The sequence below is a fragment of the Silene latifolia genome, chromosome 11 (assembly GCF_048544455.1).
Source record: "Silene latifolia isolate original U9 population chromosome 11, ASM4854445v1, whole genome shotgun sequence".
NCBI classification, from domain to species: domain Eukaryota; kingdom Viridiplantae; phylum Streptophyta; class Magnoliopsida; order Caryophyllales; family Caryophyllaceae; genus Silene; species Silene latifolia.
The window spans coordinates 145,122,041-145,194,129 of NC_133536.1; the positions used below are offsets into that span (position 1 = coordinate 145,122,041).

Consider the following 72,089-nt stretch of genomic DNA (forward strand, 5'->3'; position numbering starts at 1 on the left):
AATGTAACTACTTCTTATTCTCACTTGTCTACAAATACACTAATTTTCATTCAACATATGCACTTATGTTTTTAAAAAAAAAAACCAAGACAAAACACAACTTTCTCTTAATTACAAAGATTTTTTGTTTTAAATTTTTTGTTGTTTTGCAATATTAAATCTACTAAAAATTATCGAATCTTTAATATTAAAAATGTTGCCCTATTTCGATTTTAATATCTTAATACCTGATGCGTGCAATTTATATAGTCTTTTTAGCCTCTTATTTCACGCATTTCTATGTCATTCTACAGTTTTGTATTGCACAATGCCCCGAATAGGCTACTTTGGTTTGTTTTGTCTCATTTGCAGGAACGGGCCTCAAAGTGGTGAAATCATGCCTTATTCGTTCCTCCTAGCATGCATTTAAGGAGATGGGAGACTTAGAGTAGAATGTCGTACCTCGGGAAGCGCGAAGGAGATCCTTAGAAGCTAACCAAACGAAGTCCAAGCTGTTTTCAATGGCTAACTGCTCGATCGAATACTTTCTTGGTCGATCGAGTGGTTTTGACGGTTCAAAGTGTTCGATCGAGACCCTGCTAAGCTCGATCGAAGTGGGCTGAATTGGAAGATCTCGATCGAAGCCTATATCTATTCGATCGAGAGGATTTGCTAAAGAGTTACTCGATCGAGAGGTTTCAAATGCCTCGATCGAGTGACTATGCTTATTTACACGGGATTTTATTCCGTGATTAGTTATTGTTTTAGTTAATAATCTCTTCCCTATATAAGGAAGACGTCATTAGGTTAAAATACAACATTACACTACGCTTAATTGCTCTTTTTCTCTTAATCACGGCTGGAACTTTCTCTCTTGTGTTATTTTGCCTCTTAATTCCGGATCTAAACTTTGTAATCCTTCTTTACTCCTTAACCTTAATTTAATTCTTTATTTGCTCTTAATCTTTGTTCTCTCATCTTTGTTTTATTATTCTTATTAGTAATTTATGCTTCATCTTTATTATTCATCTATCATGTCTTTCTTTAGTATATTCAATGTTGTTATTGTTTATGTCATTAATAGCATGAGTAGCTAAATTCTCTTATATTAGGATTAGGGGAGCCATGGTAGTGAGTTGACGATGTTGTAAATAGGTTAGATGATTAAATTGTGAGAACTGTCTCATTAACAAAATAACTATAATCGTTTAGTTGAGTGCACGCTTCTAAACCCGTTAAATTGGTTAAATTCAATCCTAGATCGAAAGATTGGAATGAAACTACCTGTTATGAACAGTAGACTACCCTAATGAGGACGGAAGTTAAGTTAGTTGTATTCTAGGGTGGATAGCGGACCGGAAGGACCTTTCCCTTACCTTTCTCACATTAGATCGTCTGAACTATTTATGACTGAGTTAGTAAACTGCCATGGTTAACCGAATTCCTAGCATACTTCTTTTTATCTGTTCATATACTTTGATCATCCTTGCTTTTAGTTTAGAAATCAATTTAAAACCCCCATTTGTTACCGGACAGACTTAGATTAGCAGATAGATATAATAGCCTCCCTGTGGAGATCGACCCTACTTCCGCTAACTTATGTTAATAATCTTAGGCATTTATTTTGGGTACTAAAACGACGGTATCAAATTTTGGTACCGTTGCCGGGGAGGCAATTACCCTATTTATCTGTCTTATTTTCGTTTGTCTCAGTCTCAGGGAATTTTTGAATTCCTTGAGACAGTTCTTATTTATTTTATCCAGTGTTGTTTATGCCCAGGTCTAGCAGGTCAGAATTAGTGCCAGCTGATCCTGAGCCAAAGCGTACTTTTCGATATAGATAAAGACTGCTAAGAAAGAATTAAAAGGAAGCCTTGAGTACTTTTGAACCCGAACTAGAACACTTTCTATTTGCAGAAGACCAGTCTTTTGAAGAAGACAAATCTATTTCTGTTGTTAGTTCTGTGAAAATGCCCAACATCGCGAGTCATTCCGAGCCTACAGCTGCATCAATCCCTAAAGGTTTTAACCTTGCGACAGAAGATGGGAGCACGTTTGATATCAGACCATGTTATATCAACTTGGTTGAAAGAAATTTGTATCGGGGAGTAGCTGGAGAGGATCTGCGAAAACATATGGAGACTTTCACAGACCACTGTTCTACCATTCCCGCCACTAAGGGGGTGTCGCAGGACAAGATTAAGGAGGTCTTATTTCCTTTCTCTTTGACGGATGGTGCCCGAGAGTGGCTCAGTGATCTTGATAGAGCTGCAGCCAGGATTATCAACTGGGAGACCCTTGCCCTAGCCTTCTACAAAAGGTACATTCCTCCGCAACGAACTAATCAGCTGAGAGGAAAGATTACAAGTTTCAAGCAAACACCAGATGAGAATTTGTACGAGGCATGGGGCCGGTTTAAAAAGCTTGTGCGGTCCGTTCCGTTCCTCATCACGGTTTTGATCACTGGTTCTTGTGCAACCAGTTTTATAATGGGTTGTATGACGATCACCGTGCTATTTTGGATGCTGTATCAAATGGTCGGTTCCAAAAGAATATCGATGATGACAAGGGATGGGGAATCATTGAGGACATGGCTACCCCGTGTGCTGAATATGGGAACCCAAGAGGAGGAATTTGAACTGTTTCTTCAGTCGATAGTGCAGTTGTGGCTCAGCTGGAAGCCATGAATGCCAGGTTTGACAAGATGGAGTTGCAGAATGCGGGAAATCAATAGACGGTTCACTTGTTGACCAGACAAGAAACCGTTTCATGTGAGAGATGTGGAAGCAATGATGGTCACAGTGTTGTTGACTGTCTAACTGAGAAGGAGCAGGTTCCTGCCTTTCAACAATATAGGCAAGGGGGCTCATATTACAACAATCAGAATGGAGTCCATCCTAACTTGAGATGGACTAGTCAGAATGTATTGAATCCTACACCTCCACCGCAGCAGCAACAACCTTACGTTCCACCTCATAAAGCTCAACAAGGCTTTCAAAAGCCTCCATCTTTTCCACCACCGCAACAAGGTGCCTCTTCCAGTGGTGTAAGTGAAATGGCCGAGTTGAAGTCAATGATTCAGTCATTGACAATTCAGTTGCAGAAAAGTGACCAACAAAAAGATATATCTATAAAGTCACTTGAGTCTCAAATAGCTCAACTCGCCACTAATCAAGCTTCAAGGCAGCCAGGTCATTTACCGTCCCAACCTGATAAGAAACATCATGAGACGGTGAATTTAATTAACTTAAAGAGTGTTCTTTCCTATGAGGGACCCAAAATGTCGATAAAAGATGACAAATCACACCCGAAAATCAATATTCCTGAGCGTGAACAGTCATCCTTGGACGAAAATATGCTGAACCCGAGAAGAGTACTCGATCGACTCATTTCAGGTGGTCGATCGAGAGGAATTACTAAGGAAAATACTCGATCGAATGAAACTGTTTTTCGATCGAGTATTGTTGATATTGAAGACTTCGATCGAGTGGATGATAGTCCTCGATCGGGTAAAATTGTTGAAGAAAGTGCTCGATCGAAAGGAAAGAGTGGCCGATCGAGTAAAAGTGCTTATGATCGTGTTGAAACCTTGGCAGAAAGAAATAAAGGTTTAGAAATTCCCATTACGGTCCCTTTTCCGAGGCGATTGTAGAACAGGAAGGCTGAACAACAGTTCGAAAAATTTGCTGATATTTTAAAGAGCCTTCTCGTCAACGTTCCATTCGCCGAATTGCTTACCCAGGTACCCTCTTACATGAAATTTATGAAAGAAATATTAACGCGTAAGAGGCATATAAATGAACATGAAACGGTAGCTTTGACTGAAATAGGTTCTACCTTAATTCAGAATAAGACACCACCCAAACAATCTGACCCGGGTATCTTTTCTATTCCATGCCATATAGGGACCCATTTGATAGATAATGCATTATGTGACTTAGGAGCTAGCGTGAGTATCTTACCATTATCTCTCGCTAAGAGATTTGGTTTGACCAAATTTCACTGTACCAATATTACTGTGCAGATGGCCGACCGTACAATATCACGGCCCTTAGTTGTCTTAGAGGACATACTTGTAAAGATCGGGAAATTCTTTATTCCCGTTGACTTTGCGGTCTTAGACATCCCCGAGGATTCCTACACTCCTATTATATTAGGACGACCATTTTTATTTACTGATGGCGCAGTAATCGATGTCGGGGAGGAAGACCCTTACTTTTCAGGTAGGTGACGAGGAGCTAATTTTCTATCAGTCAAACATGTTGGAATAAGTGTCCTCCGACAATAATGCGATCACAACTGTCGATCATGATGATCACATGTTTAAATCTCGTTTTAAGAATACATGTGGGATGTAATATTTTACAGTCAACTGGTCCACACATATCGGTAATGATTGGCTGACTAGAGTTTGACATTACTGTCGTGCGACGGTGGTGATCAGTTGATCCCCTTAGGTCATACCTAAAGGGTAACACTCTTAATTGATTATTTAATTGATCGTATGTCGATGCGGGTTAATTAAATTGCTTAAAATTGACGGACGATTTTGTGAGTATAATTGACGTGTCTTATTGTAATTCGATTAAATAAGATACGGTCTAAGTAATAAAATTGTTTTATTACTGAGATTAAATTATTGTTTACGAAAAAATTGAAATTGAATGAATAATTTATTATAAATACAAGACGTTGCGATTTATAAGTCAATAAACCGTTTTGGTATAAGTAATTACGAATTACTAGTCGATTTTGTATATGACATATTTTTATTAGTATGTTGATTTTGAATGAGTTAAAAATACATAAATATGAGACATAAACATGTAACATGTTACATGTGACATTGTGACAAAATTGACAAATTGACAAAGATAAAATGGAACCCATTTTATCTTACGTTGTACCGAAATTATGGGGGTGTTTAGGGTTTTTTTTGTGTTTTAAATTTAAATAAGAAAAGCACATATGATTACACTACTTCTAGCCATGCATACCTAATTGCTTTTGTGAAGAGCATCTTGGCCATACATTGGCTCCTTTTCTTCCCCCCCATTCGGTTTCCAGCTAAAAGAAGCAAGAGTTTTCTTCTATAATTATTCTATTTTTACACTACATAATTTGTGTGTAATAAATATTATTCTACTCTCTAACATTACTAGAACTTAGAGATAGAAAATACTCCATTTCTTCCCTGCTCTTGGCCGAATAAACAAGAGACCAAAATAAATATTTTGGGTCATTTTTAGTAAGATTAATATTGTTCTAGATCTAATAATATTAGTCTTTTAAGAGGTTACCTTGGGTATTCACTTTTGGGAGGGATTCTATTTTGGATCCTTTGTTCATCCATTATAAGGAAGCTCAAGAACAAGTGAGAAGGAGAACTCATTTGTGCCAAAAATCCGAAACTACAATAGTAAGAAGTGACGATTTCTTCCCTACTCTTGTTCAAGTTTGCATGCATAAGATCTAATTTTAATTTTATGACTAAATTAATATGTCACATATATGAATATGTTAAATTTGTTAGAAATCTATATCTCATTACTTAACATATTCATATATGTTGTAGTTTTAATTTAGTCATAAAATTAAATATTGATCTTATTCATGCAAACAATAATAAGAATAAGGAAGAAATCATCATCTTACATTGAAGATTTCAGATTATTTGGGCACAAGTGAGTTCTCCTACTCACTTGTTCTTGAGCTTCCTTAAATGGATGAACAAGGATTCAAGTAGAGAATCCCTCCCAAGGATTAATACCCAAAGTAACAACTTAATAAAATTAATATTATTATTACTAGAACAATATTAATTTTGTATAAAATTGACCAAAATATTATTTTGTTCTCTCAATATTTCGGTTAAGAGAAAGGGAGAAAGAGGAAGAATTTATCTCTCTAAAAACTCTTATTTTTAGATGTGTGAATGAATAATACACTAATGTTTTTGGTAGTGTATATTAGGTAAAAATTAGAAGGAAAAACCCATGGTTTTTTCTCTCACAAAACCGGGTAGAAGGGGGAGGTGGTGATGCCCAATGCATGATCAAAGTGCTCTTCACAATAACCACTAGGTTTGCATGGCTAGGTTTTAGGCAAATGATTATGTTTACCACTTACTTAATCAACATAATATTTTCCTAATATCACCCCTAATTTCGGTCCATATAGTGTAAAATGGAAAATCCATTTTACATATTATTTTGTCAATTTGTCACATGTAACATGTCATGTAAAATTGTTATGTATTTTTAACATATTAAAAATCAACGCATTAATAAAAATACGTCATATACAAAATTGACTTAGTAATTCATAATTACTTGTACCAAAATATTTTACCAATTATAAATCACAACATCTTGTATTTATAATAATTTATTCATTCAAATGCAATTGTTTCCTTAAACAATAATTTCATCTAAGTAATAAAACAATTCGATTACTTAGACCGTATCTTATTTAATCAAATTACAATGAGACACGTAAATATTACTTCCAAAATCGTCCGTCAATTTTAAGTAATTTAATTAACCCGTATCGTCATACGATCAATTAAATGATCAATTAAGAGTGTTACCCTTTAGGTATGACCTAAGGGGATCAAGTGGTCACCACCGTCGCACGACAGTAATGTCAAACTCTAGTCAGCCAATCATTACCGATATGTGTGGACCAGTTGACAGTAAAATTATTACTTCCCAATTGTGTTCTTTAGAATGAGACTTAAACATGTGATCATCATGATCAACAGTTGTGATCGCATTATTGTCGGAGGACACCTATTCCAACAAAATTAATGAGATTAATATTTCTAACAAGTGGTATCAGAGCCTTAGGTTGTTTGCATGCGAATCGGTTTATAGTTTTTCCGAGTTATATGATTAACATACAAAACTAATTAATTTGGATTTATGAAGATAAACCTAAAAATAACCTTGAATGTTAAAATTTTCTGGTCCTAAGTGATTTTTAGGACATTTTGGTTTATTTATGGATTTTATTGTTCTTTTTATAGATTATTGGCATTAAAATGTGAGTTTTTATGATAAAAATGTCATTTTTGGACGAAAAATAGCTAAACTTCAAATTTTTCAGTGTTTTGTGGATATGTTTTCACATATATTATCTACTGATGGCCTGTAAATTGTCATGATAAAATGAGTTGTTTTGGTCGAAATATGGATTTTTTAAGTTAAAATCGTATTTAAATGGGTAAATAGGTTAATATGAGTTATATTTCGAATCTGGTCATGGAAATTTAGTATGTTGTCACATGTAATTTTACAAGATGTGTTTAAAATATTTGGCTATAATGAAGTCTTTATGCATGATTTATGAATTTTTGATGAAAAATCACATAAATAGTGACTATAATTAGTAATAATGCTAAGACATACTTCATGACTAAAGGAAAAACGTCACATGTTGCATTTTATCATATATTTCAAATATAAAAGTAAAAAGTTGATAAAAATAATTTTTCTCATATTTTTATGGTCATAATTGTTAAAATCGATAAACCGCAACATTGTTTTTCACGATAAATTTTCGAAATTTTTAACCTAAGTTTTGAACATTCTGAGTGTCATGGTATTTTTCCAGAATGTTTATGAGTTTCAATTTCAAATTTCGAATTTATTTGAAATTTTTATAATTTAATTTCAAGTTTATAGCATAATTTTGTATTTTAGGTCCATTTATGAACAATATTAAGAAATCAAGGTTAATTATTGTCAAAATGTTAGTGGAGACTAATTTTGAGTCCTAAGATGGTTTGGGTAATTAACTTGTACATAAATATGAATTTATGTAATTATTGTGATTTTAATAAGTTAAATCACGCAAATCCGTAAAAACCGATTAATATACGATATTGGTTCTTTAAAGGCGATTTAGCATAAAATCGAGCATGTTTATACATATTATAAGGCTGCATTTTATTTTTGATTGTCATATCTTAATTTTATGTAATTTCTGAATTATGTAATTATACTTAGTATGGCCTTAGTTTTAATTGGTATTACCCGAAATGTATGGGAATATCGATTTGGTTGTAATTATTGTGATCTCGTATCACCGTTTTGTAACTTAATAGATTTATTTTTGTTTTTAATTACAAATGTATAATAGGAAATTATGAAATTTATTATGTAATTTAATTATTCCTGAGCTCCTTGAAGACGGTGCCATTCGAGAAGGCGATCCATCAAAGAAAGTGTTGCCTTGAAATGCGTGCCAAGACCGAAGCTCAAGGGACCAAAGGAGTTGGTTTCCGAATTTGTAATAGTTTATTAGATTTACTATTTTAGGAAGGCCATACTAGGATTTTATTTTTTATGCTTTGCATTTTTATTTATATGTTGCATGCATCGCTAAATCGTCATAACTAAACATGCATTTTAAATCGAGTTTATCGACCATGTCAATTACAATTATCGTAGTTCACCGCTTTAGTTCACTTAAAACGTGATAGATAATAAATTGACATGACCTCTCGCTAAAATAAACAATTGAGACTTAGCCTTACCAAAAAGTAGAAACCATGAAAACCTATTTCATGAGGGAGTGCACTCGGCTCTACCGGGGTACAAACCTTGTTACGTAGGGAAGTGGGTAATAAATGTCTATCCACCGAATTCATGTTGATAAGGGATGAATCGGCCCTACCGTGCCCAAGTTGATGTGGATTTGGATCATGGACACATTTATTCGAAATTTGTGTTGAACTTAACAAAAGTATTCTCAACCTTTGCCGGATGTGTTTTGGGCTAAAGATAAATATTAATGTAATTTTATCGACCAAGAGTTCTAAAAGTAGAATCGATTAAAGCGTTAATCCACCGAGTTATATTGATAAGGGATGAATCGGCCCTACCGTGCCCAAGTTAATATGAATTTGGATCTTTGAATCATTTATCAAGTTGGGTAGAGGTCACTAGATAAATGCAATAAAACTTGTTTAAATTAAAATTTACGAGTTTTATTATTATTATTTTGAAAACGACAAGTGTTTTATTCCTTCTATTTTTGTTTTGTAGACCATTTTTATTTCTCATAACAAATGGCCGCACCAAACACCAACGCCGCACCTCTCACAAATGTTTCATGGCTCCGATCCTTCATGGATCGTTGTAAACTTGAAAAGAATGGGTCAAATTTCTCTGATTGGGATGCCCAACTCAAACTAGCCGCCCAAGGTGACGACAAGCTTCGTTACCTCACCGAGGCCTCTCCACCCGAACCTAATGCTAGGTCAAGTACCGCCACTAGGGAAGCATATGAGGCTTACCACAAAGAGTCCGCCGCTATGAAAAATGTGTTGATTTTTGCTATGGAGGCGGATCTCCAAAGGAGAGCCTTTAAAATAGGCACCGCTAATGAAATGTATTCCAAACTTGTGACTATGTTCTCACAAACACCGAGGATCGTCCAATATGAGGCGGCCTCGGCATTCTTTGATCTCGATTTTAAGGAGGGCCAAAAGGTTAGCCCTCACGTACTCAAATTGTTGGAGCTAGTCGAGACATTGAAACTTCAAAAGGTTGAAATCCCCAAGGAGTTCATTGTTGAAAGGATTCTTCACTCCTTATCCAAAGTCAAAGCATATATACAATTCCGGGTGAATTTCAATATGCAAGACAAGGACATGTCTCTTGAAGAGTTGCACAAGTTACTTGTGCAAGCCGAAAGAGACATGGGGCTAAATGTTAACCCACCCAAGGATGTGCTTAATATAAGCACTAAGAGCAAGGGGAAGTTCAAGAAAATGGGAAAAAGGGTAAGAGGCAAGCTCCCATGTCCACCAAGGCTAAGACTTTTAAAGCTAGCACTTTCAAAACCAAGAAGAGTCCTCTTGATAAATGCCATTATTGTAATGGTGTTGGACATTGGAAGAGGAATTGTTCCAAGTATCTTGGTGACATCAAAGCTGGAAAGATCACTCCAGTAGGTAAATGACTATCCTTTCTTTTATGTTTCTAATTCAACTGTGGTATTTTGATACAAAGTTGTGATAATGTATCCCCTTTTTATTGTAAATGGGGCCTCCTCCAAGCAAAGACAAAGGAAAAGAGAAGCAAGCTTGAGAAATCATGAAGGAGCTAGGAGTAGCTACCAATGAAGCTTGGCTTTTATTATTGTCTTTATTTTAATGTTATGAATTTTAGAACTATTTTGATTTCCGTGTTCGACATGGAAATAGTTGATCCTTTCTAAACAATGGTTGTATTTTTTATTATGGTGACTTGGCTTGCAACCCAAGTCACCCCTTTTATCGTATTTGTTTGGTCTAAAAATTCGTCTTTATATGCTTGCACATAGAAATATATGATCATCTACTTAAAGTGATCCAATAGACAACTATAATGATGGGATTCATTATATGTCCACAAGCTTAAGGCTTGTGTATGATCAATTATAAAGTGATGTTGAGTTGATGAACTCTTCTAAAAGGAATGTCAATTACCAAATACACTCATTAAATCTAAAATCTATTAGTCAATCTATGAGATAGTCCTCCTTCTACTTCAAAATCATTATTTGTGTCTCATAAGCTATCTTTAAATATCTAGTGTATTTATTCTAAAGATAGAGTGGGAGAAAAATGAAGACACTAAGAAGACACAAAGATCTACAAAAGAAAGAATGATTTGTATACCAAAATAGATAGTGTACATGAATAGATGAGATCTATGGTCTTGAGTAGATGATGAGATCTATGGTCTTGAGTAGATGAGATCTACATGACAAAAGAGACCAAGTGAAGTAATCAAAAGAATATGTTCTTAAGATAACTACACGAGGAGACCAAAAGAAAGTTTTTAAAGAAAATGACTAAAGAAAAGTCTCAACAAGAGATTTTGCTAGTTTATGGCCTAGATATAAATAGAGTTTCTATATTGATATTTACTTAAGAGCCTAAATGAAACAAAGTTGCATCTTTGAAAATAAATGAGATTTATGATTAAAAGTTGCAAAGAAAGATATGCTAATGTCTACAAGAGCTAAGTTAATTGTTAACCACGCTAGTGTCATTACTTAACCTCATTATGAAAATGAAATGGTTAAACCTCCTTCCGAAAAGGGTATTAGAATGACGTATATTAAATGGAATTTCACATTTAAATAATGACATTCCTACGCATCATTATAAAAATGAATGAGTTAGAGATTAATATCTTTTTCCATAAGTTTAAGATTGAAACCTTTTCAAAATAGGTATTTTGAAAAGATATGTTGGGAACATATATGGTTTTATCTTAATAACTTGGCAAAGCAAAATGTATTTCAATTCTTGAAATGTTTCAATTGAGTAGTCAATTACGAAACATGTGGAATTGAGTGGGAGTTTGAAATTATCATGTGAAGACATGAAATTTAGTGGGAGCTATCATCTTGAAAAATTTATAACTCATTACTCATTGAGAATGACGAGCTAGTACATTCTTTCACAAAGAAGTATTTGAGTTTTCAATTCTGGAAGAAAATGGACTAAGATGAATCCAATCAGATCATGGGATGTTGGATAGGCATTGAGACATGCACATCAAATCAACAAGAAACGTAGGTTACTCATATCGATGAAAATGGAATTACCATAAGCAGTCATGGTCATTCATTGAACCTAAGAATGGTTGATTACATGATTAAAATTACTAATGTTTCCGCCATTAGAATAATCATGCACATGACCAATAATGAATCATATGCTTAAGAGCATGATGAGTCATTGGTAAGCCATAGAAGAATCGTCATGAATTCTCAAGAAGAACTAATGAGCTATTCTAGTGTTTGACAGAAAACTCGCTTATGTGACAAGAAGTTGCACATATTGAAGTTTGAAAACGCGTGAGGATTTAAGAAAATCCTAAGCTATTTAAGCTAAAAGGAGAAATAAGAAGTTTGGAAAGATACTTGGTTATAGTAAGAAGTTACTCAAAACTAGTATTTACAAAATTTGCTAGGACTTATGAGAAGTGCTAGGCTAATCGTCTTGACAATTGTTGCAAGATCCTACAAAACATATACCTAGTACATTATGAGTTGGAAGAACACTTGACTAGTGTGAGTTATGTCGTCCACCATAATAAGGTTGTTATGCGATAAACAACAAGAAAGTTCTTTCAAAGTAAAGAACCTAAAACTAGTTTGGGAAACTAGATATGTACTTTGTAAGATTCATGCTATGTGAGACAAACATGAAAATAGAGGAAAATTTAATTCAAGAGTTTGAACACATGGACACATGGTGTGTTAAATTCATGTTGCAAACGACTAGTGTTTACACACTTACAATATACATCACAAGGTGGTAATATGGTATTGACTACCCGAATGTGATGTCGACATTTGTCGTTTGAGTTACTATTAACTCACCTTATACTTTGTTACATCCAAACGGGTTGTATAGACAATTGAACCCCGTTAAAGTGAACACGGATTAGCATTGTATTTGCCCATAGTCACTTACATGAGGTGACGTCTAGAAGTGACTAGAGTGTGATGCGATTGATGGCAAGTTCAAGTGCCATGGAGTCATGTGAGATGACTAGTCGATCACATAGACAGACTGTTAGGAACACTTTGTCGGGTTAATGACCACTTATAGAGTTCTGGCAATTTTATATAGCCTGGTCGTGGCGAGAGCTACTATAGTATTCTAATGAGTCGATTCTTTTGACTAAAGACTGTTCGCCTAAGGTGGCACAGTTTCAGATTAACTTTGATTTATGTTACTACGACCTTCGTAAATGGGGTCAAATGGGCATATTTTGGGTTATGATGGCTATGGCTAGTCGATGGGAATAAGTGCGATAGGAATTGTCCACCCCTTGTCAGGGTTATAACAATATCTCAAGGTCACTCGAGGAGTAATGAACTGGAAATGCGTGGCCACGCTCGGAAGCTATCCATGGTGGATAACTCCGGTCAATCAGTTATTCTCCAGATCGAGGAAACCACTCTCGATATGATCACAACTGTCGATCATGATGATCACATGTTTAAATCTCGTTTTAAGAATACATGTGGGATGTAATATTTTACAGTCAACTGATCCACACATATCGGTAATGATTGGCTGACTAGAGTTTGACATTACTGTCGTGCGACGATGGTGATCAGTTGATCCCCTTAGGTCATACCTAAAGGGTGACACTCTTAATTGATTATTTAATTGATCGTATGTCGATGCGGGTTAATTAAATTGCTTAAAATTGACGGACGATTTTGTGAGTATAATTGACGTGTCTTATTGTAATTCGATTAAATAAGATACGGTCTAAGTAATAAAATTGTTTTATTACTGAGATTAAATTATTGTTTACGAAATAATTGAAATTGAATGAATAATTTATTATAAATACAAGACGTTGTGATTTGTAATTTAATAAACCGTTTTGGTATAAGTAATTACGAATTACTAGTCGATTTTGTATATGACATATTTTTATTAGTATGTTGATTTTTAATGAGTTAAAAATACATAAATATGAGACATAAACATGTAACATGTTACATGTGACATTGTGACAAAATTGACAAATTGACAAAGATAAAATGGAACCCATTTTATCTTACATTGTACCGAAATTATGGGGGTGTTTAGGGTTTTGTTGTGTTTTAAATTTAAATAAGAAAAGCACATATGATTACACTACTTCTAGCCATGCATGCCTAATTGCTTTTGTGAAGAGCATCTTGGCCATACATTGGCTCCTTTTCTTCCCCCCCATTCGGTTTCCACCTAGAAGAAGCAAGAGTTTTTCTTCTATAATTATTCTATTTTTACACTACATAATTTGTGTGTAATACATATTATTCTACTCTCTAACATTACTAGAACTTAGAGATAGAAAATACTCCATTTCTTCCCTTCTCTTGGCCGAATAAACAAGAGACCAAAATAAATATTTTGGGTCATTTTTAGTAAGATTAATATTGTTCTAGATCTAATAATATTAGTCTTTTAAGAGGTTACCTTGGGTATTCAGTTTTAGGAGGGATTATATTTTGGATCCTTTGTCCATCCATTATAAGGAAGCTCAAGAACAAGTGAGAAGGAGAACTCATTTGTGCCCAAAATTCGAAACTACAATAGTAAGAAGTGACGATTTCTTCTCTACTCTTGTTCAAGTTTGCATGCATAAGATCTAGTTTTAATTTTATGACTAAATTAATATGTCACATATATGAATATGTTAAATTAATGAGATTAATATTTCTAACAAAACATTCGTAGGGCCCCTATGCATGTTCTACCTTGCAATGCCCTACCCTCTATAGACCCTGACACAGACTCTCCAACTGATAATATCGAATCATGTGCTGCGATTTTAATACCTCCGCCTCAGACTGAGAGCAATATGGAGGACCATTCTGTTGTTTCCATTGTTGCAGGTATAGACAGAGTGGATATTGGAGATCCCGTCGATAGAAGTACAGTGAAAACCAAGCTCAATGATGGGAATGACGCGAAAGACGATGCCAATAAGAATGACAAAGGGAAGAAGAAAGTGAAGGCGTATGTGGACGCGAACTATTCTTCTTTAACAAGTACAAGTTCAAGCTTATGGCGATTCAAGAGGACGGTCCGTGACGCTGAAGGGACCTCCTCCAGTCAGAAGCCCTCCTATAGGCTATTAAAGTGCTTTGGAAGATAAATGGGAAATGTCCCGTTGTATAAGCTTTGTAATTTGAATTTTTGTTAGACATTTTAATTTGCGTTTAGACTTTTAAACAATAGCGTGGTTAGTTTTTAGAGTAAGACCGAATATAGACTTCGAATTTTGATTTTGGTATTTTCGGGAAGTATTTTGCTGTGTTTTTATGTAGGTTTGGGGAAGATTTGATGCACTGGGATGCGTGCCAATGGAAAAAGTCTCGATCGAGTACTTTTTGTACCTGATCGAGGAATGCCCAGTCAAAGTCTTCGATCGAGTAAACTAGAGTACTCGATCGAAAGCCCATATTGAAGGCTCCTCGATCGAGTTGTCATGTGCTCGATCAAGAGGAAATGAGGAGTAAAAGTCCTCGATCGAACTTGCTGTTGTCCTCGATCGAGCAGAATTCAAGGAGGGAAGAGAAGCTTTCGATCGAATAAGATCAAATGCCTCGATCGAACAGAATGGAGACAAAACGTCTCGATCGAGTGTTTTCAAATCACCCGATCGAGTGACAGTGCGATTAAACACACGGGAGTATTCCTTCTCCCTATTCTATTTTCCATTCTCACTCCCCCTTCCTTCTTTGTTTTTCGAAAAAAAAAACCTTCAAAATCCCCCAAATCCTCCATTTTTCTTTCCCTTTTACCAAATCAATTACCCTAATTTGTTCCTTGCATTATTTTCGACAAAAGCCCCTTAATTTCCCTTCCAAATTGGTGTTTATTGCGGGTTTTCTGAAGGTTCTAGGGTTCGAAAAATCGAACGATTTTCGATTAATTTTGTGCTTATTTTGTCGTTTTTATTGCTCCTTTTCTTGGGTAATCATTACAAGTAAGTGCTCTTCCCTTTTTCGTTTTGTTTAATTGCGTTTTCGACTTTATTATGCATTTAGGGTTTCGAAAATTTTCGCAATTGGGGAAAAAATCGTGTTGTTGTTGGTTGATTTTCTGATTATAAGACTTACTTGTTTAATAGGATGGACATTAGTTCTTTGCCTTCCTCTAGTTCCACTGCTAGTCCGTCTGTTACTGAGACGATGATCCCTGTTACCACCACCGTGACTAGTCCTACTGTTACTCCTGCTGTCACTGTTACCGCTGCTGCCACTGTTGCTACTGCTTCTGTACCATCTTTGGTGTCGACCCCTGCTGCGTCGACACCCTCTGTCACAGCCATTTCGTCTGCACTCGTACCTAGACCAGTCTCAGGCCGCGCTCTTGGACTGGCTGCTTCTGCTTTAGGTGTTGTTGCACGAGGACGGGGACGGGGGCGAGGAGGAGTTCTCATAGCTGCTGCGCGCACTGCTGCCAGGTTCGTGGCTGACGATTCTTTGGTCTCGCTTCCCGAGTTCCCTCAGGTACGTTTCGTAAAGCCGCTTCATCGTAAGCGTTTTCATTTTTTGATGGCCTGTGACATTACATCTACTAAGTTTTTGTGTCGTTCTTCATTGGAAAAGTTGGGGATTTTCGAACCCGTGGCTGAGTTATTGAACGGGACTGGGATGGCTGGTTTGACAACGATGAGTGTATTGACCAATGAGCAGTTGACCCTCGAGTTCTTTAGCTATTTTACTTTCTCATCTGGTGCCTATGACACTGACTCGGAGAGTCCCTGTGTTTCTTTTCGACTGTTTAACCAGACCACCACTTGGACTTTAGCTGAGTTTGGGAGGAGGTTGGGTTTGTCTTTTCACGGCCATCAGGATCCTCCTCGGAAGATCCTATCTTTACTTTGGACTACCATCACACAGACTCCCTACGACTAGAGGAAGGTGGCTCACATCCATCTCCCCCCAGCCCGTTACTTTCTTTGTCTTCTCGGAGGGACGATCTTTGGCCGAAAGAAGCCTAACAACGTTAACAACATTGAGTTGTCTATTTTAGGGGGCTATTTGAACATTGATAGCGCATACCCCTTAGTTCTTAACATTGCATACTTGACAGCTCAACATTTTAACGTTGTCGGGCAGAAGAGGATGGGCACGATTTCCTATGGAGGGATAGCCTCCTTTATTGCCCGTTCCCTCTTCACTGACTTCCCCCGTAGCCGGACATATGTAAATAGGGATACGTACTTAGATATTAACGCCATGCAAGCGATGTTTTGGTTAGCTAAGGATCAGCGGACTTGGAAGATATGTGGTTCCGAGTCCGTGACGCTACCTTTTCCCGACCTACCCCGTATTTTACATTTGACCACTGTGTTGGGTAGGTTACCTCCACCTTTACCTTCCTACCACCTTTCACTTGCTCCTTCCACTTCTTCCGCTTCTAAGAAGCGGAAGCGACCTGAGCCTGAAGAGGGGTCCACATCGACTCAGGCTAGGCAGACATCCACGTCCACGCCCACGCCTACACAGACCCCTATCCCTACTCCTTCTGTTCCACAACCGGTTCTGCCAGCTAACTTTGTTCCTCCTCCCCCCTTTGAGGCGCCTGAGGTCATGGACCAAGGGCGTTGTGATGGTTTGTTTCTTGATATGTGCAGGAGAGTGGCTCGTATGGAGCAGGACCAGGCACTTGCCTTATTTCCTCTATACGAGTACCACATGCGGAGAAGACGTCCCGTTCCAGATGGCTGGCAACACCCTTCCTTCTACCGGTACCCGTAGGAGGGGTACCCACAGCCAGAGAGCGAGGGGGACATAGCTGAGCAGGAGGAGAGAGCTAGAGCTGGCGAGAGGAGGAGGAGACGGGAGCACGAGCGTGATCCCGACTTCACGGCGATTGATGAGGAGGAGGAGGCTGGCGAGTAGCTACTGGTCTACTCACTTCCCCAGTTTTCTGGCTAGTTTAGGGAAGTTCGCTTGTTTCGTGAGTATTTATGCTTTATTTATTTTTCATCTCCTTTATTTATTTATTCATTCATTCATTTATTGGCTGTAATTTTCCCGTTCCCCCGTCTATATACTGCTGGTGTCTGCTGGAGGACAACGAGGGCGTTGTCCGTTTTGGTTTGAGGAGGGTATTGCATCCTTTGAGTCTGCATTTTCATTTGTTTTTGCATTCACGTTTCTTTTTCTGCTTGCATTGTTTTTAATTTCAAAGAATGAAAATCACAAAAATAATAGAAAATTTCAAAAATTCAAAAAATATCACGTTTATTTTTGCATATAGGTCGAGTCGGAAGGGTAGATTTCTGTGATGATATTACACTGTAACTTGTCATTTCACTTAAGCCTTGCATCGGATTGGCATTTTATTAGCTTTGTTGTGCGCATGGTCTACGAGTTAATGTCAAAAATACAACTGAACATATAGACTTACCTTAAAAATTGGCAAACTACTTTAAAATTTCTAAGTTATTAGAGTCGTATAACTGATGTCATTTATGACCAGTTCATGTAGGAATTGAGAGTAGTATACTCCTTGCATAACATGTTCATCAATTTGAACATTTATGAAATTCGATTGCTTTTTGCTTGCATACATTCGGGTTTGTGGTCGGTGTCACATGCAGGGAGGTGCTTGTAATTTTTTCCCTTTCTTCTATTTTCACCCATTTAGCTCCACATTAGCCAAACTTACCCTTTTGACCCATTAACTACACCCAAATTAAGCCTCCTTGTCGAGCTAGTTTAGTGTATTTTTGTGGTATATTTTCCATTGATGCAAGTTGGTTCGTTCTATTTCGTATGGAGTTGGTAGAAAAGAAAAACAAAAGAAGGATATGTTTGGATTGAAAGAAAAAAAGGTTGTGAAAAATGAAAAAAAAAAATGTGGGCAGAAAAATGAAAAAAGCATTAGAAAAAAAAAAGAAAAAGAAAAGGAATAGACCGTGTAAAAAAACGGAAGTTTGTGACGGTCTTATTCCTATGCATTATTTATATCTTTTCGAGTAGTAGTATTGTTGGTTAGTGAGTTAGGTGCCAGAGAAGGGCCCTTGTGTTTAATTTCATAATCGTCTGAGAATCGGATTTGCTTAGCATGGTATTGTTTAGGTGCTAGCTTGGCGCATTACCTCCACTTTATCCATAATTGTTTTGTCTTTTCTTACCCGTTGCCTCACTTTCCCATAACTTTTGTAAGCCCTCGGCTGTGACACACACTATTTGGTTGGAATGTATGTATTGTGATTATAATTGTCTCTCATTTTTGTTGCAAACATGTTTATGTGGATCGTAGTTTAGGTGAGTGTCTGTTTTCTCTTCTTCTCTTACACTTATACACTTACCCTTTGCTTCATGAGAGAAGAGTGACCCGTGAGAGTCCAATTTTAAAGGTCTTGCAAGGTTGACAGTTCAACTTATTTATAGACATCAGACAACTCGTTTGCGCTTGACTATTGTAGCTATAAGTGTTAGTTTTTGTTTGCATTAAATGGTTTAAGTGGACAACTTATAGCTAGCTCTGAGTTTTCTTATCCGTTCCATTAGTTTGCATTTAGTTTACTCGAGGACGAGTAAAGGTTCGGTTTGGGGAGATTTGATGCGTGCAATTTATATAGTCTTTTTAGCCTCTTATTGCACGCATTTCAACGTCATTCTACAGTTTTATATTGCACAATGCCCCGAATAGGCTACTTTGGTTTGTTTTGTCTCATTTGCAGGAATAGACCTCAAAGTGGTGAAATCATGCCTTATTCGTCCCTCCTAGCATGCATTTAAGGAGATAGGAGACTTAGAGCGGATTGTCGTACAACGGGACGCGCGAAGGAGATCCTTAGAAGCTAACCAAACGAAGTCCAGGCTGTTTTCAGTGGCTAACTGCTCGATCGAATACTTTCTTGGTCGATCGAGTGGTTTTGACGGTTCAAAGTGTTCGATCGAGACCCTGCTGAACTCGATCGAAGTGGGCTGAATTGGAAGATCTCAATCGAAGCCTATATCTGTTCGATCGAGAGGATTTGCTGAAGAGTTACTCGATCGAGAGGTTTCAAATGCCTCGATCAAGTGACTATGCTTATTTAGACGGGATTTTATTCCGTGATTAGTTATTGTTTTAGTTAATAATCTCTTCCCTATATAAGGAAGACGTCATTAGGTTAAAATACAACATTACACTACGCTTAATTGCTCTTTTTCTCTTAATCACTGCTGGAACTTTCTCTCTTGCGTTGTTTTGCCTCTTAATTCCAGATCAAAACTTTGTAATCCTTCTTTACTCCTTAACCTTAATTTAATTCTTTGTTTGCTCTTAATCTTTGTTCTCTCATCTTTGTTTTATTTTTCTTATTAGTAATTTATGCTTCATCTTTATTATTCATCTATCATGTCTTTCTTTAGTATATTCAATGTTGTTATTCTTTATGTCATTAATAGCATGGGTAGCTAAATTATCTTATGTTAGGATTAGGGGAGCCATGGTATGAGCAGTAGACTACCCTAATGAGGACAGAAGTTAAGTTAGTTGTATTCTAGGGTGGATAGCGGACCGGAAGGACCTTTCCCTTACCCTTCTCACATTAGATCGTCTGAACTATTTATGACTGAGTTAGTAAACTTCCATGGGAAACAGAATTCCTAGCATACTTCTCTTTATCTAATTATATACTTTGCTCATCCTTGCTTTTACTGTTCTTTTCTCTTATTCTCTTGCCTTAACCACTTTTAGTTTAGAAATCAATTTAAAACCCCCATTTGTTATCGTACAGACTTAGATTAGCAGATAGATATAATAGCCTCCCTGTGGAGATCGACCCTACTTCCGCTAACTTCTGTTAGTAGTCTTAGGCATTTATTTTTGGTACTAAAATGACGGTTTCAATACCTTGCTTTCTGTTTTCATCGTACATGCGTTACTCGAATGTTATTACTAAGAGAACACCGTTATAGTTCATGTTTTTTTTTAATATATTTGTTTTTCACTGGTACAGAGACAAAAGGTCAAAACAATGGAACAAATTAAGAAGACACTTTCAGACACCAAAAATAAGCTTAAAGAAATAACAAGGCATACGGATGCCTTGTTTAAAAAGGTTTTGACGTTTCATACTAAGGTTCAAGAACTTGAAAAATGTGCACAATTGCAACACTGCTAAACCAACCCTAAACCCTAAACCCTTTTCCTTAGTTAAAGTTAGTTCATAATCAAACATATAGTAACAGTGTGACTCTAAATCATGAATGGGAATAAAAGAGGGGAAAGACGCTTCTAAAATGGGACGAAAAAGGGTTTAGGGTTGGATTAGGCGTCACCGCTTCCCGGAGCCGCCTAATCCAGCCCTAAACCCTTTTCCTTAGTCAAAGGTCGTTCGTAGTGTAAAAACCAAAGACTAAATCCTATGGAGGGACGGGTGATACCCTGTCGTGTGGAGGGATTAAAAGAAGGGAAACACGCTTCTAAAACGGGGCAGAAAAGGGTTTAGTGCAAAAACCCAAGACTAAACCCTAGGAAGGGATGGGTGATACCCTGTCGTGGGAAGGGATTAAAAGAAAGGAAAGACGCTTCCAAAATGGGACGGAAAATGGTTTAGGGTTGGATTAGGCGTCACCACTTCGCGGAGCAGCCTAATCCAACCCTAAACCATTTTCCTTAGTCAAAGCTAGTTCATAATCAAATATATAGTAACACTGTGACTCTAAAACATGGATGGGATGAAAAGATGGGAAAGACGCTTCTAAAACGGGACGAAAAAGGTCGTTCGTAGTGTAAAAACCCAAGCCTAAACCCTAGGAAGGGACGGGTGATACCCTGTAGTGGGGAGGGATTAAAAGAGGGGAAAGACGCTTTTAAAACGGGACAGAAAAGGGTTTAGGGTTGGATTAGGCGTCACTGCTTCGCGGAGCCGCCTAATCTAACCCTAAACCCTTTTCCTTAGACAAGTTGTAATAGTAACACTGTTACTATTAGCATAGATAAGAATTATTAATTTAAAAGGTATTAATACTAGAGAAAGAAGTTAGATGGATAAAACCCAAGTACTATAGCTGAAATATCAAGTTCCCATGTTAATTTCTTGAATGAAAATCAATATTTCATCATCACAAACTGAATACTTTTTCAGCATTTTTTGAATGTTAGTGTCACAGCAACATAATATCCTACTACTTCTTGGTATGACATGTAACTGTTATAGCATGGCACTATCAGACGACTATTTTTTTTAAATGCTTTTACAACTGCTATATCAGCTATGCGAAGAGGGCATGTTCTCTTGTCGTGGTCAACTTTTTCTTTGTAGTATGCACATAGTCTCTTGGGCTTTGCTGCCTTTTCAATGGCTTGTGTTTTTACCGACGTCAATCTTTTTCCGCTCCCCTTGTTGTGTGCTTTAACCGGAGGCCGGATAGTGACTTCAGACGATGAGCTGCAACCCAAGAGCATCTCCATTTCTTGATCTTTTGTAAGTGGTTGAACAGATAACTTCTTCCGGAACTCAACTAGTAGGGATGCTAATTTGTCCATGTGAACTGTAGGCAAAGTTTTGAGAACTCCAACGGTTGCACTGAACTCTGCCCATAGCTTGCACAAATGGTTGTTATCAGACTGAGCCAAATTTGAATCCTCGATGACATTCCATTGGAATCAAGCCTGATAATGAAACAGAAAGTTACTGTTTTATATGGTAACAATGTTACTATCACAACATATTTGAGTAATATATTTTAAAGGGGAACAAAGGAGATGTGTCAGTAATAATGTTTTCAAATCAAACCTATTAGTTGCGCGAGAGTTCTTGGTCCAACGATCTAAAATGTACTTGCTTGGTATTTGCCGAATTCATTTGACCTTGTACACCCACACAATATGTCTGCAAAGTAACCCTATTCTTTCAAATAGTTTGTAAGCACATTGTGCAAGTGTGGTTGAAAGGTGGAACGTCGCCTTAAAAGTTCTGTTTGATTCAGCTTCCACAAAAATTAACCGCACATTTTCTTCCTTGTCAAAGTCAGTGACACCACATGATATAGCAGTCTTTACTTCCTCTTGGAACATCTTAAACACAACATGTGTGTATAAAATAATACCATTTCTAAATGTATCTTTGTGTCTAGGTTAGGTAATGAGTGGTCGTTGTCATAATCGTCGCAACTTTGTGTGTAGCGCTGCTGGTCCATAGCAGTTTGTAACCTAGTAATAATGTGACAAGGGCACCACAACAAATGAATAATGTAACAATGATACGGTAATGGTGTTACTGTAGCATAATCTGTGTACAGAGATTGTAACCAAAGGAACAGAGATGTTTACCTCATCCAAAATTCAACTAGTGTACCAAAGTGATTCTCATACCGCTTGAAAAACGAATTTGCACTTTCGGATCACTGTATTGTTCTTAATATGCAGCCCATGGGAAGGTCACGATGGTAGGCAGAAATCCAATGGTTTCGGTCAGTGAACGTTGTAGATAACCAGTCATTATCTTTGAGCTGAAAATCTGAAATAAATTTCTGCCACTTCTCTTCAAACTCAAACGGTTCCAAATCAGAGTCCTAAACGACGGCTTTGAAGCGAGAAAGAAAGTCGGTGTCTTTGCAGAGTGCTGAAACCACTTTGTCTGTGATCTTTTGCGTTATATGCCACATGCAATAACGATGCCGAGCTTGCTTGAAGACAGAGGGGAAGGCCTTTTTTATACCAGGGCATTGATCCGTGGTAAGGAATTGGGGCTCCTTTTGACCCATAGCATTCAAGAAATGCTAAAAGGTCCATTTGAACGACTCTTCATCTTCGTGTGACAGTAAATATGTAGCGAAAAACACCGACTTTCTGTGGTGATTAACACCCGTGAATGGTGTAAAAACCATATCATACTTATTTGTGCCATAGGTGGGGTCAAAGCTCACAGCATCTCCAAAGAATGAGTAGTTTCTAATTAATTTGGAATCAGCCCAAAAAACCCTCGTGAGACAGTTACACGCGACAACATCATAGGCAAAGTAAAACCGGGTTTGGGTGGCTTTGAGCTTTTCAAGACGATCAAGGAAAATGTCGGCATCTCTTTCCCCTATATAACACTTGATATCTCTTTGGAAGTTTTTAAAGTTAACCAATGTAGCACCTATATTTTCATACCCATATACAAGTTCCTTAACCTGCCTGAAAGTCTTCCCAGCCCCGATGTTCAACTTGGAATTGTCCAATATAAGCTATTTGTGAAACATGTCAAGCGATCTCGAAATCTTTTCGAGATATCGATTACAAACAGAGGTGAGATGATGGTTATGAAACTCAGAAATGTCATTAATTATAGCAGGTCCCTCAAGCCCATTAAGAAGGGCAAATCTAACGTAAGCACTTCAGCCAATTCTTGTGATTTTAACTCGCCTTTTAACGTTTCAACTGTGGAAGAGCTGTCACCATTATTATGCTTAGGGACAGGACTGTAACGCAGTTTCTGTTTATTTCCCCTAAACCCTTGACGATTGCAAACTATAAATTTTTGGTGTGCTATACCACCTCGAAGTTTTTTGGTAGTGTACTTCCTGGGAGTAAAACCACATGCGCGTGCGTAAACCCCGTAGAATTTAATTCCTGCCTCAAGTGAGCTGAAAACTGTACAAATTGTAGGTCTGAACTTGCTCTCAACTACACGAATCCACCGCTCGCTTCCATTTGGTGTATGAGACAAAACAAGCTGATTATTTGGTTGAGCATTGGAGTGATGTTGTACGATTGGCATAGAATGGACTGGATTGACAATTCTAGACTCTGTAATATGAAAGGGAAAGAGGAGTATTATTGATATAAATAGACGAGCATGACTGCAAAGGGAAGTAATGTTACAGCAACACTGTTACTGTCACAATATTAGTGCCCAAGAATTGACAGCAGAATAGAAATATGGCCTCGATTAACAGTAATAGACTCTGCACTTTTAAAGTGGGAATAACACTATTATTCAGCTAAAACTTCATCAAAATAAGGTAGTGACAGAATTATATAGTAACACTGTTCCACAATGATTTCAAGTTGAGTGCTAATAGCAAGTGTTAATGTTATATAATGCAATTACAGTAACAAGTGATGAATATGTAACGTACGCTAATTTAATCCACAGAATTACTACAGTTTTCATGAAAGCAAATAAAGGTTTGAATGTGACTATGTCAGAACTCTGTTTTTTTTTTTTTTTTGAAAAACAAGCAGAACACATAAAATCTAAATCCTTCTAAATTGATTGACCTAAGATTCAGCTGAAGTCTAAAAATTAATGTGAAATAGAAGACAAATTACAGGTCAGAGAAGCTCGCATGAGAAAATGAAAATCATAATTGCAATTAATTTGTATACCTACATCAATTCAATCCAAACATTACATACGAACAAGCAAAAAAGCTAGATCTGGTGCGAATAAGCAAAAAAGCGTAATCTCGAGTTTAAATAACAGAATTCAACACTATGTCGCATGATTGTTAATGATAAGTGAAACGTAATAGTAGCTATAAAAAGTATCGACAGAAACCGCATTGCGAAATCAATTTAACATCAATGAAACATGAAATCGAAGAACGAAAAACCTAAAAAGCAAATGATTCATGAAATTACCTGCGCGCATGTTGTTCTCTGTAGAATCAGAATCCATAACACACTACTACAAAATGAATCTCTTGCAACATCATCAATGTGTTGCAAAATGTCTTAATAATGTTGCCATAGGGTTTAGGCAACACTTTTAAGAGTGCTGCTTAAAGTCTCGTTGCAATAGCCCAATGCAACACTTTGAGCAACACTTTCTTATCAAAAGCAACACTTTTTGAAAGTGTTGCACCTAATTTTTTTATGCAACACTTTTTTTCAAGAGCTAATGCAGCACTTTTAAGAATGAGAAGCAACATTTTTATGCTAAGAAGCAACACTTTAAACGTGTAGAAGCAACACAGTCTTTCTTTTGTCAAAGAAGAATTTGCAACACTTCCAAGATGTAATGCAACAATTCTCCAACTACAATGAGTGAACCTTATTTTCACGTCATTTTGTTTTTGGCTTTGCGAAAGTTAAAATTAAATAATGCAAATAAAGCAGATACAACCATAACTTGATAAATCATATCTTTATTAGAAATTAGTTCACAAAATACGTATGTTTGTTACATCGCGTAATAGTACTTCAAAAATACATCTCAAATATGTTAAAAAATAAAAGTTAACATTATTGTTTCGCGCCCCCAACCTCGCGTATGTGACAATTACGAATCTTTAATCTTCTCTTCACTTGCATTCTGTGACAATTACGAATCTATACTCTTCTCTTCACTTGCATTCTGTGACTTTAAACCTATGAATCTATTATAGATGACACCGCAAAACAACAAATTTTAAATTATATCTTATTTATGTGAATATAATCAAATAACAAAGAAAAAACATTCAATTCGTAAAAAAGAAAAAATGCATACCTGTAGAATTGATGTGGTAAAGATGGAGGTGGGAGAGCGAGAGAGTAAAAATGCATTGTGTCATACATCACCTAGAAACAAAGGTGATGAAAATAAAAATTCAATCTCGGCCTCCAACAACAATCAAGCTAATAACTTGAATCAAACACATCGCGAGAACATAAAGAACATCAAAAGGCTATGAGGAGAGAAAAACAAGTTCGTCTTCCCCATTACTTGATAAATCCGACAATATAATACTATTACTTGTTATCATCATAATTCATCAACCGTAAATCACATGAGAGGAAAAAACAATAGTAAGAATCCAACAAGAAAATACAAAATAGTATGCAATTCTCAATCACTTAAGTAAAATACACGTACACTATAACCTAACAAGTTACACTAATGTAACGCACCAATACCATTAAAATAGAAGAGTTTGAAATAGAAGAGCTAATCGAGTGCCATTAATTCAGAATGACCATAACAAACAACTCTTGGCATTTGTATAACAGCATATGCGTTTTCTCACTTAACTTGGATACTTATATTAGCAGGTTGCTTACATATATGTATGGCCTATATAATCATATCAATAGGAGTCACAAATCTTCATCTTGGACAAGAAGGGAGTTGGTAGGAACAAAATGGTTCTTGAAAACTCAGATAACAAAACACAATATGATTAAGGCCAAGAAGGGTAAAGAAGGCTAATTATCTCATTAGTTGAGGGTTGAGCATCAGAAACAATAGATGACTAAACAAAAGTTGATATTGTGTAAGATCATCCCATGGTAAACATAATTATCATGACAACATCAAATGAGCTAGATTATAAAAATAATCGACACTTTCTATAAATAAATAATCACTCATGACTGGTGCTTAAGAACATTTTAGGAACATTAAGATTATAATAGCAGTGAACACCATCTAAGTATTCATCAATATTACAAGAACTCCAACAATGAGATAAGGTATGCATCTCAAATTCTACTTGTTCAAAATGCAACATTTACACAAAGTGTTGCGTCGAAAGTGTTGCAATAGGCTTATTTTGTAGTAGTGACAGCAACAAAAAAGCCAAAAACAAGCAAAAAGGAATTGTATGAGCGGACTGAATTCGAAAAGAAATTGAAAATCAAAATTAGGTTGATTGAATTGAACGATATGACACAAAGTTGATTGAATTGTTGAATAGGAATTGATTCGTGAATTTGCAGGATTTTTGTTTACGTAAGAACGAAGAAAGGAAACAGGGAAATTAGTAGAGAGAGGAAGAGAGTGAATGAAGAGAGAGAAATTTAACGCGGGATTATGACTGTCATTGCTTAATAACGTAAGTTATATACTTGGTTCTAAATTTAATCTCATCCGCCAATTTAATCACAAATCTAATGGTGGATAATCGCGGGACGGACTCACCTAAGATACCTAGACTCACCGGATGCAGTTTATATATATATATATAGTGAGCATTCGGTGAGTCCAACATCTTAGGTGAGTCCGTCCCGTGAATAAGAACCATTGGATCAAAAGATCCAACAGCTCTCATTGAGCCACGTCGTCGCGAATAATTTGTCGAACCAATAAAAGCAAAGTTACAGCTCATCAAGTCTCATAATAATCATAATATTTCTCTCTCTAAAAACCTACCCTCTCCCTCTCTAAACATTAGTTGAAAAAAGAAAAGCAAACGTTCGTCAAATCTTTCAACAACTCTCTCTCTCTCTCAAACAAACAAAAAAACCTCCAAAAACAACTGACATCTTCAATAAATCTTCAAAAACTGAACTCAAGATCTTCAGGTTGTTCAATCGTGAGTCTATTACTTCCGTTTCAAACATAATAAAGAGGTACAAATCGACGATCTTTACCTTTTTTTATATAATTTATTTTTTTGTCGTGATTGATTTTATCACATATTTTTAAACTGTTAATTTGCATGTTTTGTTATTGATTTTGGATGATAAGAAGAAACTGACAGTTGATTTTTGTATTTCTTCATATTTTAGTTTTCCCTAAAAAATTAGGGTTTGTGATTTGTTGAAACTAAGTAATTAGTGTACGTTTTTTATTTGGCTCGCTAATGATTTGCGCATGTTTTAATGTTTTAGTAATCATTAAAAAAATTAGAGATACTGATTTGTAGAATTTGAATAATTACTACTCGTTTTTGTTTTTCGCCCTATTGAAATTTGTGTTTCTTCATTATTACCTTTCGCTTAAAAAACTAGGGTTAATGATTTATAGAAAGTGAGTAACTAATGCTCATTTTGTTTTGCTCAGTGTTGAAATCTGCGTTTCTTCATGTTCTACTATTCGTAAAAAAACTAGGGTTACTGATTTGTTGAAACTGAGTAACTCTGAGGATTAAATTAGCTTTCGTAAAATACTCGACACCTGTTACTGTAATATCGTTACAGTAACATTATTACTACATGACAGAACTGAACTTGATATACTGTTACAACATCGTATATTTGATGTTGTGTAGTTTTTCCAATTAAATTTGATGGTTTAACATTTTCAAAAACTCACAAATGATGTTACTGTAATATTGTTACTGTAAAATATAACGAATGATTGACCCACCGCCTTTCGTATATGTTTTAGTTAGTAATGGCCGAATGTTTTGTCTTGAATTTCAGAATATTTGAAGAAGAAGGTTTGGGAAATCAAGTAAGATAAAAAAGGTGCGCAAGGAGACAGTACATACAAAAAGAAGGGAGACACTGCCTAATCAGTCATGAAGATAGGCGTGAAGAAGGCAGCGTTATTGAAGTTGAAATGTTACTTGAGACTGTTAATAACATTGTAGTCAGATTTTGATGTGTGAATATGATGTATACTTCTTGTAAACATTTCACATTGCTACTGTGTGGTATTATAAATCATTTAAGCATATAAGGATCAGCTGGACTGGTCTGCTTTCACTTGATTTTTATTGTTGAAATAATTAAAGTTGGAACTTTTAACATTATTTTCGTGCTACTTTGATGAATCAATGCTGTTACAGTAACATCATTTTGGTATCATTGTTACTTTTTGAGTAATGACGTTACAGTAATACCGTTACTTCAAAAAAACGAAATAATCCTTACATTTACATTTTAGAACTACTTTATACACCCTCGTTTATTGTAAACAAACTAAATTAATATTGTAACATTGTTGCCAGGTTATTTTAACGAATCACTTGTTATAGTTACATTGTTACACAAATATTGATCCGCCTTTGAAAAATTAATTAATGAAACGATGATGTTACATTAACTCTATATTACAGTAACACTGTATTACTCTGATGAATGACTAATGTTACAGTAACACTATTACTATAACGCGGAAGAACAAGGATTGGTTGTATCAAAAATATGAGGAACGCATACAATAAACAACATTAGACTATAAATATGCATGGTCTGTTTGAAAAGTTGACTATACATTCTTAAACTAACTAAATAGGCTATATGAGATTCGAACACATACCTTTGTACAAGCTTTGCACATTGCTCTCCCATTTGAGCTAATAGCCTTTAAACTAACGACTCAAACTTTCAAATGAAATGAATAACAATAAAGGTATCCTCCTCCTACAAGCTTAAACTTTACATTGATATAATAATACTCATTATTCATACGGAGTTCAACTCTTTTTCATATGGCGTAGATGCAAACATTGAACCCACAAAACATACATCTCTAATGTTTGTCAATAATAAATAATAACATTATAATGAAACAATTTCATCAAAAGAAGGTGCTAAATTAACATAATACAATTATAAAGATATTAGAATACAGTTTCCCTATTACAGATACAGTTTCCCTATTACTGCAATAGTGTTACAGTAACGCTGTTACAGTAAGGCTATGTGTCGAGTATTTTGTGAACGCTAATTCAATCGTCACAATTAATTACCCCAATTTTCATGAAATAAAGTCCAGATATGAATTTCACAATATCATAACCCTAATTTTTTGACAAACACTAAGAACACATATAATACACAGTAGGTAATAACAAACAAGTCCATGTGATCTGTACTGCTTAATGTAAATAAGAGACAAAATCACAGCGTAAAAAAAGATCGCAAAGGAATCGCATAATAATGCAATTAATTAACATCACACGACTAATAAACTGGAAGATTGGACTACAAATTGCAAGATCTGAAATCAATTGAAGATATTAACATCGCAGGACTAATAAACATAAAATCGTCAAACGAAAAAAAAAATCTCAAAAGTAAAGGAGTAATGAATTACATACCTGATTACATATAATTAATTGAATTCAATTGAGCGTGTTCATTAAATGCGCGAGCAATTCGTGTAATATCATTGAAGGTTTCTAGCAAAATCGATTGTGAATGTTAGATTGAATTTGCGATTGTTGATTTGCTGATGAAATTATGCGAAATCGTAAAAAGAGGAAAAAGGTGAGATAGAAGAGATCTGGTTTAGAGAGAGAAACTGATTGTGAATTATGAGGAGGGGGAGCGTATAATCTCAGCCGTTGATTTGTGTTAGATTTAATGGTTGAGATTCACGGGACGGACTCACCTAAGATACCTAGACTCACCGGATCTTTGTTTCTATATATATATATATATATATATATATATATATATATATATATATATATATATATATATATATATATATATATATATATATATATATATATATAGGATCATGTGCGAACCTAAAGTTCGGTGCGAACTTACGAACTGACTTTAAACACCTCACATATCATGCGCTAAAGTTTATGCGATAACCTGTAAGGCTGTAATCAATTTAAAACTCTTCACGCACCTCTCTGACACACACAGTGACTCTAGCACTCAACTAATCTTCTCAATCTCTTTCTCTCTCATTCCTACCTACAACCTCTGTTCGCTTGTGCCAGACTTTTTGTTCAAGTCGGAAACCTCTGACAACGCCGACGCCGCTACTCCACACTCTCCATCTTTCTCTTCTCTATCTTCTCTTTGGCAACTGTAAAAGCGTTGTCGTGTGTGGACGCGGGCCCATGGGGGTCGCTCGGGAAAACGAGCAAGCTTTGCATTTGTGGAGTCGCCACCAATTTATGGTGGAAAATTGGAAACCGTTCGAATACCTCATGCCATGTCAAGACACAAAGTAGTGACATGAACTCGTTACCCTTAGCATTCTATGTCTAGAATGACTCTCGTGGATGCCAATGAACAAGGATGTTCATAGAGATCTGGAGTAAGGGGTGAGGGTACGTATTAGGAAGCTCTTTTGATCGAACACCTAATCCCGCCCACCTCGATAGCGGCCTCTACTAATGATTAGAGAAGTTATTCATACTCGATATGCTGTCGGTTATATGCATGCAATGCAACATCCAACAAATTAATCCTAACATATGAGAATTAACTAAGTCGGTAGACACGTAATTTAACATGCATTAATGTCGAGGTAGAAATTTAGGTTGATTGCATGTGAGAGCATACAAGCAATATGATAAAGAAATAAATACAATCATTGAAAATTGCAATAATTACAACGGGTTAATTGATCTACGTCGAAAATACACTTAAAACGGATGGTTTTAGAACAGAAAGGGAAAAATAAAATAGGAATTATAAGACGAACAGATTAAAGGTGATAATACGGTTAATAGTTAATTAATACGTAAGCTAATAACTAATTCAATGCAACAACGGAAGTTCAGGGTAGAATTCAACCCAGAACAGGCGCAAAAGTGTTGCGTCCTTTGGAAGAGGCGCAGTGCTAACTGCGTCTGTTCCTGAGGTGAACTCTGGCTGTGAAGCCGGAATTGCATATCGTTAATGTTCATTGGTGAATTTAATGCTTGATTACGATATTTGACTCGGATAGAAGTGGATTAATATATTATTTACATGTGAATTGGTCATAAAAACAATAAAAGACGGGATAAAACTAATTAGGACAAATTAATTATAAGATTAATTACAAGGTTAATTACAAATTAATAAACTAGTTAGGTTATTAATGCTAAACTATTGATGATGATGACGATAATTAACAGATATACAAAATATGAATTTCAGAGACTTGATATTGATGAATCGAATCTCTAAAACCCGGATTTGATTTAATGACGAAACCCCGCAAATATGAGTTATGAGGGATTTAAGTCGGGAATTAAAAGATGATAAATTAATAATGATATTATATGCTGAAATTATCATACGAATGAAATAAGAACAAACAAAGAAGAAGCAAAAACAAACAGACGAATTAAACAAAAGACGAAGGAAGAAGAAGTAAAGCAGGAACTGCGGCATCCTCAGGAAGAGGCGCAGCAGGTACTGCGTCCCTTCGAAGAGGTGCAGCAGTTTCTGCGTCCCTTCTCGACATCTGTCTCCCGTTAATCCGTAAAAAAGGGTTTGAATAAAGGTTTTGTAAATCGGTTTTGAATATATTTTCGACGTAAATTTTACAAAAATGATTACAAAAATAAAGTACAATAATAAAAAATGAGATTTACACCCTCAGGCTTACATGTTTGACGAAACGAGATTAACTAAGTTAACGTTTAATGATGCTCGACTCGAATGTACGATGAAAGTGCCCCCTAAGAGGAACTTAAACAAAGTTGATGAAGTTGATTGATGTGGAGTTGGTCAAATTGGTCGGTCATGCAAAACGAGGCTGGTACTTAGAAGGATCCGAGCTTACGTGGTCGAAAGTTCAAGCACGTAGACGCCAAAAAGCAAGAGCGTGGTCTTAGAATGCAAAGGGAGAAGAGAAGGGCGGACACTCGCGTGAGAAATATGAGGAACGATGCTCCCTATTTATAATAATCACACGAAGGAATTAGGGTTTCGGTAAAACTTTGGAAGTAAATCTCGAAAAGATCTTAAAATACGCAGAAAGGAGCTGGGGAAGAGGCGCAGCAACCACTGCGTCTCTTGGAAGAGGTGCAGCACCTGCTGCGTCCTTTCCCCAAGGGATTCCTCCTGCGGAAGAAAGATTTTCCGCGTTTCTATTATGGAATTCCGGTTGATCTTAATTTCCTTATTATATAAATCATAATTTCGTGATATAATTTACCAAAAGATTAAAAGATTGAAAATATGGAATAGAAATATCCGAAACATTCAAGAATATTCTGACTCGGTATTTTAAACGGTTATTAGTAAATGAAGACGGTTTTTGACCCGGACTCCAAATGTACTCTAATTACTGTCAAAACGACCGTAATGGCGCGTAGATGACAACCATGGGGTAGACACAAGTATTTGAGCTATCACTTGAAGATAAACTTACGAACTGTCATAAATAGTTCTGTGTACCAAATATGCGGCCCAATCATCACCGGGTGGCTTGCGGGAGGTGCAGAAATGAGGTATCTACAGAGCCCCCACTTTGACTGAGGCTTGGACAAGGCAAAAGTCAAAAGTATAGCCATCAGGTCAATCAAAGATTACAACCTGACGACTATGGCGACGCGAAGCGGCTCAAGGGGTCTGAGCCAAGGACCTGTCGTCGGGAACATTTTAGAGTCTGTCGACTTCCGGGGAGGGTCGTTTAAACTCTATTAGACTACGTAAGGAGGCTCGCCAGCCATAAGAAGAGACCATACCTGAAATTCCTTGAGACTCCTTACTCTGTCGAACTCCAAGGGGAAACGAAACGTAAGATTGAAGGATTGAAGGGGGCAGCAGGACGTCAGTAGGAACTGCTGGGAGAAATCTGCTTGGGTCGGTCTTCAAACAAACTTGAGATTGATGTTGAACTCCACGTGTTGAGAGGGACAATTGGTTGTCTTGAACTCTCGCTGTGGGATTGTTAGGGACAAAAATCGCCTTTTTGTCAAACCCGACGTGGATATCACTCATTGGTAGAAAGCAATTAAGTCGGATTGATGATGTGGCAAAATGAAGGCCATAAGATCAAGTGAAGAAAACACAATTGTGTTAGTAGCCCACGTGCAAAAAGGGAGAGATTGGGCCTTGACTATTTCAACAACTAATACCTATTTTCATGGCAACAACCCAAGATTCCAGAAGTAGAAGCAGGGGAGGAGTTCACAAAATTTAACCTAGCTCCAACAACTATAAAAGAGGGGATTATCTCACATTCAAGGGGGCATCCGAACATCAGCAAGTAAAACACAAGACTCATCAAAATTCCCGTCCTCACTTGGCATTAATTCACTAACAAAAACAAAGTCTTGTATTTCCTTACTTGCGCATTTTCTCTCGATTATAGTGCAAAGTTGGTGGGATTCCGACTCCCCCCGCGGTTGTTCCCACATCGGGTTTTCCGCGTCACCAAAAAGTTCCTTGTGTCATATTCTCAATTCGTTGCTCATTCGTTGATTATATTCGTCACAGTGAAACATTAATCGGGCGTAGAATAATCACTATCACTCACATAATTAAATTCGTAATCGGTAAATTTTTACCAAAACAGTTTGGAGCCCACCGTGGGGCATAGTGATCATTTTCTATAGCCAAATCTCGTAAAACCGAGCCAGCCGTCGCCATGTTCGGAACCAGCCAGAAACCTTCCAGCAGCCAGAGCATGTCAGCCCTGTCTCTTGGAGTAGGATCTGCTTCTGCATTCGCAGGATCAGTCAGTGCATCCCCAACGTCTAGGCAGATGACCCCGTCATCATGTCGCCCAGAACCATGCCTTTGCCTCCGCCTCTGAAGCCGCCGCAGATACCTAAGGCAACAGGCGCACCCAGCCAGTCCAGATCCAGGAGGGAGAGCAGCCCCAGCAGAGGTGAATCTTCACCCGGAGCCCCGACCCAGGAAGGATCAGGTGCAGAAGTTCTCAGAAGTAGAGGACCCCAATTGCTTGACCTGATGCAGGTGATGATTCAAGGGATTAATACTCTGCGTCAGGTCGTCGAGGATATGAGGAAAGACAACCAGAACCTGATTGCTTAGATCGTGACAGCAGTCCAGCCCAAACCAGCACCAGCATCTGCGGCTCTGAACCTGACCAGCGGTGGAGGATCGAGTCGGTCAATTCCATCAAACTATGCACCGGGCTAGACCTTGCAGGAGTAGCACCCAGCGAACCCATCGAGCCCAGAGGATTGGGATGCTTGTCATTTGACAATCCACCCAGTCTGCAGCAGACACCAGGTAATGTCTTGTTTAGCACTCCGTCAGGATCTAACCTTTCGCCCTTTTCAGGTACTCCCGCACACCAGATAACAGGATGACAATCTGGACCTGTCATCAACACAGCAGTTCCATCATACAGCGAGTTCACCAGTGGAGCCTGGATCGGATGTCCGCAGCAGACACCTGGATGGAAGCCATGATCTATAATCAGTACAACGCCAATGACAAGCCATCCAGCGTCTGGCTAATTTTCTGAAGGGCCCTGGTTAGGAGGTACACCTGTCGGTTCCTTCCCGCCTATTTTTAACCCTCTTGCAGGAGCAGGTAGTTCGCTGGAGCAGCAGTACCAGGAGCTGAGGGACCTGATGTACAGGATACCAGGCGTAGCGCGTCCATTAGAGAAAGCAGCACGAGACAGCTACGCAGACTCACCTTTCGTGGACGACATAGCCCTCATTGGCGTTCCTAAAGGATGTGTACGACCATCCATAACGCTCTACCACGTCAACCACTACAAACAGAAAATGATGGTGATAACCGCGACCGGGCCCTTAAATGAAGCTTGTATGAGGAAAGGATTCGGATAAACCTTGTCTGGAGTAGCCCTGCAGTGGTTCGTCGGCCTACCCAATAAGAGCATAGCCAACTTCGCCGACCTAGTTAATACGTTCAACCAGCAGTTCGCCAGCAGCAGAAAGCCTGAGAAACAGACCAGCGACCTCTACCGTATAGTGCAAGGGTTTGAAGAATCTACCCGTGATTACTTGAACAGGTGCAACAAGGAAAAGGTGTCAATCCCAAGGTGCGATATAGCAACCGCTATACAAGCCTTCCGCCGAGGACTGCACCAGAGCTCAGAGCTATATAAGGACCTGACCATGCATCCGTGCACCACCTTTAAGGAGTTACAATCGTAGGCGATTGCTGTCATGAGGCTGGAGGAAGACTCTGCACCCATAAGAGGCACTTACGATTCAGAACCAGTATCCAGAAAAGCCCTGGTAGAAAAGAAGAGCGAAAGGCCCAAACCCTACAGCAGGAACGTAAACAAAGTTTCTGGAAGTTCTGAAGGAAAGAGCGAAGCAGATCTGCCTCCAAAGGTAAGTGAGTATGGTTTTACCACTAATCTCGCAGGATTATTTAAAGCCTTACAGGAGCTGGGTCACAGAGTCGGATGGCCAAACCTCCAGCAGCAGAAAGGATACGTGCAAAAAATGTGAGTTCCACGGCAACAACACCCATGACACCGACAAATGCCATTCCCTCAGAAAGGAAGTCAAGTTCCATTATGATCAAGGAAACCTGGATCACCTCCTACCCAGGGGCACAACCAGAGTGAACTCATCAAATCAGGTTCTGCCATCTCCTCCTCCTTAATGCACTAGAACTATGAATGTTATTACGGATGGATCGGAGCTATGCGGACTGACATATTCAGCAGCAAAGAGGCATGCAACCAGAACTAAGGGGGACAAACCAGAAAATTCCTGCAAGATCAATCGCCGGAATCTGCCATCAGTCACCTTTGACGAAACAGATACTCAGTCTACTCCAGAATAGCACCACGACGCTCTAATCATCACGCTCCCCATAGGAAATTGCGAGGTGAGGAAGATCTTGGTGGATACCGGAAGCTCCGTCAACTTGATCATGCTAGAGATACTCAAAGGCATGGGATTCACCGTGAAAGATCTAGCAAAGAAGGCAGTTCCCTTGGTTGGTTTCAGTGGCGAAACAAAGCTTTCCCTAGGAGAAATCGTCATCCCAACCTATGTCGGAGGTGTAAACAAGCAGGTAAGATATCTGGTTATTGACGGACCCTCTACTTACAATGTGATCCTTGGCAGGCCCTGCATCCACGAGATGAAGGCAATACCCTCAACGTGCCACCAGTGTCTAAAGTTCCCAACGCCTTGGGGGGTGCAAGAGATACGTGGGGACCAAGAAGAAGCTAAGGATTGCTATAAAGTAGCTCTAAAGTCAACAACCAGCTCGCGTGCATAGCAATTACAGAGCCATCGCATCCACGACGAGTACATTGAGCACCAGCAGGCAGAACTAGACGAAGTCATCCTGGACGCGCTGCATCCAGAACGAACTGTGCTTATCGGATCAGAATGTACAGGTAACATTCGCGAAGAACTCGTTCAGTTGTTGAGAACTAACATGGATTATTTTGCTTGATCACATAATGATATGATAGGGATAGACCCAAGTGTGATAACTCACAAGCTAAGTGTGGATCCAAGCTATAAACCTGTGCAGCAGAAAAGAAGAAAGTTTGCTTCTGAAGGGAACCAGGTTATAAACCAGGAAGTAGATAACCTGCTTGCTGCAGGAAAGATTCGAGAAGTAAAATATCCAGAATGGTTATCTAACGTGGTGGTGGTCCCGAAGAGGAATGGCAAGTGGAGGGTCTGCATTGATTTCATGGATTTAAATAAAGCTTGCCCAAAAGACCCATTTCCACTTCCACACATAGACGCCATGGTGGATGCTACTGCAGGTCACGAGATGCTGACATTCCTAGATGCCTGGAGCGGATATAACCAGATAAAGATGCATCCCAGCGACCAAGAAAAGACAGCATTCAGATCCGAGCGAGGTATCTACTGCTATAATGTCATGCCTTTTGGACTGAAAAATGCAGGATCTACCTATTAGAGGCTGGTAAACATGATGTTTAAAGAGCAAATATGCCAAACTATGGAAGTATACATAGACGATATGGTCGTTAAATCGAAGATATCAAATGAAGCTGAATCCGGCAAAGTGTACCTTTGGAGTATCCAGTAGAAAATTTCTGGGGTACATGGTAACCCAGAGAGGGATAGAGGCCAGCACCGAACAAATCAAAGCAATTCTGCAGCTGGAGTCACCACAGAAGCCAAAAGACGTCTAGCGCCTGACTGGAAGAGTGGCAGCTCTAAACAGATTTATATCCAGATCCTCGGATAGATGTATGCTGTTTTACAATGTACTCAGAAAGAGCAAAAGGTTTGAATGGACAAAGGAGCATGAGAAAGCATTTCAGGAGATGAAACATTTTCTCAGCACCCCGCCACTCCTGTCGAAACCAGAGCCAGGAGAGCCACTATTCCTGTACCTGTCAGTCACAGAAACAACAATTAGTGCAGTACTAGTGCGAGAGCAGGAAGGATCACAGCACCCAGTATATTACGTCAGTAAGTCTCTGCTTCCAGCAGAGACCAGGTACACGTCACTAGAAAAACTTGTCCTTGCACTAATTACATCATCTTACAAATTGCATGTTGGAATATGTGTCCTCCGACAATAATGCGATCACAACTGTTCATCATGATGATCACATGTTTAAATCTCATTTTAAGAATACATGTGGGATGTAATATTTTACAGTCAACTGGTCCACACATATCGGTAATGATTGGCTGACTAGAGTTTGACATTACTGTCGTGCGACGGTGGTGATCAGTTGATCCCCTTAGGTCATATCTAAAGGGTGAGACTCTTAATTGATTATTTAATTGATCGTATGTCGATACGGGTTAATTAAATTGCTTAAAATTGACGGACGATTTTGTGAGTATAATTGACATGTCTTATTAGAATTCGATTAAATAAGATACGGTCTAAGTAATCAAATTGTTTTATTACTTAGATAAAATTATTGTTTACGAAACAATTGAAACTGAATGAATAATTTATTATAAATACAAGACGTTGTGATTTATAATTGATAAACCGTTTTGGTACAAGTAATTATGAATTACTAAGTCGATTTTGTACATGACGTAGTTTTATTAATACGTTGATTTTTAATATGTTAAAAATACATTACAATTACACATGACTTGTAACATGTGACAATTGACAAATGACAAATATAAAATGGACCTCCCATTTTATAAGTGCCGAAAAATGAAGGGAGTATTAGGTTTAAATTGTGTTAATTATTTTAAGTGGAGAACAAAATAATTAGCTACCTGTGGACATGGCCCACATGCGTATGCCCAGCCGATATGTGGACAATGGCAGCGGTCTTTTTTGAAAGCCACGCTCGGCGGCGTAAAGGTGCTTTCGACCGGATCATTTTAGATCGGTCGGTTTCATCTCGGTAAGGGTCTCGAAACGATTAGAGATGTTCGGAGTCGCCACCAAGCATTTGTGGGATGCATGGAACCCGTTCGAATTCCACTTTATACCTCGGTCAAATCGAAGCACAAAGCAGCGTTTGACATAGGTACTAAAGATAAGGAAATCGTCCCTCTTTAGCATCTTATCTCTAGAATGACTCTCAAACGCCCTGGATAAGGTCGTCAACTATCCAAAGTTTCTGAGTAAGAGGTGAAGGTACATATTGGGAAGCCCTTTAATCAGACACCCAATCCCGCCTGCGTTTAACGGCCTCTACTGATCGATCTTTGTTGGTTGAATGCAAAAGTTGATAAAACGGTTTAAATGCATGAATGCGCATCCAGTGATTTAAACCTAACATGTGAGAGCTTTCTAAGTCGGTTGATTTAATCCAAGTATCAAGTATAAGATTTCGAGTTGGATTAATGGTTGATTTGCATGCAAGACGGAGATTAAACATCCATTTACCGTATTAGGTTTAGGGTGCATAACATGATCCATTTGTTTTAGTAAGGCATTTTGCAAATATGGTTTTGAATAATCGAATAGTCATCTGATCCGTCCTATATCCGGGCTAACCGGAGTCGGGATCTTCTTAGACTAATGCTGGAAGGGAACAGGCCCTGTACCAGATGGCTATAAGAGGCGCGAGCCAGCCGGCGGTGTAAGGGGCCTCCCTCTGGTTTTGAAAATGAGAAATGGGGAGCCTGTTTAGGCACGGGTTAGCCCACGGTTTATGTGCCGTGTTCTGACCTTTTAGAAAACGTTATAAAACGTGTTGAAAATGGGTATTTGAACCCGGTTTGATTTGAAAGGGTCGTTTAGACCGCATTTGTTGATTTCAAGAACTAGACTCGAATAATCATCATTATTTGATAATATTCGGTGTCGGGTTCGGTTTGACAAACTTGACATGAATAGTTTTGAAAAATGATTATGGACTAATTGTTTTAAGTCCATTTGAATGTTATTAGTCGATACTCGTCATCGTACCCGGGTTAAAATCGGGCATGGTATGTAGAACCAAGGATGATTTTGTGTTGGTGACTAATATGTTTGTTTGGAAATGTAAAGAAATGAAATAAAAGGCTTTTAAATACCTTCTAAATGTCATTAACCAAATATTATCACCGAAACACGGATTTAACCGTCATGGTATGAAGAACCAAGGGTGAAAAATGCTTTATGGTTAAAACATGTGAAATGAAATAAAAAGGGTTCGAAAATACTTGAAACGGTGAAAACCGATTACAAATATGAAAAATGGATTAAGGGAAATGACGAGAACAAACACGGTTGATTTCTGGTCTGAATACCCCATTTAGGCGCGAGCCAGTTGGCGACCTAAGAGGCTTCTGCCTCAGACCAAAAATCAGTTTTGGCTCGTTTATTCCATGTTTTGGTTCATGTTATGCATGTTTTAGCATGTTAGAGTCATGAAACAAATGAAAACATAATAAAAGAGGATTTTTACACCCTCATACTTACATGTTTGGTTATGGCGAGTGGCCGACGTAAGTGTAACAACTCGTTTGATCGGAAAAAACTCGGTTTAAAACCGTTTTGGTAAGTAAAAGAGTGTTTTAAAAGTTTAGTGATGGTGTAGTGGTCGAAGTGGTCGGTCAAGTGATTTAATGCACGGTGACGGTACCAAACAATGTGTAAGGCTCGTGTTTACGATCGGTAGGTCGTAAATACGCGTCGGATTGTGACTTAAGAAGTCGAGTCGAGAATTTTAAGGGAGAAAAAAGGGGGCGGACACTCGCGTAAGTCTTAAATGGGTGGCATTTGAGGGGTATTTATAGGAGAATGAGTGGTTGTGTGAGTTTTGAGCGACGTGGCCACCTGGGCTGCTCAAAGAGGCGCGAGCCACGTCGCGGGTCTTCGAGCTGTGTTGTCGCTTTCACAACAAACGCAATCATGATTTGTTCTATCCTAGGATTTGTAGTCATATGTTTGGTACTTGACCATTCATAAATCCGGGAAATCTTAGTATAGAAGGCTTTGAGATATTTTGTTTTTGTGGTTGACTCGGTTTGACTCGTTGTTGGAGTCGGGATTTGAATTTTTGAGTCGGTTTTTGGTCCGGTGTCGGTTTTGACTCTAGTTAGTGTCATTGCGACCCCGTCGTCGTGCATTAAACACTCCAGGTATTTTTGAAATGTTTTATTTTTGAAATCATTTTAAGTTTTCTGACGTAAAGTTGTACACAAACTGTCGATCAAAGGCTGCGATTCCCAAAGCATGTTGTAGTCCGATAATCATCGGGTGTTTGTTGGAGTCTCAGCAGATACTGGGTATCTACAGAGCCCCCACTTTGACTGAGGCTTGGAGAGGGCGAAAGTCAAAGTAGAGCCCCCAGGTCAATCGAAGATTACAACCTGGAGACCCAAGCGACGTCGAGGCGGCTCGAAAGGATTCGGGCCACGGACCTGCCGTCGGGAAGGGCGACGCCAAGGTGACTCGAGGGTATGAGTCAAGGACCTATCGTCGGGAACATTTTAGAGTCTGTCGACTGTCCGTGCGGGTCGTTTAAAGTTCGTTAGACTACGTATAAAGGCTCGCCAGCCATAGGAAGGAGTCATACCTGAGCCATCTTCGGATATGTCCTTGCTTGTTCGCGGACAAAGGCTCGCCATCTATTGTGAGGAAATGTACCCGAGGCATCTTCGGGATCTGTCCTTGAATGTTTGCGGATAAAGGCTCGCCAGCTGTGGTAAGAAAATGTACCCGAGGCATCTTCGGGATGTGTCCTTGAAAGGTTGCGGACAAAGGCTCGCCAGCCATGATAAGGAAATGTACCCGAGGCATCTTCGGGATGTATCCAGGTTTGTTTGCGGACAAAGGCTCGCCAGCCATATATAACGGTCGGTTAATGGACCATGGGAATAGCCGCGTCGGATGGGCTTGTTTTGAAAGTAGCGAACTCGTGATGTCGCTGGGAAAATAGTGAGTATGGATTCTCACTATCACCATTTTTGGAATGAGTGGGTTCCGCGAGGAAGCCCCCTGCTGGTATTTGAAGGAATAGTGAATTTAGAATCTTCACCATTCGTTGGCTTGAATTTGCAGTGGCGGTTTTGATCGCCGTTTGCCTTAATTTTGAAGGAAAATAGCAATTTTGAGTTTGCTATTGCGCTTGAAGTGACGGTTTATATGCCGCCGCTGACATTTGATGGATATAGTGAATTTTGAATCTTCACTATTGATTGAAGTGACGGTTTATGTGCCGTCGTTGACATGTGATGGAAATAGTGAATTTGGAATCTTCACTATTGATCGAAGTGACGGTTTATGTGCCGCCGTTGCTTGAAATTTGGAGAAATAGCGGTTTTTGAATTTTCGCTATTATTTTTGAAATTGACGGTTTTAATTGCCGTCGTTCGGATTTTGAGGAAATAACGATTTTGAATTTTCGCTATTACTTTGAAATTGAAGGAAAACAGCGAATTTGATTTCACCATTATTTTTGAAGTTGGCGGTTTTGATCGCCGTTTGCTTGAAATTTTTTGAAAATAGCAAATTTAAATTTTCACTATTTGGTTTTGTTTGTTTTTGAGGAAATGATGACATTCAATATCGTCAACGAAAATCCGAATTTGTTGTGTGGAAATTGGGCCAAAGCCCAATTTTCGCTGAAAAAGCAAGGGACGCCTGATTGAGGCGCGAGCCACCTGGCGAACCAAAGGGCGAAATTTGTTGATCTTCAGCTTGATTAAATTAGGGCGAAATTTTGCCCTAAAAATCGAATTGGGCGTTTTTGATTGAGCCAATTTCGAGTGAAATTGATGTTTGCATTAGGTTAGAAACCTGTTAAGGAGTATAGAGGTGCTTTTAGTTTGCATTTTGGTCCCCGTTCCCGCTCCCTATGCTCGAAAATCGTGGGTGAGGCGAGAAACCGCCTCATTTCACAATGCCAAGTTTATTTGCTTGGGTAGTGGGTCCCACTAGGTTGCATTGTAGTTGGGAAAACTCGTATTTGCCATTTAAGGACCTTCGTTGGATGTTTGTGGGCAAAATTGGATTTTTGCCTTTTGCGACGGTCTTACGTCTGACCAAATAAGAGCCTGTTTGGGCTTGAATTGAGTCAGTTTGCCTTGAAATGGACCTTATTGGTATTTTAGGTCACCTTGAGGTGTGATAAAATCACGTTTGCCTTTTTGTGGTCGTTTTTGAATTTTTGACCGGTTTGGGCTCAAATTAGCGTATGAATTTCCTTTTTGAGCCGTGGAAAAATACCCCATTGTGTCGGGAATGTAAAATCCCCATTGTGTCGGGAATGCATTTTTGGGTTGTAGGCGGACCTTGTATGGGTCTTGAAATGTCATTTTTGTGGTTTTGACTCGTCTTTTGCTTGAAAAGAGGGGCGAGTCGTTTTTGTGTTTTTTTTTGTGAATGGTTTGGGGCGGGATTGCCCCTTGTTTTTGTATTGCAGGTTGTGTTTTTTTGTTTTTGGATTTATCCATTTCATGCCGTCGTAATGCCGAAATTTCGGCTGACGTTTTTTGTTTGTAGGAGAGTGTTCGGGACAGACTGGGTCTGTCGCTGCGATTCTAGAGGAGTTGTTCGGGTCGGGCCCGGTTAGCACTCCGGTTAGCACGCCTGCCGTAGTTGTGTAGGACGTTACTGAGGAGGAGAGACCTCCTGAGCAGACTGTTGGGGCCTCAGGGGCCGTCGAGGAGCGTGAGGAGCCCGTTGTTGGGGCTGTTAGCACCGGTAGAGCTCAGAGTGGGGCTGAGACGAGTAACTCCGGGAGGAGGGTTTTTTCGAGGGAGCGATGTCCTCGGGCGACTAGGCGGTCGTTGCGGGACGTCAACAGGGTCGTTGAGTTGGGCCCTATCCACCACGTTGAGTCTCGCGGTCATAAGAGGCGGAGAGCAGAGACAGCCGAGGACGATGCTGACGTCGCGAGCTGGAGAGCCAGGCGAGTTACGGCCCCGCGGGGGTTGCTTTTACGGGCGGCTCCTGAGTGGGCCGAGGGTTTTGACGGTAGCCAGTTGTTGCTTCGACTGGACCGACACCTTTCTTACCGTGCGCACGAGGGCATGGTGAGTCGTATTCCCTGGTTGAATTTTATCATCATTGAAATGTCGGGCCTAAAATAGGCATTCTGACGTTGTCTATTTTTGATTTCAGGAGATCGGCACCATGAGGACTTTCTCGGGCTTTTCTACCTGCTTGGGTCTTTACGACGTTCTCCGAGCCGGGTCGAGGGCATTGATAGAGAGGTCGGCTTTTGGGCCGTTGGTGGCCGCTTGGCGGGACATTCACAGGTCCTCGATTAGGGCGAACCTATGTTTGATCCGCGCCATGTTGGATCGGTACTGGGACACAACGTCGTCGTTCCACATGGAGTTTGGAGAGGTCGGCATGACTTTATAGGACTTCGCCATGGTATCCGGCCTTCCCTGCGGCGAGCTGCCCATTGAGTTTACCGCGACACCGGAGAGAGTGTCCTCTCCTGCGGTCACTGCTTTGATCGGTACTGCTTTGCCGGAGCCTTCTGACGTCACCCCGTACCTGATTGCGAGTTCGTACGTGAAGGACCACTTCACCGAGAGGGTGGCAGGTGTTGCTCCAGCACTGTTGGCGAGTCCGGAGGCAGAGGTTGAGGCCGACGCGAAGGAGGCGTGGCTGTGGTTGTGGTACTTCTTGGGTGCCACGTACTTTGGTGACAAGGGTGAGCGCTTGTCGACCAAGGTGCTTCCTCTTCTCACCGACCTTGACACTTTGGGTCGGTTTGACTGGGTTACGCCGGCTTTGGCGAGTTTCACCCGGTACTTGCACGCGGCGGTGCGTCCGGAGACAGTGGGAGCGGGTAGTGCTCCTGCTCTGGTTGGTCCCGGCGTCATCTTTGAGGTACGAGCGTTTTTTTTGTGGTAGTTTTTTTTTTAGTTTGATTTTGTTTTTGATTTTGCCAATTTTTGAGAAATTGGCTGATTTGTGTTTGCTGTGTTTGACTACAGGCTTTGTTGTATGCTTACTTCACTCCTCTACGTCCAGGGACTACAGACGGCGTTCCCTCGGCTTACCCTGCTGTGAGGGGTTGGACAGTGGCTCGGAAGAAGTCGACCAAGTCGACTTACGAGGACTGCAGGCGTCGCGTGAACAAGCTTCGGATTGCTGATGTAAGTTCTTGCTCTCTTCCCCTTCTCCTTATAGAGATAGATAGAGATAGGATGATTAGGTAGCTTATGAAGCCCCCAGTTAGCTGAGTAGCTTTGTTTCGAATGCAGTTTATCGGGCGGCCTTGGGAGCACTACACGGGTGTGCCGGCTGCCATCAGGGAGCGTTTGCGACCTCGCATATCCCTGCGTCTGTACTTGGAGACGGCGATTGAGCCGGTTTGGTACTTGGGCGAGCGTCTAGTTCGCCAGTGCTTTACCGAGACTTTCGTCGTGCCTGTTGACCCGCCTAGGGTGTTGTTCCAGGAGTCGACTCCTGATGAGGTTGAGGAGCACCTTCACGGTCGGTGAGGTGAGGAGCTGTTGCTGCGGGACGCCGACTACGACACCTTCCGGTTGTCGAGGCTTGCTTGGTACCCGATCGAGGTATGTTTTCCTCTTTTCTTTTGTTTTCATTGCCTCTCTTGATAGGAGGGTTTGTCATCTTTGATGTGGATCTAAATGGCAGGGAGTCGACCCGCTGATGAGGACTCAGCCCCCAGCTTTCCCGACGGAGACCACTTTTCAGGGGCCGGGTGGCGAGGAGCTTCAGTTGCGCTTACCGGAGTCCGCGGTGGCCGAGGTGACCGATGCCGGCATGGAGTGGAGGTTGATTGTTCTGAGGGTGAGTTCCTGACTTGAACACCTTCTCCAATTATACTTTGCCTTACATTGTATTAAAGGACATTTTTGTTTTGTAGGAGACGACTGTTAGTCACCAGAACTTGTGGCGGATGGCTAACCGCTGGAGGGCGCTTGCTGGTGACCTGCCTACGAGGGAGGCTCGGCTTTCTCAGGTACGTTTTGGTGTTGTTTTTGTGTATTTGGTGTTGTATTTCACGTTTTTAGATCTTGAGGACCTGTTATTGTGTTTTGTAGGGCACTGCGGATCCGGCGGAGCTTGCTCGGGTCCGTGCTGAGTTGGAGGCAGCCAGGTCGATGATCGAGGCCCAGGGGTTGGGGATTACCCGTCGAGACCATGAGTTGAGGCGTCACGAGGACGCGTTGCGGAGCCGAGACGCGGAGATTGCCTCTCTGAAGGCTCAGTTGGCTGCAGCGGAGGAGCTTCATGTCGAGATGGAGCACGAGACGCTGGAGAGTTCTCCGGAGAGGGAGCCTGAGCAGGTGGTAGTGTCTGCGTTGGTGGCGACTCCCCGTGAGACCGAGACTGGTCCGACGGTAGCTGCGGAGTAGTTGTTGTAGTTTGTCCGTGTCTTGGACTCTTGTTTGTACATATTTACATTTTGCGTGAGGCGGTTTGTATATATGTGTTTTTGGATTGTGGTTTATTTTGTGACTTTCGGCTTTTTTGTGTTGTGTTTCGGAAGAGCGCTGTCGGCTGTTGATTCTCCATTTGGTTTGTACCAGTTCCTGCATCGTTAGTGTAGAAAACACGCAACAGATAGCACATATACATAAACGCAAACACGTAGAAGCATTTGATTGAAAACACGTAAAGCATTTGATCAAAATTAACCAAGATGACTTGAAATTAAAATTTGAAATTTTTAAAATTCCGTGACAAATTGTCTCGTTTGGAATTCAAAAGGAATTGATTTGAAAATTTGAGCAATTAACTCGTGTCGTGAAATAAATTGCATCGAAATTATCGAAGTTGACTCGAAAAATTCAAACTCAAACCGTCAGGAAAGAATTTTAGAAAAGGATTTTGCGAGTATATTTGATCTTTGATGTCAAGACTCGAATTTGTGAGTGCTTGAATTTTTTGAGGAAAATTGATGTCGTGTTATCAATCTTCGATTTTGATTTTTGAATTGCGAAAAAGCGAAAAATTTTCGGAATTTCGACTGACATGGAAACGATCCATCGCGGATCGGGGCGACTAGCCCTTCCCTCCTTAAAAAAAGAAAGAAAAATCCGTATGTTTAAAGCTGCATCATGGAAACCGTGTCGGATTTCGTAAAACGCGAAAACAAGGAATTGTGAGTGTGAGGAAACACAAAATGTTCCGGATCATCCCGAAGAGGCGCGAGGTTCCTGGCGGGAGGTTTGAGGTGTCAGGAGAAAACACATGTTGAAAGAGACAAGTCAACAGCGGGAATCCTGGAGAAGCCTCAAAGAGGCGCGAGTAGCCTGGCGATGGAAGCCGGCTCTCCCCTTTTTCTGAAAAAATGCGCTGATCATTTTGTATAAATAGGGATGTGCGCTTCATTGTTTCATCATCCGAAACACAAAATCATCTCTACAAAACCTCTTCTTTTTCCACAAAAATATTTCATGGATGCTTTGGAGAACGCATAGCGACAATGGTGCCGGGATTTGTCGCCTCCTGAGAAGTATAAACTTGCTTGCATGGGAGTTGGTCAATTGTTGGTGCTTCGTCAAGTCAAGGTGCAACCTTCGTTTCTTGAAGCATGTTCTCGATTTTGGGATTCGAAACATCATGTTTTCGTTTTCCCGAAAGGTGAAATTTGTCCTCTCGCCGAAGAAGTTGGAGTCATTGGTGGGTGGCCGGGTTGTGCTCCGGTGCTTCCTCCGACTCGGTTGTTCTATAAGGAGAAATTCCGTTCCATGTTGGGCTTGTCAACAAGCCAAATCAACTTTCTTCTTGCTCCACATGGTGTGGACATGTTGGCTCTTATCAACATCTTTTCAAATCGATTAGATGCCAATGTCTCGGAGGTGGCTAAGAGAAGGGCTCTTGCATTTTGCCTTGTCCATGTGTACCTTTTTGTTGATGTCTTGAAGAAGGAGGGGCCAAAATGCTGTGGTAGCATGACCCTTATTCATGTGATTGAGCGAATGGAGCATGGTAGAGATCCATCATGGTTGGTGCTTGGCGAGATTGTCAAAGCTTTGGACAAGGAAGGCTCTTGTGGAGAAGCTCCCTCTTTTGGGTCCCCAAGGATCCTCCAAGTGTGGCTTTTTGAGAGGCTAAGGTATGTAGAGCCTCCGATTGATTCTTCTTCTTATTCCTTCCGTCACCTTACCATGAGGAAGAAGTTATACCCGGATAGTTTTGCTTCTACCGAGGCTTATTGGGCCGCAAGATTGGCGGAGGAAGGTGGTCCTCACATCCGTTGGGTGGTGCCGTGGTGGCACTTGAGGTCCTTCACGGGGTTGCCCGCTTCGGGTGCTAGTCCTCGTTCTTTGATGGTGGTGGGTTTGAAGGTTGTTTCCTTAATTTGTCCCGAAAGGCTCATGAGGCAAATGGGGCGTCAACAAAAGGTGCCCGCTCAAGATACCCTTGTCCAAGAGAATGTTTTCCGAAACTCCGAGCTTGTGGAATTCTTTGAAAGGTGGTGGGCCACTCGACCACTTTGGGAGGCGCCAAACCCCGTTGCCACGACATGGGTGACTCCCGCTTATGTCAAGTGGTCACGTGCTCCGTCCTTGGAAGAGAGGTCCAAGTTTCGTAAGGACGAGGTTGTCGACTTGAAGTATCGAGAGGTTGGCAAGGCCAACCGTGCCTTCTTTGAAGAGTATGTTGATGGAGCTACTCCCGACGTGATGAGACCACCGAAGAGGAGGAGTTCCGGCCCCAAGAATATGGTGGGTCGTGCATTGGCTCGTCTTGGATCAAATATGGGGTCTTGTGCTAGACCGGAGGCCGTCGCCGTCCCAGATCCATTGAGGATCCGTTCCGAGGAGGAAGTCTATGCTAAGCGGGCCAACAAGAAGAACAAGGGGAAGATGTACCCCGAAGGAAAAGGCAAGGGTAGAATGGAAGAGTGAAGACCTCCATTACCCACTTTATTATTATGTTTTATTATTGTTGTTAGTTTTTATTATGTTGTACTAGCTAGTTATTGTGTGTTTTGTGCTAGTTTTATTATGTGAGGTGTGTTAGTTGACACCTTAGCTTTGACAAGTTGTAGACTCGTCGAGCTCTATTTATTGTTGAAATTTTAATCCCTCCCATTATTAATTAAATAAGAGGATTGCTTGTGTCGAAAATTGTGAACGCTTGTTTCTTCCATCCATTTGGTAAAGGCAATTCGATTTGAATGGTCCTAAACATTTGCACTTGGGAAAGTGGTATTTTGTGGAAAGGGAGAAAGGCTCATTTTTGTATTTTGTGGGGAAAGGAAATGGGTTTCCCTTTTCTCTTTTTTTTTGGGATGTTTTTTTTTTGTATGTGGGGAATGGTTCTACTTGATTGTGGGAATGGTTGTATCCTTCTTGCGTAAGAAAGGACTGCCTACATATCCACCTGAAGAGGTGAAATCAAACCATGATCGTAGTTCGAAATGTTTTGTGAATTTGAATTGGGTTTTGTGGTTGTATCCCTCAGGCATAAGAGGGACTGCCTACGTATCCACCTGAAGAGGTGAAATCAAACCATGCTCGTAGTTCAGGGGGTTTGTTTTTGTAGTGCAAATGGACGTTGCCTTTGATGGATCAAAGGACATTCGAAACGGGCAAGGTGCCGCAGCTTAGACTCGATAAAACATGGAATTTCAAATCAGAACATATTGAGGAATTTGGCTTGAAAAGGGTTGAGGTCGTTGCTAGTTGTAAAACTAGGCTAGGTTGTTGGTTGATAGGGTTCAAGGGTAGTATTTCTTGAGTTGGTCTAGGTTGGCCGGGTTTGTAAAGTTGTCCCCGTCTAGGTCACTCAGTCTCACTGCGCCCCTCGAAAGTATTTTCTTGACCAGGTATGGCCCGGCCCAGTTGGGTTTGAATTTTCTCCTCGGATCGACGGGTAATGGTGCTCGAACTGACTTGAGGACCAAGTCGCCCTCCTGGATGTTTCTGGGTTTGACCTTCTTGTTGAATGCCCGTTGTATACGTCGTTGGTATAGCTGGACGTTGTGCAAGGCGTTGAGTCGCCGTTCGTCTAGAAGAGTGAGTTGTTCGTACCTTCGACGGGTCCATTCCGCCTCAGGGACTTGACTCTCTAGTAGGATGCGTAGAGATGGGACCTCTAACTCTACCGGTTGAATCGCCTCCATACCGTATGCTAGGTAGAAGGGTGTGGCGCCTGTCGGTGTTCGAATGGAGGTTCGGTATCCCCAGAGTGCGAATGGGAGTTTGCTCGGCCAATCGCGGTAGTTGTCTTGCATTTTCTTGATAATGGTAACAAGAGTTTTGTTCGCTGCCTCCACCGCTCCGTTAGTTTGGGGACGGTAGGGGGATGATCGATGTCGTTTGATCTTGTATTTGTCCAGCAAGGCTTGAGTTTCCGCCCGGAAGTGAGAGCCTTGATCGCTGATGATTTCGTGGGGTACCCCGTATCGGCAGATGATGTTGTTTTGGATGAATTTGGTCACTTGTTTGGCGGTCAAGACTGCATATGACTTTGCTTCCACCCATTTGGTGAAGTAGTCGATGGCGACGAGGACGAAGCAATGCCCCTTGGTGCCTATCGGGTTGACTTTCCCGATGATGTCGATGCCCCAGGTTGAGAATAGCCAGGGTGATGTCATGGTGTATAAAAGGGATGGTGGTATGTGTTGTATGTTGGCGAAGATTTGGCAATTATGGCAATGTTTGACGTAGTTACGGCAATCGGCCTCCATGGTGGTCCAGTAGTAACCTAGCCGCATGATTTTCCATGTAAGCATCATTGCACTCATGTGAGGGCCACATTCTCCGTCGTGAACCTCTCCCATGACTTTCTTGGCTTTGTGATGGTCAATGCAAAGGAGGAGAATTCCTTGGGGTGTTCTTTTGTAGAGTTGGTTTTGGTTTATGACGAATTGTGATGCGAGTAAACAGATGGCTCTTTGTCCTCTTTGATCAGAGTTGGGAGGAAATTCGTTTTTGGTTTTGTACCTGAGGATGGCTTGGTACCAAGGTTCATCATGGCTTTTCTCGTCGTCGATAATGGCACAAATGTGATCTGGCTCGCTCCTTCTCTCGACACATAGGGGCATCGATGTCATGTCGTCAGGTATGTTGACAAGCGCGGCAAGTTTTGCCAGGGCATCAGCAAATTGATTTTCCTCTCGCGGCAAGTGGAAGTAGTCGACTTGGTCGAAGAACTCGGCCTCTTGATTGATCTTTGCTCGGTAGGGAGCTAAGCTGTCAGATCGGATTTTCCATGAACCGGATACCTGATTGATGATGAGTGAGGAATCGCCATGGACCCTCAATCTCTTGATGCCAAGTGTGATGGCTGCTTGTAGGCCGATGAGGCATGCTTCATATTCAGTGGCATTGTTGGTGACGGCGAAGTCCAGCTTGACCGAGATCGGAACATGTTCCCCCTCTGGTGATATTAGAAGGATTCCTACCCCGAAGCCTCTCAGATTAGATGCACTATCAAAGTATAGGTCCCACGCATCAGAGTCGGCACAAAGGATGTCTTCGTCAGGAAGTGACCATGTGTCGGTCGTTGGATCCTCGTTGACGGGATTTTCTGCTAGGAAATCAGCGACCGCTCTTCCCTTGATAACCTTGAGGGGTACAAACTTGAGATCAAATTCGGACAGCATGAGTGTCCATCTAGACAGCCTTCCGTTTAGTACAAGTTTTTCGAAGATGTATTTAACCGGGTCCATCTTGGAGTAGATGTGGACCGAGTAGCTGAGCATGTAATGCCGCAGCTTCTTTGTTGACCATACTAGGGCAAGGCATGTCTTTTCCAGTTGGGTATACCTCGTCTCGTACTCAATGAACTTTTTGCTAATGTAGTAGATGGCTCGCTCCTCGTTGCCAACTGTTTGTGCTAGCATTGCTCCCATGGCTGTGTTGGTAACAGTCAGGTATAGGGATAGAGGAATCCCCGGTTGAGGTGGCATGAGGACAGGAGGTTTGGATAGGATTTCCTTTATCCTGTCGAATGCCTTCTGACAGTCGTCATCCCAATCGGTGTGATCGGAGGCACGAAGCTTCTTGAATATCGGTTCACAGATCATAGTGAGCTTGGCAATGAACCGGCTGATGTATTGAACCTGACCGAGAAATCCCCGAATCTCCTTCTCGTTCCTAGGCCGAGGCATTTGTTGAAGGGCTTTGATTTTGGTTGGATCAATCTCAATGCCTCTTTTGCTAACGACATGTCCCAAGAGTTTTCCGAAGGTGACCCCGAATGCACACTTCTGAGGATTTAGTCTCATGTTATATTTCCGCAGACGAGCGAAGAATTTCCGGAGGGCATTGATGTGGCCGTCCCGTTCTTTTGATTTGACGATCATGTCATCGACATATACCTCTACCTCCTTGTGCATCATATCATGTAGGAGAGTGGTAGCGGTTCTCTGATAGGTTGCTCCGGCGTTGATGAGGCCGAAAGGCATGACCGTGTAGCAATATGTACCCCACTGTGTAGTGAACGCAGTTTTGTGCAAGTCTTCCTCAGCTATTTTAATCTGGTTATGCCCGGCATACCCGTCCATGAATGATAGGAGAGCATGTTCGGCAGTGTTGTCCACCATAATGTCAACATGTGGCAAAGGGAAGTTGTCTTTTGGACTCGCCTTGTTTAGATCCCTGAAGTCGACGCAAACCCGAATTCTTCGGTCTTTCTTTGGTATGGGCACAATGTTGGCCAGCCAATCCGAGTATTCAGACACTTTGATGAACCCAGCCTTAAACTGTTTGTCCACCTCTTCCTTGATTTTTAGGGCCCATTCAGGATGCATCCGGCGTAGCTTCTGCTTCACGGGTTGAGCCCCGGGTTTAATGGGTATCCGGGGCTCTGCGATTTCTCTGTCAATCCCAGGCATATCTCTGTAAGACATGGCGAACACGTCCTTGTATTCGTGGAGGAGGTCAATGACCTGCTGTCTTTCCGAGGGGTCAAAGGTTGTCCCTATTCTAAGTTCTTGAGGTGTATTGTCGGTTCCTACGTTAATAGGCTCGGTTTCCTCAATGATGGGGGTTCTGGTTTCCCGCTTGTCAAGTTCTTTGGCTAAGTGAGGTGGGTAGTCGCTCAAGTCAAATTCCTCATAATCATTCAGAATTGCATTGCAGTTAAATCGAGACGAGTCTTAAGCAAACTTAGCGTTCATTAAGTTGACACGAGCAAAAAGCTCGGAAAGGATAGACATCTCGTGGTCAGTCAGAGGCGACACGACAGAGGAAGTGGCCCCTGGAACAGGATCCAGGTTGTCACCTTTCATGGGAGTGGGGGTGACCTTAGTAGACTCGGCCTCTCGAATCGGCCACGACTTTGTGATAAAACAAAGGGGAAGGGGACCTTAACTGGGACATCCGGAGTGACAGACTCTGACTCCGACTCAGACTCAAACTCAGATCCTTCTTCACCTCCCTCCTTGAACATAGGGCCTTCTCCAGTTGTTATCTTGAGAATGCGGCCTTGGCGATCGGTCCACTTGATGGTTTTCCTCCATTCCTGGGTAGCCTTCTCCGGGTCAGTATCGGAGATCAAGGCGGTTGGATCAAATTGGTTGTCTTTCAGGGCGATGTTGATAATGTCCTCATAGTCGAGGTGTTTGACGTTATCTTCCCCAAATAGGAGTGTGACAGCTTGTCCGTCAAGGCATGGTGACGGTTTGGACTCAGTTGATGCAGCTTCGATGTTGTCGGGGATAAAGTAGCAGTCCTGGAAGACTTCCACTCCCGGGTATCTAGCCCTGGGCACAGAGTCATAGATTGGCTCCGGAAAGCCGTGGTAGAGTTCAGAATCGCCCTCGGGGACAAAGTATCCATTGAGATTCAGGTGGTATGGACGGAGGGTGACTCCGTGCTTTTTGCGTTTTCGGACTAAGAGGTTCATCTCCTGGATGTCTTCATTGGTAGGTTCGTATCCCAGCCCAAAGGGAATGTTGGGGGCCCTAGCCTGTTTCAAGGGAGGCAATGGGTCCTTTAGTGGATTGAGCGCCAAACCCGGGAAATAACCCTGACGCATCATGATACGGTTGACCGTAAGGTTGGTGAACGGGTCACACTCAGAGGTTGCCGATTCATCAGTTATGTCGTTCACGGCTTGGAAACCCCACATTTCATTGTCATCCTCTTCAATGGCTTGGGAGGCCACCCCTCTTCTCATAACTGCTTTGATTGGGGAAGCGGGGATCGTGATCGTTTTCCGGTTGAAGGGGACCCTGATCTTTTGGTGGAGCGTTGATGTGAGCGCCTTGACGGCGTGAATCTAGGGACGTCCCAAGAGCATGTTGAAGGACGCGTCGATGTCGACCACTTGAAAACTGGTTTGTCTTTCTAAGGGTCCGGTTGCGATGGTCAAAGTGACTAGCCCAGCGACCTTGCGACGAGTGCCGTCGTAGGCGCGTACTCCTTGATTCGTTGGGATTAAATCAGATTCCCTAATACCCAGCCTGTGGGCAGTTTTGAGAGGAATGACATTTACGGCGGAACCGTCATCCACGAGGACCATTGGTATATTCTTTTGGAGGCATTGTACGGTGATGTACAGGGCCAGGTTATGATTGGCTCCGAACAGGGGGATATCCTCGTCGGAGAAGACGACCAGGTTACTCAGATCAGGGGCGTCTCTCGTCATGTGTGCCACTATTTCTTCTGGGGAAGAGGTGGAGGGCACGGTTAATTTTCCCAAGGCCTGTCGATGCTCAAAAGACGTTGCGATCAGCTGCCAAATTGAGATTTTGGCTTTTGCTTTCTGGAGCTGTTTCAGGATTGAGTTCTCAGGAGCCTTTGGTTGAGTGTCCACTTCCGGGACGACTTGCTCATTCGTTGTTGGAACGACCGCTGGGTTGCTCGGATTCTGATAGGGACGTCCAGACCGGGTGAGATGTCCGATTTCCTTCGTCCGCTTTTCCTTCCCCGGGATGACATAGACATCCTCAACATCATCCCGCCATATGCCGTTAATTTCAGGGTCTCGAGGATACCTTGGAGGGGTATTCCTCGGTGGGTAGTTCTTGTGGGGAATATTTTTGTGAGGGCGATTTTTATGGGGGTAGTTATTTTGAGGGTAGTTATTTTGAGTGTGATTTTCGTGAGGTCTATGCTAGAATGGTCGCGGGAGCAATCCATTCTGGGGCGGGTAGTTTTGAATGCTTGGGGAATTCTCCCTCGGACGCGGTGTTGGTGGATTGAAGATAAGTCGACGGTAGGCGTCGTCGAGTCGGATGATTCTCTCAGAGAGGCTGGCTATGGCCTCTTCGACTTGCTGAAACATAGTGAGCATGGTGGCAGCACTGAACACAAACACTCCGTCTGAAGGATCCTTTTCCAGAACATTCACCTCGTCGTCAATCGGCAAGATGAGATGAGAGTAGTATAGGGTCGGCTCATCATCAGAGATGGCGTGAATTCCCAGAGGGTTCGTCTTGTTGTTCGGCTTAGTTGGTGGGGGTATAGGCAAATCTCCCTTCTCAATCATGTCTTGAATGAGGTGCTTGAGTTTGAAGCAATTTTCGGTATCATGCCCTTTCCCTCGATGATACTGGCAGTAGGCGTTAGGGTTCCAAAATCGGGACTTCTTGGCGTCGGTCGGGTCCGGGGTGGGCCCGATCGGTTGTAACTTCCCTTGGTCCATGATCCTTTTCAGGGCACTTCCATAAGTCGACCCTATGTTGGTGAACACTCTCTGGGGACGCTCGGTTTTCTTGGCAGATGGTTCTATGAGGTTAACCTCATCAATCTTGTTTGTCTGACCGTAAGGGCGAGATCCGGTTGAGGTGGATCCTTGATAACCCCTGCCAGTGGTCTTTGCTAAGACACCCTTTCGGAGGTCGTCCTCAATACATGTCCCCAGAATCTGCAGATCTTGAAAAGTTTTAATATTCTGATACCTCAGTAGGTTGGCATAAACCGGGCGGAGGTTGTTGACAAATTTTTCCACCAGAGTTGATTCACTCGGTTTACTGACCAACTGAGTACTCACCCTCCTCCAACGGGTTAGGAACTCAGTGAATCCTTCCTTGTCGTTTTGGGTTAGCACCTCGAGAGTACGGGTGTTGGCCTGGATCTCGACATTGTCGGCATACTGTTTGGCAAACTCAACTGCGATCTCATCCCAAGTGGTAAGATTTTTCGGGTCCAAGGAGTAGTACCATTGGCGAGGAATCGGCTCCAAAGAGGATGGGAAGATCCTGGTAAAAAGCTCCTGTTTGAACCCTTTAATGGCCATGTAGTCTTTGAAAGCACGGATATGGTTGAGTGGGTCCTCCACTCCCTTGAACTTAGGCACATCAGTCAGGGTGAAGTTGTCGTGCAACCGGTCCCCAACAGTGCTCGAACCTTCGGTTGTTTTCAAGATGGATGTTGTTACCCCGGGCTAGGAGCTGTTCTTCCAAGAGTTTCAGCCTCTTCTCAGTTTCAGTCAGAGGTGAGGTATTATGTTCCCCAATTTCCTTGTTCTCGAGGGAGTCGATACGGGTCTTGACGCGATCCAGGGTGACCTTAAGAGCGGTAAGCAGGCTGGCTAGCTGATCAGTTGTGACATCTCTGTTGTTATCATTGTTGTTGTGGTTGACAGACGAAGTTGAAGATGGGGCCATGGCTCTGAGGCTGAAAAATGGCTCACATTACAACTCAATCCGACACGGTTCCAAGACTGAACGCAGACAACACAGAGGACGAGACAAAGATCGACTCAACAAGACGGGGTGACCGTGTGTGGTACCTCGGTGCTGACTCGATTTATGACGTGACGGTGTTTGACTGAACCTTTGACACGAGTCCAATCATGACGGCGTGACGTTATTGGACGGGTCTCGTGGTGAGATGACTCATAAGTAAAGACCAATAAGTACGTTTGCTTTGACTCGATAGACACGAGGCGGAATTGGAATGGTGGACTGAAGTTTTCGAAAATAGAAATTTTCAAAAAGATTCATTTGTCGCTTTAATGGGCAGCTTCCGAAGATAAAGAGCCCCGCAAGTCGATCAGTTGAAAAGGGTTGTCTTAAGTTTATTTGCAAAAGACGGTTTGAGTTTTAGTCGGCTCGGGAAACAGTGTGTTGCTTCCCAAGACGGTTTTGAAATTCAAAATTGTATGTTTTGAAAATCGAGTTTGAAAAGGTCTCGGGGACGGTGTATGGTCCTCGGGATCCGAAAGTGTCTCGAGAAAAGGGTGTGTGCTTTTCTCGGGTTTTGAAAGAAAGCCATTGTCGGCGCGAAACGGGTTAAAATCCGTGTCTAGACGCGGCGATTATAACGGCGTAAAAAGGTGATTTGAAATGGTTATACAAAACCGGGTTTGAAAAATCGTCATTACGACGGCCTAGAAAGGCGTGTTGAAATGGTTATACAAAACCGGGCTTGAAAATCGTCATTACGACGGCCTAGAAAGGCGTGCATCGGTCGGCGAAAGACCGAGGTTTGAAATGGCCATTATAACGGCGCGAAAAGGGTGTTTTTGAAAGTTTGAAAATGACACGGAAGGACATATGATCAGGTAGCACATAAGCACTCACAGTTCATTATATTATGCATTATGCTGTCACGGGTTTTGGCTTAAAAGGGTGGGTTACACACCAAGCAATCAAACCCCGATTTGCGAGAGGGATACCAATCCAAACAAAATGTGTAAGGAGGGTGCACTAGCCTCGTGCTCGACAGTGAAGAAAGCTCTTTGACGAAACAGAAATGTGTAACGTCAATGATATGCTTGACTCAATCGGGATTCGAAATGCAGGGATGAGAAAACTCACGCCGACGAGACGAGCCAATTGGTCGAAAAAGGTTAAGTTGTGGGCCCGGACAAGGAACCCGATCATGACCGTAATATCAATTAATGCATTCCAACCAAGACCTCGTTCGAGTCTCACCATCTAGAAATCACAAAGACGTAAGTGTCCTAGTTTTCCCCAGCGGAGTCGCCAATCTGTGGACATGGCCCACCTGCGTATGCCCAGCCGATCTGTGGACAATGGCAGCGGTCTTTTTTGAAAGCCACGCTCGGCGGCGTAAAGGTGCTTTCGACCGGATCGTTTTAGATCGGTCGGTTTCGTCTCGGTAAGGGTCTCGAAACGATTAGAGATGTTCGGAGTCGCCACCAAGCATTTGTGGGATGCCTGGAACCCGTTCGAATTCCACTTTATACCTCGGTCAAATCGAAGCACAAAGCAGCGTTTGACATAGGTACTAAAGATAAGGAAATCGTCCCTCTTTAGCATCCTATCTCTAGAATAACTCTCGTACGCCCTGGATAAGGTCGTCCACTATCAAAATTTTCTGAGTAAGAGGTGAAGGTACGTATTGGGAAGCCCTTTAATCAGACACCCAATCCCGCCCGCGCTTAGCGGCCTCTACTGATCGATCTTGGTTGGTTGAATGCAAAAGTTGATAAAACGGTTTAAATGCATGAATGCGCATCCAGTGATTTAAACCTAACATGTGAGAGCTTTCTAAGTCGGTTGATTTAATCTAAGTATCAAGTATAAGATGTCGAGTTGGATTAATGGTTGATTTCCATGCAAGACGGAGATTAAACATCCATTTACCGTATTAGGTTTAGGGTGTATAACATGATCCATTTGTCTTAGTAAGGCATTTTGCAAATATGGTTTTGAATAATCGAATAGTCATCTGATCCGTCCTATATCCGGGCTAACCGGAGTCGGGATCGTCTTAGACTAATGTTGGAAGGGAACAGGCCCTGTACTAGACGGCTATAAGAGGCGCGGTGTAAGGGGCCTCCCTCTGGTTTTGAAAATGAGAAATGGGAGCCTGTTTAGGCGCGGGTTAGCCCACGGTTTATGTGCCGTGTTCTGACCTTTTAGAAAACGTTATAAAATGTGTTGAAAATGGGTATTTCAACCCGGTTTGATTTGAAAGGGTCGTTTAGACCGCATTTGTTGATTTGAAGAACTAGACTCGAATAATCATCATTATTTGATAATATTCGGTGTCGGGTTCGATTTGACAAACTTGACATGAATAGTTTTGAAAAATGATTATGGTCTAACTGTTTTAAGTCCATTTGAATGTTATTAGTCGATACTCGTCATCGTACCCGGGTTAAAATCCGGCATGGTATATAGAACCAAGGATGATTTTGTGTTGGTGACTAATATGTTTGTTTGGAAATGTAAAGAAATGAAATAAAAGGCTTTAAAATACCTTCTAAATATCATTAACCAAATATTATCACCGAAACACGGATTTAACCGTCATAGTATGAAGAACCAAGGGTGAAAATTGCTTTATGGTTAAAACATGTGCAATGAAATAAAAAGGGTTCGAAAATACTTGAAACGGTGAAAACCGATTACAAATATGAAAAATGGATTAAGGGAAATGACGAGAACAAACACGGTTGATTTCTGGTCTGAATACCTCATTTAGGCGCGAGCCAGTTGGCGACCTAAGGGGCTTCTGCCTCAGACCAAAAATCAGTTTTGGCTCGTTTATTCCATGTTTTGGTTCATGTTATGCATGTTTTAGCATGTTAGAGTCATGAAACAAATGAAAACATAATAAAAGAGGATTTTTACACCCTCATACTTACATGTTTGGTTATGGCGAGTGACCGACGTAAGTGTAACAACTCGTTTGATCAGAAAAAACGCGGTTTAAAACCGTTTTGGTAAGTAAAAGAGTGTTTTAAAGGTTTAGTGATGGTGTAGTGGTCGAAGTGGTCGGTCAAGTGATTTAATGCACGATGACGGTACCATACAATGTGTAAGGCTTGTATTTACGATCGGTAGGTCGTAAATACGCGTCGGATTGTGACTTAAGAAGTCGAGTCGAGAATTTTAAGGGAGAAAAGAGGGGGCGGACACTCGCGTAAGTCTTAAATGGGTGGCATTTGAGGGGTATTTATAGGAGAATGAATGGTTGTGTGAGTTTTGAGCGACGTGGCCACCTGGGCTGCTCAAAGAGGCGCGAGCCACGTCGCGGGTCTTCGAGCTGTGTTGTCGCTTTCACAACAAACATAATCATGATTTGTTCTATCCTAGGATTTGTAGTCATATGTTTGGTACTTGACCATTCATAAATCCGGGAAATCTTAGTATAGAAGGCTTTGAGATATTTTGTTTTTGTGGTTGACTTGGTTTGACTCGTTGTTGGAGTCGGGATTTGAATTTTTGAGTCGGTTTTTGGTCCGGTATCGGTTTTGACTCTAGTTAGTGTCATTGCGACCCCGTCGTCGTGCATTAAACACTCCAGGTATTTTTGAAATGTTTTGAAATGTTTTATTTTTGAAATCGTTTTAAGTTTTCCGACGTAAAGTTGTACACAAACTGTCGATCAAACGCTGCGATTCCCAAAGCATGTTGTAGTTCGATAATCATCGGGTGTTTGTTGGAGTCTCAGCAGATACTGGGTATCTACACTACCTAATTGTAGCCATGCAAGCCTACTTTCTTGGGAAGAAAATGAGCACCGTGCATTGGCTCACCACACCTCCTCCCCACCGGTTTTTCTAAGAGAAAAACATAGAGTTTTTCTCCATTATTCACTACTTCATATGATAATTTCTAGTGTAAGAAATCATCACTAATTCTCTCTACATCTTATGAAATATTAGAGAAATAAAATCTCCAAAATACTTCCCTTCTCTTGGCCGAATAAACAAGAGAGTAATATAATATTTTGGGTCAATTTTTAGCAAGATTAATAATATTACTAGTTCATTGTATTATTAATTATTAAGAGTTACACCTTGGGTATTCACTTTTGGGAGGGATTCTATTTGGATCCTTTGTTCATCCATTTTAAGGAAGCTCAAGAACAAGTGAGAAGGAGAACTCATTTGTGCCCAAAAATCCGAAACTCCCATAGTAAGAAAGACGATTTCTTCTCTATTCTTATTCAAGTTTGCATGCATAAGATCTAGTTTAATTTTATGACTAAATTAATATGTCACATATATGAATATGTTAAATAATGAGATTTATTTCCAACATTGCGTCCTTACTTCGAGTCTCATACAATTTCTGTGATAACTAACTGTCCTCTTAAGACTATCATGAGAAAACAAGAATTGTCAGGGAGGATGGCTAAATGGTCCGTGCACCTGAGCAGTTACGATTTGAAATTTGAACCTCGTACGGCCATAAAGTCTCAGGCTCTGGCAGATTTTGTGTCTGACTTCTGCCCGGCTCTTCAGACCCAGGCGGAACAAGACGTCCTGAACCTAGAAAAAGATAAAAAAGATCAAGTATGGGAGCTGCATGTCGACGGAGCCTCCAACGCAAAATTTGAAGGAGTAGCATTGGTCCTCAAGTCACCCCAGGGATATCTCATAGTCCAAGCCATACGATGTGAATTCAAAGCCACAAACAACGAAGCAGAGTACGAGGCATTGATCCCGGGTCTGAAGCTGGCTCTGGATCTGAAAATCAGACACCTCAAGGTTTACAGTGATTCTAAACTTATAGTTAACCATGTAAATGACTGCTATGAAGCCAGGGACTCCAGGATGATGGCCTATCTAAACGTAGCAAAGGAGTTGACCCTCAGATTTGCCACGTTCAACATCAAACAAATCCCCAGGGACCAGAACGCATAAGCAGATGCACTAGCGACCCTGGGGGCAACCATCAAAGCATGAGCCATATCCACAGTACCAATTGTCCACGTGCTAGAACCAACAATACCAAAACCTAAGCAGAAAGCAAAAGTGTTGTGCAGCACCAGCAGTGAAGAAAATACACCAGACTGGAGGAAACCGTACCTGGACTGGTTGCAGAACGATATCTTGCCAATAGATAAAAAGGAGGTAAGGATCTTCAGAATGAAAGCATCCAGATTCATACTAATTGATGGTGTCCTGTTGAAGAAATCCCTCGCTGGATCCAATCTCAGATGCCTGGATCGGGAAGAATCTCAGGCTGTTTTGCATGCTCTCCACAGTGGAGAATGTGGAAATCATGCAGGGAGCAGGAGCCTGTCCAATAAAGCACTGAGGCAGGGATACTTCTGGCCTACAATGCGCAAAGATGCCATGGAGTTCGCAAAAATATGTGACGCTTGTCAGAGGCACGCCCACGTCAGCCACCAGCCAGCAGAGCCTCTGCTTTAGGTTATCTCACCGTGGCCCTTCATGAAGTGGGGAATGGACATCTTGGGACCATTACCCAGAGCACCAGGAAACAAAATCTATATGCTCGCCATGACGGACTACTTCTCTAAATGGATAGAAGCAGAATCATTCTCCCATGTTACAGAGACCCAGGTGATATCTTTCATTAAACGCAGTATCATATGCAGGTTTGGCATTCCATCTGAGATTATATGTGATAACGGATCTCAATTTATCAGAAATAAGACATAAGCTTTTTGTGCTAGGTGGAATATCTCATTGCAGAAATCTACTCATAGGAACCCCCAGTCCAACGGACAAGCCAAATCCAGCAATAAAATTATCGTTGAAAACTTGAAAAAGAAGCTGGAAGAAATAGGGGGCAAATGGGCATAAGAGCTACCTCTGGTTCTCTGGGCTGACAGAACCACACCCAAGGTTAGAACGGGACAAACCCCCTTCAGCCTGGTGTTCGGAGCAGAAGCAGTCATTCCATCTGAAGTTAGGATCCCAACCCACAGGTACGGATGCATAACAGAAGACCGGAAACAGGTGGAAATGGCGAGCAGCCTGGACACGATAGATGAACTCAGAACCAGCGCCCAGATCAGGATGGCTTCCTACCGACAGACGGTGGCCAGAAGCTATAACAGGAATGTAAAAGTAAGAACCTTACAGGTAGGAGATCTGGTCCTGAGAAAAGTCTTCCAGAATACCAAGAACCAGCAAGCAGGAAAATTCGCCTACAACTGGGAGGGGCCATACCAAGTAGAAAGCATAGTTGGAAATGGAGCTTACCGACTCATGACTATGGAAGGACAAATGGTTCCCAGATCCTGGAATATCACCCACTTGAAAAAATATTTCACCTAAGTCACCAAATGGTCGCAAGAATCGGGTACTCGACTACTGAGATACTGACTCGGCCCAGGTTCTAGATATTGCTTTAAATATATCTCTGGCTCTGAATATTTTTCTGGTTCTGAAAATATTTCTGAATTTAACATTTTATGGTTCTGAAAACTTTTTGCACTTGTTCTGAATTTAAACATTTTTTTATTCTAAAAATGTTTTGCACATATTCCAAGTTCGACATTTTTTGGTTCTAAAATTTTTCGCACATATTTAGATTTTAACATTTTCTGGTTCTGAAATAACCCTACATGTATTCTGACCATAATATCTCCCAATTCTGAAATTTTTTCAAGTTATAAAACCTCTTTAAATGTTTTAAGTAAAGAAATTCCTTTTTGTAAATTTCTTTCAAGTAAATGGCCAAGTGAATAAAAATGCAAACTAATCTGGCAGAATCTGTATTCACTACAAAAGGCATGTGTCCGTGGCTAAGCACGTACAACCGGGACAATCAGTCTCCCGCGATGCATTAGCACCCACGCAAGCATGGCTTCTCTGAACGAGTGGGCGTACTAGACCCCTTAGCCAAGAATCGACAAATGATGGCCAAACAACCGACGTGCATGCACAAATCAAAGAACGCCAGAAACGGTACGACACAAAGATATAGCGGAAAATACTAAAGTTCAAAAGCAAAATATGTCTGGCCCTCCTGGACCAGACCAAAATACATCAAATTGTTCAAACTCAATAAGAATGTTACGCCCCGCAGGGCCAAAAATTAACTAAGCAAAGCGAAAGTTTTTTCATAACGCAGGAAAAGCTAATCTAGATCAATACGATCCGCATGACCTCACCGCCGAGTGTCGAGAGCGGGAGAAGTAACCTCTTCCTCAGCGCCTGGATCATCAGCAGAAACATTGCCTGCTCCCACCATGCCAGCCAACAGATCCAAACTCAGATCCTCAAGAAAATCAGCAGCAAGCTTCTCCTATTCAGCTTCCAAGTCCCAAGTCAAATGCTCTCCACTCTGGAACGCCTTTATGCACCCGATCTTCGTCTCCAAAGCAGCATAGGCAAGAGCATTCATTAAGGTGTCCCCAAGCTCAGCATTCTTCTATTTCAGCACCTGCACCTCGGCATCAGAAGCATGTTTCTCAGCATCAGCAGCAGATGTTTTGGCTTCGGCAGCACATTCCTTAGCCTCATTAGCACTCTTTTCAGCACCAGAGATCCGTCTTTCAACATCAGAAAGACTGCTCTGCAACTTCTGTTTCTGAGCAGCCTCCTCCAGCAGCAGATTCTGGGCCTTGTCTAATTTAGCTTGGATTTTGAGTTTGCTCTCCTCGGCTTCCTTCGTCTGCTTCCGGAGCTCCGCCTTCTCAACTTCCAAGAGAGGAACTTTCCTCCTCAGAAATAAAGACATCTGGAAAGACTGCCAACCTAGAACAGAGTATTAAAAAAAAAAAAACAAATATATATATATATATATATATATATATATATATATATATATATATATATATATATAATAAGATCATCTAAGTTCACCTCTTACATTTGAGTCCATAAGTTCCCTTTAGAGCCATTGGATGAGGAAGATGGAGGGTTGAGATTAAAAGCAAAAAGAAGGGATTAAAGCTCATTAAACCCACTCTCTCACTACCTATACTAATTAATCACTAACTCTCCCTAATTAACTACTAATTTAATATATATACTTTTCCAAACACCACTTCTCTCTCATATCTCATAATTTCACTCATTTTTTATCTCTCAAAAACCTCTCCTCTCTAAAAAAACCAAACAAATTCAAAAACCAAAAAATCCAAAAATTTCCCCCCCTTTTCTCTCCCACCCAACCCACCGGCTACCACCACCTCCACCTTCACCCTCCATCCCGACACCACCCACACTCACCTCCTCACAGCCACACCCACCACCCACGCTCACAACCTCCATCACCCGACACCACCTACCACCAACCCACCATCACACACCAAATCCGACACACCACCGCACAACAACAACAACAACGCCGACAACCACCACTACTCCCCCAGTCCCCCGGCAACCTCCACTGCACGACCACAAAAAAAAAACTACATCAGAAAATAAAAAAACGACATCACCAGTTCACCACCTTCTGACCACCACATCACTACCACACCACCATCACGTGCACACAGCCACCACACCACATTAACAACCACAATCCGACACACCACCACCCAACCACACCAACCACGTCGTCCTCATCTCCACCACCCCGACCTCTACCTGACACCCACACCACCTGACACCACGACCACCGCTACCACCCACATCCCCACCCACCACTGCCACCATCGACAACCAACATCATTGCCACCACCCGGAGCTCCCTCCCCCACCACGACTTTCCTACCCTTCTTCGTTTTCCAGATCTACTTTTTTTTTTCTTCTTCTTCCGTTCACACTTTTGATTATTTTTGTTATTTTGTTTGTTTGTTTTAGTGTGTTTCATTAATAGTTAATTGTGTATCAAATATTTTTAAACAAAATTTCTAAACTGTTTGTAGTGTGTATTTTGGGGTTTGTTTTACAGCAAAGAAAGAAGAAGGTGGAGTGTGGTGGGGACTTTTCGTTCACACTTTTGAACTGATATGTTTTTTTTTTTGTTTTTTTTTATAGAGATCCAAAGGTTAATGGTTTTTGTGGGGTGTTTTTTTTTGTTAATTACAAAACTTTTTGTTGTTGTTAGAATTACACTTTTTTCTGTTAAAATTACACTTTTCTCCGCTAAAATTACACCTTTTTCTGTTAAAATTATACTTTTTTCGGCTAAAAATACACTTTTTGTTGTTAGAATTACACTTTTTTTCTGTTAAAATTACACTTTTCTTCATTAAAATTACACTTTTTTTTTGTTAAAATTATACTTTTTTCGGCTAAAATTACAATTTTTGTTATTAGAATTACACTTTTTTCTGCTAAAATTACACTTTTTGTTGTTGTTAGAATTACACCTTTTTCTGTTAAAATCACACTTTCCTCCATTAAAATTTCACTTTTTCAGTGAAAATTATACTTTTTTTGCTAGAATAACACTTTTTTCGGCTAAAATTACACTTTTAGTTGTTAGAATTACACTTTTTTCTGTTAAAATTACACTTTTTTTTGCTAGAATAACACATTTTTCGGCTAAAATTACACTTTTTGTTGTTAGAATTACACTTTTTTCTGTTAAAATTATACTTTTTTTTTGCTAGAATTACACTTTTTTCTGCTAAAATTACACTTTTTGTTGTTAGAATTACACTTTTTGTTGTTAGAATTACACTATTTTCTCATTCTGATTACACTTAGCTCTATTGGACTAATGTTATACTCTCAATGGACTTGGTCATATTCTCATATTCTCATATTCTCATTGGACTAATGTTACATTCTCAATGGACTAAAATTACATTCTCGGGGACCGAAATTATACTTTTCTCGGACTAAAATTACACATTTCGGACTAAAATTACATTCTCCTTGACTAAAAATAACAATCTCATTGGACTGAAATTACACTTACCTGGACTAAAATAACACTTTTTGTCATTAACATAACACTCGTAAAATGCTAAATTACAATAACTTGTGATAAAATGACAAAAATTCAAAATATTATTCGTTAAAATCACTCGGAATAGATTGATGTTAAACTTGTAAAACGCTAAATTCTCGAAAATATTTCTTAAAATTACACTTTTTGCCGTTAGAATTACACTCGTAAAATCCTAAAATGTCGAAAACTTGTCTCGAAAAAAAAAACGAAAAAAAAACGAAACAAATAAAACTTGTCTCGAAAAAAAAAAAAAAAAAAAAAACCGAAACAGGAAAAATGTTAACAAAATTATCAGAAACTTTGAAGTATAAGACAAAATATGGTGTTAATTGTGTATGATAATGAATTAGTGAATGTATTATTAAAACTAGAGAGAGAAGTGAATTAATTAGTGTTAAGTGTGTTTTTTGCTTTCAATCTCAACCTTCCACCATGCATGATCCAAGGGTTGTGGGAGGGACTTATGGACTCAAAAAAAAAAAAAGGGACTTAGAAGAACTTTGCTCTATATATATATATATATATATATATATATATATATATATATATATATATATATATATATATATATATATATATATTGAGGAAGTCAACATGTGTTCACCTCAAATGAGTGCTCAGCTGCACGGTCCACCAAATCATACAAAGCTCTTTTCCCTAATGCGGACTCAGGTGCAGGGAACAGCAGCTAATCCATTAGACCCAGATTACGCGCGGATTTGGCCTTGCCAAAATCCTCCGGAAATGTTAAGGCAACAACTCTCCGAAGCGGAAGCGGCTCGAAGCGAAACGGCTCGAGAAGTAGGGATGGATCCGGAGGCGGGAAGACGACACGAGCGAGAATAGACTCGATAATGGGGTATAACCAGAAACATGAGCGGATTTGGAAGCGGGAAGGTCTTCAGAAGCAGGCGGAACGTACCCAGGAATCGGAGGCTTCACAGCCAGAGGAGTGGCTTCGATGGGAGTCTGCTCCTTGGCCGGACCAGCAGTAGTAGACCTTCTTTTCGCACAAGCTCCAGAACCAGCAGCATGAGCGGTTTTTCTCTTCTCAGTAGGCTTGGGAGCACCCTCTGCACGCTTCTTCTCTCTCAGAGCCAGAATGTCAGTCAGTGAAACTTTAGATTTTGCAGAACCTCGAAGCAAGGAAAATCAAGTCAGAACCAGAAAAGTATCAAGTTTCCAGAAGCAGAAAACAGTCAAAGAGGATAAGACAACGCACCAGTCGACATTGATTCACGTGTCTCTTCTTCCGACACGAGCTCTTCCTCTTCCACCTTCGAGGCAGACGCAGAATCCTGGATCAGGTTAGGAAAGTCTTGTGTTCGTCTGGAGGCCCGAAAATCTTGGTAAGAGATGCAACCTCGTCGGAAGATGGAGTCAGATGACGCAGACCTACTCAAAAAGTCAAGTAAGGAAATATAAGTGTCAAAGGAAAAAGTTAAAAAGTAAGGGCATGCAAATACCGTGAGTAGACCGCCAGGCGCTGACGATATAATCAGTAGGGGGAGGAAGCATATCGACTTTCACAAAGATGAAACGAGAGAACCACTTGCTATCATCAGGCTTTACAGGAAAGATGATGCAATTTTTCTCCCCATCCCGCACTCGAATGGTCACCTGGCCCCGACTAAGAGACCTGACCGAGGATAGATGGGCAAGATCTGAAAGACCAATATCATAGCCAAAACGGCTATTCATAGCATGAATTGCAAGCAGGGTCCGCCAAGTATACGGAGCAACTTGACAAATAGCCAAGCTATTCCGATTCAGAAACTCCTGGACCAGAGGAGGAAACGGGAACCTCAGACCCAGGCGGAACGCATACTCATACAAACATATCCACCCCTCTCGCTCGAAATCAGCTTTCTGACCAGGAACGAGTATGTGAAATACCACTTGATCAGAAAACCCGAAGGTCTCCTTGATGTAAGCAAGGTCCTCCATGGTAAAGTCGGAATCACATGAGTGCTTCGAAGAAAGGACACCACCAGAAAGGAAAGGATCGGCCGGCGCCGGAATCTCCATGACAGAGGTCGAGGAGGCAGTTTGATGTGACATGGTAAAATGGAAAAAGAAAAACAGAAGGAAATGAAACAAGCAAGGAAGAAGACGATGTACCTGTGATGGCCGGAAAGGAGGGAATATTATGTTAATTAATGGAAGGGAAGGAGGAGTAATAATGAAAGGAATAGGAAAAGGGGGAGGTTACCGAGGGATTAAATAAAGAGGGAGGTTGGGAGTAATGAGGAGTTGAAGTAAGGAGAGAGTTCTTGGGGAAGTGAGAAAGTGGCGGTAGGCTATCTCAAGTGGGGGAGTTATAATCATCAGAAATAACAGTCCAACTTCGTCAGTTCTCCGCATCGCAAAACAGAAATTCCCGCCTAAAAATTTTGAGACAGAAATTTGGGGGCAATTGTTAGGGACAAAAATCGCCTTTTTGTCAAAGTCGGCGTGGATATCACTCATTGGTAGAAAGCAATTAAGTCGGATTCATGATGTGGCAAAATAAAGGCCATAAGATCAAGTGAAGAAAACACAATTGTGTTAGTAGCCCACGTGCAAAAAGGAAGAGATTGGGCCTTGACTATTTCAACAACTACTACCTATTTTCATGGTAACAACCCAAGATTCCAGGAGCAGAGGCAGGGGAGGAGTTCACAAAATTTAACCTAGCTCCAACAACTATAAAAGAGGGGATTATCTCACATTCAAGGGGGCATCCGAACTTCAGCAAGTAAAACACAACACTCATCAAAATTCTCATCCTCACTTGGTATTAATTCACTAGCAAAAACAAAGTCTTGTATTACCTTACTTGCGCATTTACTCTCGATTATAGTGCAAAGTTGGTGGGATTCCGACTCCCCCCACGGTTGTTCCCACATCGGGTTTTCCGCGTCACCAAAAAGTTCCTTGTGTCATATTCTCATTTCGTTGCTCATTCGTTGATTATATTCGTCACAGTCAAACATTAATCGGCCGTAGAATAATCACTATCACTCACATAATTAAATTCGTAATCGGTAAATTTTTACCAAAACAGGGATCATAATTGAGGCGTGTCAAAACACCAGTTAGAGGATATTCGCTCGTTGTGGCAAGCGAGGTCTTGATAAGGTACTGCGACAGTTCGTAGTTGGCTCGAAAATACGGGTCCGGACGAAGAATAAATATCAAACGGACCAAATATACGATATATGTTATTGAGGAAGAGGCGCACCAAAGATGGGCCCACAAATAACGAACTTATAACGAATTTTCGAAAATTGATTTGGAGGGAGGCTGAGGAAGAGACACAGCAAGAGATGCGACTCTTGGAAGAGGCGCAGCACCTGCTGCGTCCTTTCCTGGATGTGTCTCTGTATGAGTAAAAACTCGATAAAAATCGTGTTTTGTTTCATAATAACAAAACATAATTCCGTCTCAACTCTCTCAAATTCCAACAATTTTTCGTCAAAATTTGATCAGAAAAAAGCTTGCATTTGCCATGACTAATAGAGGTATGTGTCTTATTTTTGCATTAATATTCCGTATTTATGCAATTTGGACCGACAAATTAGGGTTTCCAACCCTAAAATGTCGAAAAATTTAGGGCTTTTCCCCCAAATGATTTTGCCTTGTAAAATTGACTTTGTAATTGGATACTTGGTAGTATAAGGATCATAACCATGTCTTCATTTCGAATTTTCATCGAGTATTGAGCATTTGAGCGAAAGTGTGACGGTATCACACGTGTGATGGGTAAACTTCCTACCATCTCGGAATTTTGATTTGTGACGGCTTTTTCAGGACACTTTTCTAGGGCATAATTGTCGTAATAACGAAATTCTGTCGAAGTTCCGACTCGAACCCATGACTAGGCTTGAACTTAGGCTTGACCTGACCCACACTACCACATGAGCGGTCGGGTTTCGGGAGAAATGGCCAAGGATGGCGAGAAAAGAGCGATTTTGGAGCTTTGAAAGCATGAAAATCCCCTAATTAAGGCTTGTCGTCACTTGACGCGGCCTAATTAACTTTAATTTCGCAGGTGATGAGGCTTCTACGTCCGAGAGGACTCCCATGGATGTGGACACTGTTTTTGACCCTTCCCTTACGCTCGAGGAGGCGTTAGAGGAGGCTTTTGCTGCTGCGACGGAGGCTGCTGAGGACGAGGTCGTCGAGGAGGAGGCTGTTGAGGACGAGACCCCGAGGCGGGCAAATAATAGACGAGGTGGTTGTCAGCTGAGGGGGCACCGGAGTGGGCTGAGAGATGGGATAGCCGACATCTCATCTGGGCGGCGGAGAGTCACCTGTCCTACAGGACGATGAAGAGCTTGGTAAATCGAATTCACCATTCTTTCATTTACCTTCTTTTATCCTTATTTTGCTATTCCTTTTCTCTTTCATTCGAGCTAAAGATAGCTCTTACTTTGAATCAAAATAGGAGGCCGGGAACATCAGGTCCTTTTCGGGCTATACTACGATGATGGAGGCTTACGGGAGGCTGTCAGCGGAGGAACAGACCATCATCGAGTTGGGAGCTTTTGGAGCCTTGGTACGAGCGTGGAGGGATATCGGGGAAGGAAGATCCGGGCTAACCTTTGCCAGATTCGAGCTTTCCTTGATCGGTTCTGGGACACGACCTCGACCTTTCACATGCCTTTTGGCGAGGTTGGGGTCACGTTGGAGGATTACGACATTATTTCTGGCTTGCCGTGTGCGACCGAGGCTGTGGTGTGGCCAGAGACGGCCATGAGAGTGGACTTGGCTGAAACTAGGAGCTTGATCGGTTGGAACCTGGCGGCGAAAGTTGCTGCGGTTCTCGGGTTGGTGCCGAGTTCCTACGTCCGGGATTACTTTGCTGGGAAGATCCCGACGATGGTGACGATCGATGGGAGGGAGACGACTCCACCTCCTTGTATTGCGGAGCAGAGAGTTCGTTTGTGGCTCTAGTGGTTCTTGTCTTCACTTTACCTTGGAGACAAGGGGAAGAGGCTGTCGACGAAGCTTCTTCCTGAGTTGTTTGCATGCAAATCGGTTTATTGTTTTTCCGAGTTAATCTAATTAACAAACAAAACTTATAAATTTGTGTTTATTATGACATATTACGAAATTTATTTGTATGTTAAAGTTTCTGGTCCTAAAATGTATTTAGGATATTTTGGTTTATTTATGGATTTTATTGTTCATTTTATATAATAATGGCATTAAAATGTGATTTTTATGATAAAAATGTCATTTTTGGACTAAAAATAGCTAAACTTCTATTTTTTCAGTGGTTTTTGGATATGTTTTCACATATATTATCTACTGATGGACTGTAAATTTTCATAATAAAATGAGTTGTTATGCTCGAAATATGGATTTTTCAAGTTAAAATCGTATTTAAATGAGAAAATAGGTTAATGTGAGTTATATTTCGAATCTGGTCATGGAAATGTAGTATATTGTCACATGCAATTTTACAAGATGTGTGTAAAATATTTGGCTATAATGAAGTCTTTATGCATGATTTATGAATTT

The 72,089-nt window shown here is 40.9% G+C and overlaps 3 protein-coding genes across 3 annotated transcripts; 1 reads left to right on the top strand and 2 right to left on the bottom strand.

Annotated features, from left to right (window-relative positions):
- Window positions 1-21,595: 21,595 nt before the first annotated feature.
- Window positions 21,596-22,531, bottom strand: LOC141614115 (uncharacterized). Its single transcript, XM_074432869.1, has 2 exons — window positions 22,325-22,531; window positions 21,596-22,099 (listed from the first exon to the last, which is right to left on the bottom strand). The coding sequence occupies exons 1-2, from the start codon at window positions 22,529-22,531 to the stop codon at window positions 21,596-21,598; spliced, it is 711 nt and encodes a 236-aa protein (XP_074288970.1).
- A 704-nt stretch (window positions 22,532-23,235) lies between these two features.
- Window positions 23,236-25,121, bottom strand: LOC141614116 (protein FAR1-RELATED SEQUENCE 5-like). The gene is made up of 3 exons (XM_074432871.1): window positions 25,085-25,121; window positions 23,835-24,247; window positions 23,236-23,685 (listed from the first exon to the last, which is right to left on the bottom strand). Exons 1-3 carry the CDS (start codon window positions 25,119-25,121, stop codon window positions 23,236-23,238), a joined length of 900 nt encoding a protein of 299 aa, XP_074288972.1.
- Window positions 25,122-61,075: 35,954 nt separating this feature from the next.
- LOC141614117 (uncharacterized) lies at window positions 61,076-61,618 on the top strand. The gene has a single exon (XM_074432872.1). It carries the CDS (start codon window positions 61,076-61,078, stop codon window positions 61,616-61,618), a length of 543 nt encoding a protein of 180 aa, XP_074288973.1.
- The last annotated feature ends 10,471 nt before the right edge of the window (window positions 61,619-72,089 follow it).

Bases quoted from the DNA above. Each gene is read 5' to 3' on its own strand.
- LOC141614116 (XM_074432871.1), bottom strand. From the start codon at position 25,121: ATGGATTCTGATTCTACAGAGAACAACATGCGCGCAG. The intron at 24,248-25,084 runs GTAATTTCATGA...TTCATATTACAG, and splicing joins AGAGAACAACATGCGCGCAG to AGTCTAGAATTGTCAATCCA. The intron at 23,686-23,834 runs GTGCTTACGTTA...TTTCACAAATAG, and splicing joins AATCACAAGAATTGGCTGAA to CTTATATTGGACAATTCCAA.
- LOC141614115 (XM_074432869.1), bottom strand. From the start codon at position 22,531: ATGTTCCAAGAGGAAGTAAAGACTGCTATATCATGTGGTGTCACTGAC. The intron at 22,100-22,324 runs GTCAAATGAATT...AATGTCATCGAG, and splicing joins ATATTGTGTGGGTGTACAAG to GATTCAAATTTGGCTCAGTC.
- LOC141614117 (XM_074432872.1), top strand. From the start codon at position 61,076: ATGAGAAAACAAGAATTGTCAGGGAGGATGGCTAAATGGTCCGTGCAC.